This window comes from Cynocephalus volans, chromosome 2 (genome assembly GCF_027409185.1).
Source record: "Cynocephalus volans isolate mCynVol1 chromosome 2, mCynVol1.pri, whole genome shotgun sequence".
Lineage (NCBI taxonomy): Eukaryota > Metazoa > Chordata > Mammalia > Dermoptera > Cynocephalidae > Cynocephalus > Cynocephalus volans.
Window position 1 is genome coordinate 209,088,421 of NC_084461.1, and position 62,752 is coordinate 209,151,172.

The following is a 62,752-nucleotide window of genomic DNA, read 5'->3' on the forward strand; positions in this document are numbered from 1 at the left end:
GGTGGGGCACAGGGCCAGGCCACATGCAGGATCAGGGAAGGACACGCCCACCCCATGGATGAGATGAAAGGAAGGCCATGAAAGTGAGTTCTGGGCAAAAAGCACGGGAGCATTAAGTGAGGCAGACACAGGCCCTTTGCAGTGACCAAGGCCACAGGTCACAGTCACGTCCACACACATGAAGCAGCCTAAAGGGCAGCAATGCAATAGAAACTTGGAGTTAGCATCCAGTACAGGCCGTGTACCCAAGCTGATGGGGCATCTTCTCCTAATGCTGGTTATCGACTGAGACGGAGCTGAACCCTAAAAGTGGGGATGGAGCCTGTGGACAGATCCCAGAGAAGCTGGGCCCTCAAACCCCCACGTAGCACATCGTTACCGGGAGAGATCCCGTGGCTGCCCAAGGAGGTCAACTTCCTTGACCAGCATCACCCGAGAGATGCTGGCTTGGGTCCCCCCCCCATGCTTCTGGTCTTGGAACTAGGCCCAAGTCCCAGCAGGCCCTGGTAGAATAGTGACCCATGAAGAGCGCTACACTCCAGCAGAGTGGCACAGCATTTCCAGTTTGTGTAGACAGAGATCTGGAAAACGTGTGGGAGCGGCCCTGAAGGATGTGAGATCCAGGTGGAAGGAGTATGAAACGGATCAGGCCAGTCTATGGAAACAGGGCCCCTGAGCAGCCCGAGGGGAAAGATGGCCTCTGGCATTCGGGCTGGTGGGTGAGTGGATAAAAAATGGACCAGAAGGTGGCTGCGCTGAGTGAGGGATGATGCCCGACCCACCTTGGGATACGGGAGCGGAAGCATACGAGGGCTCGGGGGATTGGAACGAGCAAGGGGTGTGTCATGGGAGACCGGCTCACCCTCTGCGGGAGGGTCCAGGGAAGCAACTCTCACTGCACAGTGAGGAATAAAGTTGGGGGGGGGGGGGGCGCAGCGTCCTTGACAAGCTCTGTGATTGCCCTTCTCTGTAGGTCAGAAATTACAGTGGGGACTGCTGCCACCAAACTGGGAAGTCCCTGGCCCCGTGCCCAAGGTCAGGGCCCTCCAAGCTCAGGCACTGGCCTGGCCCCACTGGGTCCATTGCTCAAGGGTGGCTGCCAGTTGTCCAGAACCTTTGGGGGGACCATGTGGATTCTCCTCGAGTGTCCTGTAGCTGGCCACCAGGATGCTGGGGGACACATAGGGAGAGATTTTCACATCACTAAAATGTCAAGGAGAAGGAGTGACCTTAGTTTAGGCTGCAGGGACCTTGTCAGATGCCAAGGGAGCCGCCGAAGGAGGCACGTTCTGAGTGCTCATCACAGGCTGTCACAGGTGTAAGATTCTGATGTCCCCCCGACAGTGGCGGGCACACACAGCCTGCACCTGGCCCTTGAGGGTCCAGAGATGACTGAGTTTGTGCAGGTTGGTTCAAGATGTCAAACTGCAGCACGGCCACGGCTCCCCGAGGAGGTGGCACACCTGGGGCTACGGCCGCAGCTGCCACCAGGACTGAGCACCAGGCCTTAGACACAGCTTCAGTCGCCTTGCTTGGAAGACAGGTCATTTCATCTCTGCCTGGGATGCCCATTAGCTAATGCAGCCATGGACAGTAGGTACATGGTTGCAGGGTGGTTATTTTGGAAGGTGACTCTGCTTGTCCTGCCCATGCTGGGGTCTTGCATGTGTCACATACCTCCATGACCTCCAGCAAAGCTTCTGTAGCCGTTTCCGGGATGTCCAGGCAGAGTGGACTGTCCTGGTGACTGGACCAGAAAGCAATGGCAGTGTGGGCCTAGCCTTGCTGATGCCCAAGAGCAAAGAATCCCCATCGAAGCAAAGCTGTGAACACACATGGGGGAAGAGTGGCCCTGAGGGAGGGGCACGCTTCACCAATCACCCTGAACACCCTCTGCAGCCTGGCCTGAGCCTCTTCTATAGCAGCATGTCTGCCCCGCCTCAGCTCCATCCCCAGGTGTCTGGGTGCTGGCCCTGCAGCCCTGAGAGCCTCTGGAATCGGGCCAGGACCCGTGTTTCTGCCAAGGGTGGGAGGCCTCTGTCCCTCATTTATGCCCGTCATCATCGGCCTCATTGCTGTATTTATAAAGCTGGGTTAGAGCTGACAGCTGTGAGGCAGGCGCTCCAGACAAGCACAGGATGCTGCGAGCTAGCGGCAAGTTTGCTGAATGCAGAATGCACTGTGCCAGAGGTCCGAGGGGAGCTGTGGCTTGCTGGCTGCCAGCGTCTTACCTAGAGATGATAAAGGGGTATTGTTGGCAGGGACACATCCCTGGCCCTGGCTTTTTAAGGTGAAGACACAGCAAGGCAGGTCATAGGCAGCTGCCCAGGAGCCCAGGTCTGAGCTGCCCCCCAGGGCCATATGGTATTGAGCTCATGTCACTGAGTACCGGAGCGGAGTCAGGTGGGGACAGCCTCATGAGCCCTGTGCCTGACATGGCCCTTGCTCCCCAGTGCATGGCAGGGCCATGTGCCCAGGTCTGGGTGGGTACGGCAGACTGGGTCCCACAGATCCCCAGCTCCCGAAGGATTGCAGGCGCCATGCGGAAAGCTGATGGCCCAGCCCCTTTCTTCTCTCAGCCGAGCCCTGGACAATGTGGAACCAACTTTACCAGAGCACTGGGGTCCCAGCCAGCCCTCTAGGTCTCCTAACCCCCTCCCCAGCAGACATGGCAGGGCCATGTGGCTGTGCACAGGCTGGCCTTTGCATCAGTGGTCCCTGGGGAATTGCAGATTGCTATGGATTTGACCAGTCTTGAGCCCCCCACAACATAAGAGACAAGGTCCCCAGCTTCAGTCACCGGCTTGCAGAAGAACCTCAGGTTTCCAAAGCCTCTGATTCATCCTGGTCACATTCCTGGAGCTGAGTCCTTCTTCAAACTCCTGACCTGGCCAGGGGGAGGCCACCAGGTCTGGGTCTGCCATAGCATCCAGTGTGCACCTGTGAGGACTAGGTGTGCCTCATAGAAGGCCATCTGGCAGCACTGTGGGGCCCCTCCTGCTGGAAAGGTGCTGGCCAGCGTCCCTGGCTTGTTCCAGGGTGGGCAACACAGGAAGAGCAGGTTACAGTCCCTGTGGCCTCACCTGCAGGGCCACGGGTTTCTCTGCTCAGGAAGAGCCTTGGCTGATCCAAGCTGCCCTTCACAGAAGGTGGTGTGCCGCTCCAGGGTCAGCAGTGCTCTCCAGTCCCCTTGATGCTAACTTAGGACCCTTCCTGGGGGCAGCTTCTCTTTGCAAGAGTGCTCATGGCTGCTTTGTTCATAACAGCGGACAACGAGAATCAACCCCCGTGCCTATCGACAGATGCTGGCAAAGCACACAATGACGTGTCCATACCGGGGAGCTCTGCCCACGATGAGGAGAGACCAGGACACACGAGTGGGCCCAGGCTGACCTGAGGGCCACAGGAGCGGTTCTGCCAAGGCCCTCACAGGCCAGGAAGCACAGCCCTGGGTCTCCCTCTGCGGGGGTGGGGTATCTGCCCAGGAGCGGCCTTGCAGAAGTCTGAGCATCCCTGTGTAGCTGGGACAAGGATGATGGGAGTCCCCCCATGTCTGTTTTGAGAGCCCCCAGCTAAACTGGGCTTCCAGTGCCAGAGCGGCTGCCACCTGCCCTAACGGGAAGCGAAGCAGAGCTGGAAATGGATGAGGTATCACGGCTACTTCTTTTACCTGGTGGACGGCCTAATATGTAGTTGTCTGACCTGTGACGAGGGCAGCTCTGTCACAGGGGAAACCTGTCTATACTGGCAGATGCCCTGTGGCTCTTGTCTGACCCGGCCTAGTTTATACCTGCCTGACCATGGCTCTGGCACTGGGAGCCCCACTGTGTTCTCCCCGGGTCCTAAGCCCCTGGTTCGTTAGACAGATGCGCGAATTGAATCCACCACCTCCACAGGAAACAAGTTGAAGATTCTCACTTCCATGTCCTGGGCATGGAATCAGGAGGGCAGTCTCCGTCCCCAGGTCACGTGAGGCAGGACCAGGAGTCAGGCAGAGAGAGCACGTGGCAGCCAGCAGGGTGTGTGAGGGAAGAGGGTGGGGGTTGCTTTAAGTTCACAGGCAAAGGCCTGAGCGGTCCGTTTGAAGGAAGCCTCGGGAAAGCGGGGAGCCCAGTCCGCTAGGTGGGCGGGAGAGACGCCCCTAAGTTCTCGTCTCTGGCCACGGCTTGGGTGTTTGGGTGTGACTATCTCCTCCTAATGCCCGCGCGGCAGCCCTGTTGTGTCATCCCGTTACAACCCCTCGGCAGGGCTTCTCCAGTTCCCATTTTACCACGATGCAAACAGCCTGCTTTTCCTTAGAGGTGTTTCCACACGCCCTTGTCAGTCAGTAGAACTTTCCTTGGAAGTCCGGTTGCTGGCAGTGAGCCTCCATCTGTCACGCAGACGAGGGCTGGAGAGCAGGGCTCGGACAGGCCATGGCCTTCCCCTTCCCCTGGCCATACCTGGAGGCTGGCAGCCAGCACACATCTGCCAACAGGTGTATCTGAGCGTCCCTCATGGGACCTTCTGCTCACTGAGAGCCGCATGTCGCTGCACGTGTGGTGCTCTGGGCAAGATCCTCCCAGACCCATCAGCTCCTCTGCACACTCCGCCATGTCAGCAGCGATATTCAGGTGACTTTGCAAATTCAGCCACATGATTTTCTTCCCGGTTCCAAAATGCCTCTTCTGGCGACTGAAACTAACTGAGAAACTTACTCAGCACTTGAACTTAAGTGCTTCTTTCCAGAGTCATTTTAATAGTGCACCATCCACAGTGGCTAACCCATGCCATGGACATCGATGTCATATTCTGGGAAAATAGCCACTTCCTGTAAGCTGAGGAATGCCACCAGAGCTGGCCATGGAGGTGCTGGGCCAGGAGGAAGTGCTGCCCAGGTTCAGCGTGTACCCTCCTGGGGACTGCGGCTCCCGGCAGCGTGTTGGGCTCCAGCATCGCTCCTCACGTGCCACTGCGCCCCCAGCAAGACGTTTTCCAGTGTGTCCCCCCCATCAACTGAGAGACGCAGATGTTGTTCAAAGCCTCTCCAAGTATTCTTCCATAAATTCTTTCAGAAAGTGCTGAGGCTGCTCGCAACCAAAGAAAACTTGTGTTTGGAAAGAGTGCTGGACATTTCTTGTGTTTGTTGCCAACTCTGGAAGGTGTTTTCTGCCATCTGTCCTTGTTGGAAGAGTTTCTGTGGGTCAGTAGTTCAAGCACAATGTGGCCGGGCCTCTGCTGGGTCCTTACAAGGCCACAGCCAGGGTGACAGTGGGGCTGGATCCTCTTCTCTTAGAATATAGGCCCTGTGGCTGTAGGACTGAGCCCTCTGCCCTGGCCATTGGTATTCTCTGCATAGCAGTATCCCTTCACAGCTGTCAGGGGTGGCCTTGGGGTGTCCTGTGCAGTGACTTTCATAGCCCAGGGTGGGATTCGGATGTCGCTGCAGAGCCCATGTGCTCTACCAGGGAAGTTGAGCATCCCCAGCCGCCACCTCTGGTGCAGGGTGAGGGGCACCTCTAGTCACTGGGGTTGGCCAGAGCCGCAGTGGGTCCCACCTCCACAGAAGGCAGGCAGCTCTGTGCAGGGATACAGAGGCCCAGACATCCCAGTATCTCCACTGGTAAGAATCTGTCTTCAGAGAACCTGCTGCCAGTGCCATGGGTCTCCCACCTTGACAGTGAGTGTCACCATGTGTTGACCCTCATCTAGCCCCATGGCCACCCTACGAAGTGGATCCAACCCCTCGGACAGCGGCCCTGCCAAGTGCCTTTTCCTTGGCTCCCTGAGTGTTGCCGAAGGGATGACAGACCAAGATGACAGATCTGGGAACAGGCAAACCAGCCTCCGTGTCTGGCAGCCTCGGACCCTGAGAGGTCAGTCAATGCCATGGGATTGTCCGAGGAAGGACTCTTGCGGTGCAGTGCTGTGCCAGGGACCTGCCCTGCTGCTCAGGGTTGGCCCTGTGTTGACGTGCGGTGCGTGTCTTCAACTCCTCAGGAGTGATGTGTAGTCAGGTGTTTCCCACCTGTGTCTCTGCCAAGAAGCTGTAGAACACCCTCTGCACAAAAGGTCTGTTTGCACAAAGGAAAAACATCCCTTCAGGGGGTTCTTTGGAAACTCTTGATACTCAACTAGCTATAACTTCATGCGAAATCCTAGTGTGGAAGACCACAAGCTGGCACCGACAAACAGTAACACTGAGCTGCTGCCACCTGTCCTGGGCACAGGCAAGCCGCCCCACCGGCCCCACCGGCCCCACGTCTCCTTCAGGTCTCAGCCTTCACGCAGGGTTTTCCAGCGTCTCCTTCCCAGGAGGAGTTTCTGCATCTGCTCGGGACTGCAGGGACTCGAGGGCAGCTCGGCAGCTCTCCTCTCACTTTGTCAGCTTCCCTGGGGTGGTGCACCATGGCACAGCCCCCACTCAGCAGCCTTTTTGGGAGGCCCATCAGGAGCAGGCAGAAGGACGCACCTGGGGAGGGACAGATGGGGAGGGCGAGGCAGCGGCCACTGAGCAGGCAGGCGGCGTGCCCAGCCGAGGCTCATGGCTCTGCAGGAGACATTCCAAAGCCCTGCTCGGGGAATCCACGTAGGAAACAAAGCATCAAGCGGGGGAGAAAACCACAGACCACGAGGAAGCAGGACATGGCCATGGGGTGCGCTAAACCAGAGCAATTAGTGATGGGTGCTCACAGCCTTCAGATGGAGAGCTTCACCACCCTTCTCTGCCAGGAGGGCCTGGGAGTACTCCTGCCCCATGCCACCTCCCGCATGCACACCCACAGTCCTGATTTGGGCTCCAAAACCCATAGAATGTGGGATATTAAGAAATGGAGTCATTTGGTTTTATCGTGTTGCAGTTATCTGTTGCTGCATTAATAAACCACCCAAAACTTAGCAGCATGACACAGCTGTTTTGTGCACATGGAGACTGTGGGTTGAGAATCTGGGAAGGGCTCAGCCGGGTGATTTGTCTCTGCTCCACATGGTGGCAGTGGGGGCTGGAGAATCTGCTTCCACCACAGCCACATGGTACCCTGGTGGGGGCCAGCAGCGGGCTGGGCACCATGGGGACTGCCAACTTGAGTGCCTTCGAGTGGCCTCTCAGTGTGGTGGTCTCAGGGAGTTCAGACTTCTCAGCTGGGGGCTCCAAGAGCAAGTCCAGCTAGCCAGGCAGGAGCCCAGAACCTTCTGTGACCAGCCTTAGAGTCCAGGGGAGGGCACACAGACCCACCTGTTAGTGGAGGAAGGTCCAAGTGTTTGTAGCCTTTACACAACAAGGTTCATCCTTGTTTCTCTTTGTGTAGCAAGTAAGAGTGAGCACAGACAACTGAGACCCCAGAAACGGGGGGGGGGGAGGAGCTAGAATCTGTGCAAATCAGTCTCAAGCACCATCGACTGGTGAGAGAGTCCAGCTGCACGCATGCTCCGGGCTCACACAGCCATGCACACCCAGGCCACAGTCACCGTGTCCCTCACTCAGCCCTGCTGGGTGTGATAGAATGCTAATGAGGAAGGTTAGTCATCCTAACAACAGGGCAATATCTTCAAGTAAAAGGACAATGGGATGGGGACCTACCATCCACAGGACACCCAAAGAATCCCTCATCTCAGGAAGAGACATTGAAGTGTCAAACTGAAAATAAATATAGGAGACAGTCTATACTTAAGAGTTCCTCAACATAAGTAGAAGTTCTGCTATGAAAAGAGACTCAAGCATCAAAAAGAATAAAACATGAGTACTTAGGAATTAACTTAGCCAAGGAGGTGAAAGACTTGTATGCTGAAAACTACAAACCATTGCTAAAAGAAGTTAAAGAAGAGAAATAAATGGAAACACATTCCATGTTCATGGGCAGGAAGACTTAATATTGTTAAGATGTCCAAAGCAATCTGCAGGTTCAATGCAATTCCTAACAAAAATCCCAATGATGTTTTTTGCAGGAATAGAAAATCCCCTCTTGAAATTCATGTGGAGTCTCAAGGAACCCAGTATGGCCAAAACAATCTTGAAAAAGAACAGAGTTGGAGGACTCACCCTTCCTGAATTCAAAACTTACTACAAAGCTGTAGTAATCAAAACAGTGTGGTACTGATATAAAGTGAGACATAAAGACCAATGGAATAGAATAGAGAGCCGGGAAATAAATCCCCACATATATGGTCAAATGGATTTTTGATTAGGGTGTCAAGACCATTCAGTGGGGAAAGTATAGTCTTTTTAACCAATGGTGCCAGAAAAACTGGATATCCACATGCAGAAAAATGAAGCTAGACCCTTACCTAACACCATGTATTGGTCTGTTTTTTGTTGCTTATAACAAAATACTTGGAACTGGGTGACTTATAAAGAAAAATGAAATTTATTGCTTACAGTTTCTTAGGCTGGGAAGTCCAAAGTCCATCTGGTGGTGGCGACAGTGACCTAGAAGTCTCCATTGCAAGATGGTGGAAGCAGAGAGAGCAGAGAGAGCAAGAGAGACTCTCCTCTTCTTTTAAAGCCCTCAGGACCACACCCCTGACCACCATTTTTAATCCATTCACTACTGCATGGCCCTACAATCCAATCACCTCTTCAAGGCTCACATTTCAATTACCATAATAGGATTTCCCACCCTCTTAACAGTCACAGTGAGGGCTAAGTTCCTAATACATAAAACATGGGGAATACAATTCAAACTTCAATGAGTTTGGGGGGGACAATTCAATCCACTACACACCATATACAAAATTTAACTCAAAATGGATAAAAGACCTCAACGTAAAGCCTAAAACTATAAAACTCTTAGAAGAAAACAAAGGGTGAAATCCTCATGACATCGGATTAGGCAATGATTTCTTGGATGTGACACCAATGTTACAGGCAACAGAAGAAAAAATAGACAAACTGGGCTTCATGAAAATTAAAAAATTGTGTGCCTCAAAAGACACTATCAACAGAATAAAAAGGCAACCAACAGAGTGGGAGAAAATATTTGCAAAGCATATATCTGATAAGGGATTAATATCCAGAATATATAGAGAGAACTCCTACAATTCAACAACAACAAAACCTGATTCAAAAGTGGACAAAGGACTTGAATAGACATGTGTCCAAAGAGGATATATGAACAGCTAATAAGCACAACATCACGAGTCAGTAGGGAAACGCAACTCAAAACTACAAGATACCACCTCACACCATTGGGACAGCTGCCGTCACAGAAACAGAAAACAGTCTAAGTGTTACGAGGATGTGGAGAAATGGAACATTGTGCACCGTTGCTAGGACTGTAGACTGGTGCAGCCACTGTATGCAGGTTCCTCAAAAAAAAAAAAAAAAACTAAGAGTAGAATTAGCATATGGTCCAGCAATCCCACTTCTGAGTATATGCCCCAAAGGATTGAGAGCAGGGTCTCCCACAGATATTTGCACCCCCATGTTCACAGCAGCACTATTCACAATAGCCCAAGAGCCACAAAACCCCAGTGTCCATCGACAGATGAATGGATGAACAAAATATGGGGTGTACATATGATGGAATATTATTCAGCCTTAAAAAGGAAGGAAGTCCTGGCACGTGCCCCAATGTGGTTGAACCTAGATGACACTATGTTCAGTGAAATAAGCCATTCAGAAAAAGACAAATACCATCTGATTCCACGTATATGAGGTACTTAGAGTAGTCAGGATCAGAGAGAGAGAAGGTAGAGTGGTGGTTGCCGGGCACTGGGGGGAGCGGCGCTGGGGCGTCAGTGTTTAGTGGGGAGAGTGTCAGTTTTACAAGATGAGAAGAGTCCTGCAGATGGACGACGGTGACGCTTGCGCAACATTTATGAATGTATTTAATTCCACTTAAAAATGGTTAAGATGAACAGACATATGAAAAAATGCTCAACATCACTCAGCATCCGGGAAATGCAAATCAAAACCACACTGAGATACCATCTCACCCCAGTTAGGATGGCTAAAACCGAAAAGACTCTGAACGATAAATGCTGGCGAGGTTGCAGAGAAAAAGGAACTCTCATCCATTGTTGGTGGGACTGCAAAATGGTGCAGCCTCTATGGAAAATGGTATGGAGGTTCCTCAAACAATTGCAGATAGATCTACCATACGACCCAGCTATCCCACTGTTGGGAATATACCCAGAGGAATGGAAATCATCAAGTCGAAGGTATACCTGTTCCCCAATGTTCATCACAGCACTCTTTACAATAGCCAAGAGTTGGAACCAGCCCAAATGTCCATCATCAGATGAGTGGATACGGAAAATGTGGTATATCTACACAATGGAATACTACTCAGCTATAAAAACGAATGAAATACTGCCATTTGCAACAACATGGATGGACCTTGAGAGAATTATATTAAGTGAAACAAGTCAGGCACAGAAAGAGAAATACCACATGTTCTCACTTATTGGTGGGAGCTAAAAATAAATAAATAAATTCACACACACACACACACACACACACACACACAAAAAAAAAACCGGGGGGTGGGGGGAGAAGATATAACAACCACAATTACTTGAAGTTTATATGACAAGCAAACAGAAAGGACATTGTTGTGGGGGAGGGAGAAGGGAGGGAGGTTTTGGTGAGGGGCCACAATAATCAACCACATTGTATATCGACAAAATAAAAAAAAAATGGTTAAGATGGTAAATTTTATATTATGTGTATTTATTTTACCACAATAAAAAACAATTGGAAAAAGAAGAGCCCGAGGCTGGGGCGGGGCAGCCTCACTGAGTGCCAGCCCAGGTCCCTCCGCAGGGCGCTGCTGTGAGATCTGGTCTAACCCAGGGGAGGGGACACACCTGAGAAGGGGTAAGAACAAATGAGAGAGAACTTAAAACATAGTTTAGTGCTTTTAGAACCAGTTTTAGTGAATCATTTTCGTACCGTGTGTGTCTTTCAAGATGTTTAAGACATTTTTAGGTCTGATATGTTAAGCTTGTAGTTTCTGTTAAATATTTACAAGTGTCTTTCATGAGTTTGTAATCAATGTTTAAATGTCAGAGAATATTTACTCTTATATCCATAAATTTTGATTTATCAACCAAGTTAAAGTGTGACTACATAGAGAATTGTTTATTACACAACGTTCTCAATTCATCTTGAGAATTTATTGAAAGATAAATTTAGTTCTGGAAATTTCAAACATAAATCCAAGTGGAGGGAACACATGACAGCCCCGCGTACCCGGCGCCTGGCAGTCACCCCGTGTTCCTCTCGGCCACTCAGGCCCCGGGGCACCGAAGGATCAGCACGTGGCGAGGCCAGAGGCAGCCCAGATTCACAGGCCACCTTCGTCCCTCAGAAGTTCCACTTTCTGTGACGTGTGTCTGGACGTCTCTGATCTTTCGCTTTCTCGTCCTGAACATGGGGTGACCACTCCATCCAACGACAGCGGACAGAAGTGCTTTGTGAGACGCACCTCTCTTTTCTCGTAGGCAAGACGAGACACTAGACAAATGCCAAGTGCCTGGAGCACCGGGCAGGGCACGGAGGACTGGATGTCCCCGAGGGAAGCACTGCCCGCAGGGCACACGCCTTTCCTGTCAGTAACTGAGGACCCAAAGGAGAGGAGTCACGTCGGGGAACTAGATGTCCCCTGACTACTTTAGAAATAAGGAGCAGGACCTGCTGTTTCACTAGTTAACAGGAACGAATCCTGAAGCTCTGCCCAGCGCGCTGCGAGGCTCCGTGGAAGGGGCCAGAGGGCAGAACGGAGACGAGAAGGAAAGGGACGGACGCCCCAGAATGGGGCCAAACAGAAGAAACGCCGAGAAAAGGGCCCGGCAAGTCGTTCTTCATGTACAACAGCAGAACTTAACGTGCAATAAAATGCACCCTCTGTGAGTTTTGACAAGTTTTTGACAAGAGCTCCGTTCCCAGGACGACGCTCTCGCCCCTTCCCCACCTGCCCTGGCACGGGCTGGTCTGCGCTCCCTCGCTGTGCTCTGCCTGTTCCCACACGGCGGGTAAACAGAGTCACGGGGTCTGGCGCCTCCCACGCCCGCTGTCTTTCGCTCAGCAAGATGCGTTCGGGACTCAGCCGGGTCGCCTGTGCCAGTGGTTCGCTCCTTTTCATGGCGGAGTCACTTTCCTTGCTTGCGTGTTTATCCACTCACTGCCCAGGCACGTGTGCTCTGTGTCCTGGCTTTGGCGGTGGCAGCTGCCAAGGACATTGGTGCTTCTTTTCAGGAGACGTGCTCCCTGGGAGCCCTGCCCCACCAACCTGACCATGTGCACGTCTGCATTTCAGGGCAGGTGGCTGCCTGAGGAACAGCGTCTCTCCCAGAGTGACCCTCAGGTGAGGGAGACCCAATTCGTGCGTGAGTCAGACAGGCTGGGCCCTGGGGTGGCCCGAGGTCCCTTGCACCCACTTTGTGATCTTGCCTCTGCAGAGCCCCTCGGTCCCTCCACCCCACGGAGGCCTGGCCATCCGGTAGGTGTCACCTATTCCTCCCGGCAGGAGTGTGAGCTCCCGTAGAGCAGAAACCATGTCTCTTTCACTGATCCGATGGATCCTGTGTGGCAGTCACTCTCTAACGTGAAATGCTCTGAAGGTCTCACTCCACGCCCCCCCCCCCCCCAGGGCTCTGCCTCCCCCAAGTGAGGGCAGCGGGACCCTCCCAGAGCAAGTGGCCCATCACCCTCCTCCTGAAGAGTCAGGTCCCTAACTAAAGCTACAGAGCACCACATGGGGAGAGGGGGACGGAGAGACCATCCCTGAGAGGCAGGTGCATGGGCAGGCCGGGAGGGGCAAGGAGGAGGAAGCCCAGGAGCTGGGGCGAACACAGGCCCCAGCTCTGCCTTTCACTGGGGAAGCCACAGGCGCTTTCCAGGAGGTTTGAGGGGTGCCAACAAGCCGTGGTTGGTGAAAACTCACTCCCGTCCACACCTGCCTGGTGTGCACCTTTTGCTCAGGAGCCGGGACGACTTGCTCCGGGCCTGGTTATTGGGGGGAGAGCCTGTCTCTAGGGGATGGCTCCCGTGGCTTCTGATCCCCACTCCCAAGGCTGTCACCAGCCTTCCTAAGCTGAGCCTGTCCACACCCCTCGAGGCCATCCCACTGCAGCCAGCCTCTCTTGGGTGGCAAGTCCACTGCTCCAGGACAGGTTGCCTCACCTACAAGTCTGGGTCCACCTGGGCAGGGGGAGGCCTGTGGCAGAAGGAGGACCAGCAAAGCAGCTCCCACCAGGAGGTGCGCCTAGTCGCTCATTTGGTGCCTCCCAGCTCCATGCCACATGGGACTTGGGGGCTCCCCGGACTTTGGAGCTGTGATGGTAGCTGGTCCAGGCCTTGTGCAGCCACCTGGTGGCTCCTCCACTGCAGCCTTGTGACATCTGGGCCCGGATGGTTCCGTGTTGAAGGGCTGTCCTGTGCATTGTAGGGCATTGAGCAGCATCTCTGGCCTCTACCCACCAGATGCCCCCACCCAGAGTATGACCAAAGGTCTCCAGCATTGCCAAATGCCCCGGGGGACAACATCACCCCTGTTAAAAACCACTGATTGAGAAACAGGTAAGGAATCGGTCAGTCCAAGATGAACAGAAATGGCTTTTGCAAACTGTGGATAATACAGGTTTTTTAAAATAGTTAAATATACATTTAAAAATGGCCATTTTAACCATTTCCCCCCCAAAAAACTAGGACTTCAGACATTTTAGCCATCTGTAAGTGTGCAGTTGTGCCATTAAATACATCCACACTGTTGTGCAGCCGTCACCACCACCCATCTCTGGAATCTGTCCTCTTGCAAAACCCAAACTCAGTACCCATTAAATGCTAACTTCACCCTGGCCCCTGGCGCCCACCATTCTACTTTCTGTCTATGAATTTGATGGCTCTAGGACCTCAAGAGTGGAATCATACAGTATTTGTCCTTTTGTGACTGGCTTATTTCATGCAGCATACTGTCCTCAAGGTTCATTCATGTTGTAGCATACATCAGAACTTCCTTCCTTTTTAAGGCTGAATAATATTCCATTGTATGTGTAGACCACGTTTTGGTCATTCATTCACCTGGACACCCGGGTTGCTTCCACCTCTCGGCTATTGTGAACGATGCTGCTATGAACATGGTGGCAGATGCCTGCCTGAGTCTCTGCTTTCCAAGCTTTGGGGTACACACCCAGAAGTGGGATCACCAGATCATATGGTAATTCTGTTTAAATTTTCTTTCTTTTTATGTGTATATATATATATATTTTTTCTTTTTGTCGATATACAATGTGGTTGATTATTGTGGCCCATTACCGAAACCCCCCTCCCTCCTCCCTCTCCCCTCTCCCACCCAACAATGTCCTTTCTGTTTGCTTGTCGTATCAACTTCAAGGAATTGTAGTTGTTGTGTCTTCTCCCCCACCCCCCCGGTTTCTGTGTGTGTGTGTGTGTGTGTGAATTTATTTATTTTTAGCTCCCACCAATAAGTGAGAACATGTGGTATTTCTCTTTCTGTGCCTGACTTCTTTCACTTAATATAATTCTCTCAAGGTCCATCCATGTTGTTGCAAATGGCAGTATTTCATTCGTTTTTATAGCTGAGTAGTATTCCATTGTGTAGATGTACCACATTTTCCGTATCCACTCATCCGATGATGGACATTTGGGCTGGTTCCAACTCTTGGCTATTGTAAAGAGTGCTGTGATGAACATTGGGGAACAGGTATACCTTCGACTTGATGATTTCCATTCCTCTGGGTATATTCCCAGCAGTGGGATAGCTGGGTCATATGGTAGATCTATGTGCAATTGTTTGAGGAACCTCCATACCATTTTCCATAGAGGCTGCACCATTTTGAAGTCCCACCAACAATGTATGGGAGTTCCTTTTTCTCCTCAACCTCGCCAGCATTTATCGTTCAGAGTCTTTTGGATTTTAGCCATCCTAACTGGGGTGAGATGGTATCTCAGTGTGGTTTTAATTTGCATTTCCCGGATGCTGAGTGATGTTGAGCAGTTTTTCATATGTCTGTTGGACATTTGGATATCTTCCTTAGAGAAATGCCTGCTTAGCTCTTTTGCTCATTTTTTAATTGGGTTGCTTGTTTTTTTCTTGTAAAGTTGTTTGAGTTCCTTGTATATTCTGGATATTAATCCTTTGTCAGATGTATATTTTGCAAATATTTTCTCCCACACTGTTGGTTGTCTTTTAACTCTGTTAATTGTTTCTTTTGCTGTGCAGAAGCTTTTTAGTTTGATATAATCCCATTTGTTTATTTTTCCTTTGGTTGCCTGTGCTTTTGGGGTTGTATTCATGAAGTGTGTGTCCATTCCTATTTCCTGAGGTGTCTCTCCTATGTTTTCTTTAAGAAGTTTTAATGTTTCAGGGTATATATTTAATTCTTTAATCCATTTTCAGTTGACTTTAGTGTATGGTGAAAGGTATGGGTCTAGTTTCATTCTCCTGCATATTGATATCCGGTTCTCCCAGCACCATTTGCTAGAGAGGCAGTCTCTTCCCCAGTGTATAGGCTTGGTGCCTTTGTCAAAGATCAGATGGCTATAGGTGTGTGGGTTGATTTCTGGATTCTCTATTCTATTCCATTGATCAGTGTGTCTGTTTTTATGCCAGTACCATACTGTTTTTGGTTATTATAGCTTTGTAGTATAGTTTAAAGTCAGGTAGTGTTATGCCTCCAGCTTTATTTTTTTTGCTCAGCATTGCTTTGGCTGTGCGTGGTCTTTTGTTATTCCATATAAATGTCTGGATAGTTCTTTCCATTTCTGAGATAAATGTCATTGGAATTTTGATGGGGATTGCATTGACTTTGTATATCCCTTTGGGTAGTATGGACATTTTCACAATGTTGATTCTTCCAATCCAAGAGCATGGGATATCTTTCCATCTTCTTGTATCCTCTCTAATTTCTCTCAGCAGTGGTTTGCAGTTCTCATATAGAGATTTTTCACATACTTGGTTAACTCTATTCCTAAGTATTTTATTTTTTTGGTGGCTATTGTAAATGGGCAGGCTTTCTTGATTTCTCTTTCTGCATGTTCACTATTGGAGAATAGAAATGCTACTGATTTCTGTGCATTGATTTTGTATCCTGCCACTGTGCTGTAATCATTTATCAACTCCAAGAGTTTTTTTGTAGAGGCTTTAGGCTGTTCGATATATAGGATCATGTCATCTGCAAACAGGGACAGTTTGACTTCATCTTTTCCAATCTGGATGCCCTTTAATTCCTTCTCTTCTCTGATTGCTCTGGCTAGTACTTCCAACACTATGTTGAATAGGAGTGGTGAGAGTGGGCATCCTTGTCTAGTTCCTGTTCTTAAAGGAAAAGCTTTCAGCTTTTCCCCATTCGGGACGATATTGGCCATGGGTTTATCATATATGGCTTTAATTATGTTGAGATACTTTCCATCTATACCTAAGTTATAGAGGGTCTTTGTCATGAATGAGTGTTGAATTTTATCAAATGCTTTTTCAGCATCTATACAGATGATCATATGGTCCTTGTGTTTGATTTTATTAATATTGTGTATCACATTTATTGATTTGCATATGTTGAACCAACCTTGCATCCCTGGGATGAATCCCACTTGATCGTGGTGAATAATTTTATGTATGTGTTGCTGTATTCTGTTTGCTAGTATTTTAGTGAGGATTTTTGCATCTATATTCATCAAGGGTATCGGCCTGTAGTTTTCTTTTTTGGTTATATCTTTACCTGGTTTTGGTATCAGGATGATGTTTGCTTCATAGAATGAGTTTGGGAGATTTGCGTCTGTTTCAATCTTTTGGAATAGTTTGTAAAGAATCGGTGTCACTTCCTCTTTGAATGTTTGGTAAAATTCTGCTGTGAATCCATCTGGTCCTGGGCTTTTCTTTGTTGGGAGCCTTCTGATAACAGCTTCAATCTCTTTTATTGTTATTGGTCTGTTCAGATTTTCTGAATCTTCATGGCTCAGTTTTGGGAGCTTGTGTGTGTCCAGAAATTTATCCATTTCCTCCAGATTTTCAAATTTGTTGGCGTATAGTTGTTTATAGTAGTCTTGAATGATTCCTTGTATTTCAGATGAATCAGTTGTAATATCACCTTTTTCATTTCTAATTTTTGTTATTTGAATCTTCTCTCTTCTGTTTTTTTGTTAGCCATGCTAATGGTTTGTCAATTTTATTTATCTTTTCAAAAAAACAACTTTTTGATTCATTGATCTTTTGTATTGTTTTTTGGGTTTCAATTTCATTAAGTTCTGCTCTGATCTTAATGATTTCTTTCTGTCTGCTAACTTTAGGTTTGTATTGTTCTTGTTTTTCTAGTTCTTTAAGGTGAAGTGTTAGGTTGTTCACTTGCCATCTTTCCATTCTTCTGAGGTGGGCATAAATTTCCCCCTTAATACTGCTTTTGCAGTATCCCACAGGTTTTGGTATGATGTATCATTATTTTCATTAGTTTCAATAAATTTTTTGATTTCCTGCTTGATTTCTTCTTGGACCCATATGTCATTAAGTAGAATGCTATTTAATTTCCATGTGTTTGTATAGTTTCCAGAATTTCGTTTGTTATTGATTTCTAGTTTTAATCCATTGTGGTCTGAGAAAATACATGGGATAATTCCAATTTTTTTGAATTTGTTGAGGCTTGATTTGTGACCTAATATGTGATCTATCCTGGAGAATGATCCATGTGCTGATGAGAAGAATGAATATTCTGAGGTTGTTGGATGGAATGTTCTATAGATATCTGCCAAGTCCAATTGGTCTAGAGTATTGTTTACATCTTGTGTTTCTCTGCTGATTCTTTGCCTAGATGATCTGTCCAATGTTGACAGTGGGGTGTTCAGGTCCCCTGCTATTATGGTATTAGTTTCTATTTCCTTCTTTAGGTCTAATAGAGTTTGTTTTATAAATCTGGCTGCTCCAACTTTGGGTGCGTAGATATTTATGATTGTTATGTGTTATTGATGGATCCGTCCTTTTATCATTACGTAGTGTTCCTCATTGTCTCTTTTTACGGTTTTTAGTTTAAAGTCTATTTTGTCAGATATAGGAATAGCTACTCCAGCTCGTTTTTCTTTTCTGTTTGCATGGTAAATCTTTTTCCATCCTTTCACTCTTAGTCTACGTGAGTTTTTATGGGTGAGGTGGGTCTCTTGAAGGCAGCATATAGTTGGGTCCTCCTTTTTAATCCAGTCAGCCAGTCTGTGTCTTTTGATTGGGGAATTGAAGCCTTTTACATTGAGTTGCTATTGAAAAGTGTTGATTTATTCCTAGCATTTTATTGATTATTTTTTGGCTGTCTTAGGTGTCTTTTGTTCCATGCTTTCTGATTTACTGTTTGTTTTCTGTGTTTCTTGGTTCCTTAGGTTGTAGATTGCCTTTTTGTTTGTTTTCTCTTCATGAATGCCATTTTTATTGTACTAGCGGGTTTAGATTTTTCTTAGGTTTTTATGGCAGTGGTAGTTATTTTTCAGGAACCAAACCTAGTACTCCCTTGAGAATTTCTGGTAAGGGTGGTCATGTGGTGGTGAACTCCGGCAGTTTTTGTTTGTCTGAGAAATATACTATTTGCCCTTCATTTCGGAAGGATGGCCTTGCAGGGTAGAGTATTCTTGGCTGACAATCTCTGTCTTTTAGTATTTTGAATATATCATCCCATTCCTTTCTGGCTTTTAGAGTTTGTGATGAAAAGTCTGATGTTAGCCTGATTGGGGCTCCCTTATTATAGGTGATTTGACACTTCTCTTTTGCAGCTTTTAAGATTCTCTCTTTGTCTTTGAGTTTTGCCAATTTGATTATAACATGTCTTGGAGAAGACTTTTTGGGTTGAATACTTTTGGAAATCGTTGAGCTTCCTGGATCTGAAGATCTGTGATTTTTCCTATACCTGTGAAGTTTTCTGCCACTATTTTGTTGAATATGTTTTCAATGCAATCTCTGTTTTCCTCCCCTTCTGGAATACCCATGACTCATATATTTGAGCGCTTAAGGTTGTCTGATATCTCTCTCAGATTTTCTTCAATGCCTTTGATTCTTTTTTCTTTTTTTTTTTTTTTTTTTGTCTGGTTGTTATTTCAAACAGCCCATCTTCAAGTTCAGAGGTTCTCTCTTCAACTTCCGCAAGCCTGCTGGTTAAACTCTCCGTTGTGTTTTTTATTTTGCTGAATAACTTCTTCAGTTTGGCAAGTTCTGCTACATTTTTTTTCAGGACATTGATTTGCTTGTACATTTCCTCTTTTAGGTCCTGTATACTTTTCCTCATTTCATCATGATGTCTAGCTGAGTTTTCTTGTATCTCATTCAGTTTCCTTAGAATTATCACTCGAAATTCCTTGTCAGTCATTTCAAGGGCTTCTTGTTCTATAGGATCTAGAGCTTGAGAGTTATTATCCTTTGGTGGTGTACTTTCTTGATTTTTTGTATTTCTGGTATCTTTTTTTTAATGTTTATTCATTGTGGCAGGGGGTTTCACAGTCCACAGGTTTGACACTATTGACTAAGATGTTGCCGTGGTCACCAATTTAGTATGGCTACCTCAGTGACTGCTCAGTTGGCCACTAGTGCCTTGTGTGTGTGGTTGCCTCGGGTCTTGGGTCTCTCCGGGGAGCCACCTCTCTGGTCAGCTTTGACTCTGCCGGGCTGCTGGATCATGGGGCGGTACCACAGGGTGTGTGGTCTCTGCTGAGCTTGCACCTCCCGTGCTGGACTTCTCCTTGTTCTGTGCGCTCTGGCCCAGGCTGCTGGGATGTGCTGAGGCACCGCAGAGCGTGTGGCCTCTGCAGAGCTTCCCCTTCCCCTGCAGGATGTCTCCCTGCTCTGTGCGCACTAGGCCGGGCTTGGGATGGAGCCGGGTGGTGGCGGTGAAGACTACCTGCTGCTGGATCATGCAGCAGTGGCCCTGCCACTGGTTGTGTGGACTCTACAGAAGTTCTAACTCCCTTGCTGGACGTCTCTCTGCTCCATACGCATTGGGCCGGGCTGCTCGATCGCGCGGCACTGGTGTGGTCCTCATAGAGTTCCCCCCTCCACTGCCGGAAGTTTCCCTTCTCCAAGCGCACTAGGCTGGGCTGCGAATGGAGCTGAGTGCCTGCGGTGAAGCCTACCTGCTGGACCACGCAGTGGCAGCCCCACAGGGTGTGTGGTTTCTGCGGAGCTTCTGCCTCCCCTGCTGGATGTCTCCCCACTCTGCGCGCACTGGGCTGGGCTTGGAATGGAGCCGGGTGCCTGCGGTGAAGCCTACCTGCTGGATCACACAGTGGCAGCCCTGCAGGGCATGTGGTCTCCGCGGAGCTTCTGCCTCCCCCGCTGGACGTCTCCCTGTACCATATGCACTTGATGTTATGTTTTTATAGTTTAAATCGGTTGATTTGTGGGAGAGAGTGACGCTAGGGACCGTCTATTCCGCCATCTTGGCCGGAAGTCCAACATATACTGAGAGCCTAGTATGTACCAGGCCCTGTGCAGGTATTTGTGTCTGATGCTGTACTGGTCATTGGAGATGTCATTCCCGGTCTTTTGGACCTGATTGACTAATGGAGCAGACAGATATTAGTTTATACATGCTTTGAAAGAAATATACAGGATACTTTGAGAGCTGGGGACCTGAGCTACACTGGAGCATCCTTGACAACTGACAGTTAAATTCCTGTTTAAATTTTCGAGGAGCCTCCACACTACTTTCCACAGTGGCTGCCCCGTCTTACATTTCCACCTGCAGTGTATGATTCCAATTTCTCCACATCCTCACCAACACTTGTTTTCTGGTTTTTTTGTTTGTTTTGTTTTGTTTTTAAAATAACCATCCTAATGGGTAAGAGGTGGTATCTCATTGTGGCTTAGTGCAGACTTTTTATTATCATAAGTCACTTTACGGGTATGCATGTGAAAGGACCTGTCTTCCAGAAACTGAAACCCTTATGAGGGATGAGACGTGTGCATGGGACATAGGTGACATCGCTGCCAGAGGGAGATCCAGCAGCTGAGGGCAGAAAGATCACCAGGTGGACTTCTTCACCAGCCCAGCAAGGAAGCCACACTGCCCCCAGGAATCCTGGCCCCCCCAAGACCACTCACTTTCTAGGTGGCAACCCCATCAGGAGCCTGGAGGCTCCAATCTGCAGCCCACCCTTTAGAGGGGCAGGACTGTGAGTGGCCTCAGGACTCGAGAGCAGGCAGCGGCAGCTTGGGGCAGCCCTGCAATGTGCTTCCTGTGCAGCTCCTCTGAAACAGGTGTCCACTGTGATCCTGGGCCCTGCCTGTAAATGGGACCTCCAAGCTGACCACTCAGAGGGAGGGAAGGCTTGACCATTAGAGCCAGGGGGGACCAGCCGGCCAAGCAGGACGGGCCACTGTGAAACACCTGCATGGATGCTGGGTCGACACTGGTTGCAGCCCTCTGTCTCACACGCAGGGCCGTTCCTTTTCAGCTCCCACCATGCTGGGTGATGGTGTCTCAGGAGGTGTGTGTTGGCACCTCCTGGCCCAGCCAGCAGCTCTGTGCGGGCAGCCTGGGTGTGTGCTCGCCCGCTCCTCTGCCTTGGCACACCCTGAGGCCCACCCTCCCACCTTGGCCTCCCTCTGGGCAGTGCCCCGGCTGCTGAGATTCTGGCCCGTGACCTGTGGCAGTCCCTGCTCCCCAAAGCTTGGCCCTTGCAGGTTGTCCCAGGAGATGGCCAAGCAGGCAGCACTTCTAGGTTGGTCAGCGGCATCTTAATGAAGCTGCTTGTTTTTCTCAGTCCCTTAACACTTTGTTATTCTTATCGGAAGGGTGATCCTTTGCATGCAAGTGGCTGCTTCTGGATTTCCCTTCAGCTCAACAGCCATACTCACCCAGCTCCAAATCTGCAGACAAACAATGACACTGGCTGGTAGGCACTCTGTGACGTCTGGGCTTTCTGTGCCCGGGGCAGCCCTCAACCTCACCTGCAGACCTGGCAGGAGCTAGCCAGGCAGGGGCAGCCCTCAGGATGCAGGAGTCCCACTGCGCTAAACCTGACAGGGAAGGGGGCCTGGCTCCCACCAGATGCCTGAGTCTACCAGGCTGTCCCTTATCACAAAGAGGGCCCAGGAGCTCCCTGAGACTCCGCCCCTGCAATGAAGGCCCCTGCTGTTCTGGGGTGGGGGTCGGGGGGACTGCCAGATGGTAAAAGGTCCAAGCTGTGGCCACGTGCAGCCAGGCAGCTTTGGGGAGCCTCCGTTGGCCCTGGCTGCCATCTCCACCTTCACTGTGTGATGACATCACAGAGAAGCTGTCTTGGGGAAGAATCTAGAATACGCATTCTGTGTTAAAGGGGGGATTCAGGAATGGGGAAAAAGTGTGGAGAGGAATTGAGGCTAGAACAGAAGAGAGGAATGAGAAGGAGATTGGGAAGATGGGGTGTGTGCAGAGGGGGGTCCTGCGAAACGACATGAGCCAGGTCCTGGAAAAGCAGGGCACTGTGGGGACTGAAGCCAGAGACCAGGGTCATCATTTACAGGAAGGTCAGGTCGAGATGCCAGCACCAAGAGCTGCCCGGGCCCCCTCAACCGTCGATGCACATGAGTTCATGTACAGCCAAGGACAGAGTCTTCCAGGTAGGCCAAGGCCCCCTTCATTAAGACGTGCCCCAACTTCAGAGGTGTTGACACGTGAAGGACCACCCCCGTGCACCTCAGATCAGTGAAGGGGGGTGATGCACCCAACGCTTCCCGTGGGGGTCTGTGCTGCGGGAGCGGAGCAGGGCCTGGGCTGGCCCCCCAAGCACAGGAAGCCGGCGGGGGCCGGGGCGCTGGAAGGGGGATTAAGTGCTCACTGATGCAATTGAAAGCTGATAGATAAAGGATGTCGACATGCCATTCCTCTTTATAATTAAGAAGATAATTTAATTACTGCTATTAAAACTTGAGCTTCTCCCCCACGTGGGCTGCTTTTAACAAAATACCTTTGGTTCTGCTGTTTCCCACACACAGACCTGGCAACGGTTAAATAGAGACACCGAGTCTCCAGAGCTTCGTCTCATGAAGCCATCTGGTTTGAAGTAGTACAACAAGCAGGAAAGGGAATTGAATCAAAGGCACGATTTGTGTTTTTTGAAATAAAGAAAATGTGTGAGGTAGCACCAGGAAAAAGGCCCCATCCTGCCCTCGCCAGGGCTGGGTGCTGCCAGGCCAGGCCGTAGGGCAGGTCACCGCCTGTGCCTTGGCTGGTCACATGGCAGGAAGCAGGGGTGGCTGAAGGGGGTTGGCGGGGGGCGGGGGCAGGATGGGGCAGATGAGCCGATGTGCCCAGATGGGACCCCATAAAAGCACCCAGCCTCATTGGAACCCACGGAGAGGAGGAGATAAAAGGCAAAAACTGAATACCCCAGTGCCACCGGCCACATGAGCCTCCACTGTTCACAGAGAGCTTCTCTGCACAGGGCAGGGGTCAGCACCACAGCATGAAGAGGAAACTGAGGCACAGAGCCTCCGGAACACCAGCCACCTGCTCTCCTTTGCACCCGGCTCCAGGTTGCACTGCGCTGCCACCGCTGGGATCATCTCTGTCATCCTAGGAAAAGTTCCTCAGCCACCACCCCTGTCCACCAGCACGAGGCTCTGCTCACTCTGTCCTCAGCAGCTGTGGCCACGTGGGATCCTCTGGTGCGCGGGGCACTTTGATCTGCACACACCTGGAGTTCTGTGCCTCAGCCTCACACAGCTGTCATCACACGATCCCACACACTCCCTGGACTTCCCCAGCTGCAGGAGGCTCCCCAGGGCTGGGGGCTGGAGCCCCACGACAGCCAGGGTCTCCTCTCCCTCCACAACTTGAGGCATCTCTGAAGAGACTCCCCTTGTCCCATAGCCGAATCCCTGCATGCTCCCACACCGCAAATGCTTGGGGACAGGCGTTTAACCAGTTCCTCCAGACAGTGCAGAGTTCCCAGGCCTCCCTCAGACAAAGGCATAGAGCTGAGGAGGGCAGGCTGTGTATGGCTCTGGGCCTGGTCCCATCCTCTGAAAACAGGGAGCTGGGCAACCATAGGGTTGCCCACAGCACCCCAGGATCCTGGGGTTCCTGAGGCCCATTACGTGGGATCCAAAGGGGTGAAGGGGCATAGAGAGGTTCCCCACCCCCACTTAGTCAAGAGCTCATCTGTTTCCCGTGTTAGATGTCTACTGTTTTCTGAAGGGTTTTGAGGACAAGTGAAGAAGAGCCTGAGGTCCCAGGACTAGGAGATCTCTGAGGAACCTCTAGACCGAGCTCTTGTCCTCCATGTCCTGGCAGCTGGACATCTGGAGACAAGCTAGGGGTAGGGGAATGGGGCCTCTGAACCAACTGGGGGACCCAGAAAAAGATGCTCGGGGAGAAGTCCAACAGCTGGAGGCCAGCCCATGAGGAGACAACAGGTGGGATGAGACCCCCACCTCCAAAGCACAAAGCACAGCAATTCACAGAAGGGCAGGGCAGGCGTATTCGCAGAGGAACCAAAAGCGAGAGGAGGTGGCGAAAGGAGGACGGTCACTCTCTTAGTCTGTTCGGGCAACTATCACAAGAAGCCATAAATCGGGTGGCTAATAAACAATGGAAATTTATTTCTCACAGTCTGGAGGGGCTGAAGTCAGAGATGAGGGTGGCAGCATGGTCGCGTTCTGCTGAGGGTGCTTCGGGGTTGTAGGTGGCCACCTTCCCACTGTGTCCTCACAGGGCAGAAGGGGCGAGGGGTCTCTCTTGGCACTAATCCCACTCATGAGGTCTCCACCCTCATGACCTAGTCACCTCCTAAAGGCACCATCTCCTAACACCATCACCTTGGGGGTGAGGATTTCAACAAGTGAATTTGCGGGTGGCCCATTCAGACCACAGCAGTCACAGAAAGGAAGCTGCTGGAAAGCCACATCACAGGGGAGTCCAGGACCATCCAGAGGCAGCTGCCCAGGGGAATGAAAGCGCCTGCAGTTGGTGGGAGCTCACCAAACCCTCATTTAACGAATGAATGAAGGCGAGAGGGTGAGCGGCAGCGCCGCCGAGCCTCACAAGCACACCACGGAGGAGCTGCTGGCCGCCCCCCGCGTGCTCCTATTTACAAGAAATTCTCAGATGGACAAACTCATCTATGGGGATAAAGGGGAGAACAACTGTGCCCTTGGGGACATTACCCAGTGCCATCATCTGCAGCAGCCAGCGTGGTGACATTCAGCACACGAGCCATTGAGCACTTGGAATAGGGCCAGTAAGGACCTGAACTTGAATTTTTATCCTAATTTGTTAACATTTAAACGGCCACGTATGGCTAGTGGTGACTGTGTTTGACAGCAAAGTGCTTGTTCATCTTGACTGGCCATCATGAGGGGAGGGGGGACACCTGTACGAGGCCAGCGAGCTACACACCCAGGGTCCCTGCACATTGCTGGGTGTTCCACCCCTACTTGCAAACACTAGGTACCGTTATTTGTTCAGAGGAGAGCTTCTCCTCGCTTTAGTTTTGAACAAAACCAAAGCAGAGGTCTTTCCAATGGAAATGCCTCTCCAGGACACCCTGGCTGATGAAGGAGTGCAAGTGGCTGTCACCCAGTGGGGAGACAGGGTGGCCTGAGACGTGCCCAGCGCCCTCTGCATGGCAAACTCCTGCCTGCCACTCCCACTCCCGCAGACACGTGTGGGTGCAGATGGGTAAAGGCTGCCCCAAGTGGGGAGCCCCTTGTTAAGTTTGGCTGACCCAAAGGGAGATTTGCAGTTGGGAGCGGGGTGGGGAGCAGGACTCAAGAATGGGCAGCTCACAGCTGTCCCTAGGAAAGTGTCTTTGAAGCCATGTATATGGAGCCTGCTGACCAATTGGGCAGACGCTGCCAAAGTCTTCACATACTTGTACTAGATGCCCTTTGAGGCTTGGGGTGGGCCCTGGCCACTCCCTCCCCTCTTCAACCAGCCTCATGGGAATGGGTTCCTGCAGTCCAATTACTGAGCCCCCAGTCACTTCACACCAGCAGGACAATCATGTCCAGGAAGAACAGGTCCAGTCTAGGGCCAGCACCTGGAAATGCATGGGCGTGACCTCGGAGAGGTGGCACCCAGGCTGCCACTGCCACATAGGATTGATGAGCCAGGCAGCATAGAAGGCAGTGATTGCCACAAACACACTGGGACAGGCACAGAAGGTGGGTGGGGGATAGAACCCAGGCTACGCGCATTTCCCGTTCGTCTTGTGTCCAAGTTAGCAGCCTTGACGCTGACCGGCTGTCAGCTTTTCCTGCTGAACTCAGGAAGGGAGGGATCAAAGGGTTCCTCTGGCCCCATCCCTGGTGCTGAGTTAATGGGGAGAGGTCCCTCAACCACCTGGCCTGGGAAAAGTGCTTCACAGACAGGTTTCAAGATGACTCATGACCACTGTCATTGTGCTCCCTGTCCAGGTCACTCCATAGGGACCCTTACAGGGAATAAAGTCAATAAACAGGGGAAAATGCAGGCCTGGGCTAGGGCCAGGCCAGGGGAAATGCTAGAAGCCCCGAGCTGCCTGTTTTTGTCTTTCCATGATCCCATCCAGGTCAAGGACTTCTACCCCTCCCAGCCCCCAACAGACGGTCCTGTCTTTACCATTATTTCCGGTTACCATAGAAATGGACACCGGACAAGCATCGGTCCTGGAAACAGGTCAGGGCGTGGGCCCGAGTTGTAGAATAGGGACAACTGCGGACATGAGGAATTGAAATAAAAGACAGGACGCACACCTGGGGCTGGTGCCGCCAGCGCTGGGGAGGCTGGATGAAGCGGGGCGGGGCTAGAGTGGGGGGACGTGCGCAGGCCGGGGAGCCGGGAGCGGGCGCGGGCGGGAGAGGGGGCTGGGAGAAGCGCTGGAGGGGGCCGGGGAAAGGCACGCGGAGGGGGAGGGGCAGGTACAGCAGGGACCAGATCTGCAGCCGGCGGGGCCTGGGTCTGGGGAAACTCTGAAGTTCCCGAGTCGTCCCCGAGTGGCACTCCCCGAGATCCCCCGCGCGATCTCACTGGGCACAAAAAAAAGGACAACGCGAGCAGCTTCCAAAAGACGCAAAACCGTTTATCAAGTCAGCGCCGGCGCGGTATCTACAGTATCTACACATATCTACACGTATATACGTATCTACACAGCCTGCAGGCGGGGCTCTCCGGTAGTCTACACTGCAACTGCCGGCCTGACCGGGGGCGACGCGGTCTCGGGGAGAACAATAAATACCACTTCCTTCCGCCTCTGACCGGGCGCTTTGGCACTGGCGGGCGGGGACCCCATGGCCCTTGGGGCTGGGGGAAAACCCGCGGTGGCTCCGGGGACTGGGAGACCAGACACTGCGGCAGCCCTCGGGGCTGCAGGGTGGAGGTCCCCATGGCTTCGCGGCTGGGGAAGGGGAGGCCCGCGATGGCCCCCGGGGCTGGGGAAAGTGTTCTTTGATGGCCCTTGGGGCTGGGTGGCCTGGGCCCCGCCGGTCCTCGGGCTGTGCGGGGCTCCTGCGGGGGCCGGGGCGGAGCGCGCCGGCGGACGCCCGTATTATCTGGGGCAGTAGTCGTAGGAACCGGGCGGCGCGGCCCCGGCCGATGAGTACATGTTGGCGGCTGCGGCGGCGGCGGCGGCGGCGGCAGCGGCGGCGGCGGCGGCGGCCGGGCTCACGGCGGGGTGGTGGTGGTGCGGGTGCGCGTGCGGATGCGGGTGGTAGCCGTGGCCGCGCAAGCCGGGCAGCGGGTAGGGCGCAGGCCGGCTCTTGGCCCCGAGGTAGTGGTCGTAGGCGGCGGCCGGGTACTTGTAGGGGTGGTGGTGCAGCGGCTCCGACGCGCCGGGCGTCTCCAGGCGCAGCTCCGGGTGCGGGGGGCTGGGCCGGCCTCCAGGCGCGCCGGGCAGCGGGACGAGGCCGCCGGCGCCGCCGGCCCCGGGCAGCGCGGGGCTCAGCACCCGCGCCAGCAGCTGCGGCGGATGCGCCGGGTCCCCGAGCACGGCCGGCACGCCCGCGTCGCGCTCGAATTCTCGCCGGGCCTCCGCCGCGTCTGCGAGGAGGGCCGAGGGATGAGTGCGGCCGGCCGGGCCCGCCGAGGAGACCCGCAGAGAGCGACGCGGGCCTACGCGAGGAGCAGGCACGATGCCGCGCTCAGGCACCCCCCGCCCCTTCTCTGCTAACCTGCCCGAGCCCCTGCACCGCCGGCGCCCCGTGCCCTCCCCAGGGGTCCGCGCCCCTCCGCGGGCGGCAGCAGCGGGCGGGACGCGCGGGCGGGGCGCAGCCGTCGGGCCGGGCGGGCGAGTGCGCGCTTGCCCGCCGCCACGGCCGTTGTGCAACCAGCGCGAAGGCCGCGAGCAACCCAGGGGCGCAGGCGAGGCCGGGCGCGGCCGCTGCCCCGGGGCGGAGAGCGCGCGGGGCCGCTGCCCGGATCCCACGACCCCGGCCCTACCTTTCTCCGCGCCGTTGGGCTGCGTGGGGGAGGCCACGGGGTTCCGCGAGCGCGCGAAGGCGCTCATGAGCGGCAGCGCGCCGGGCCGGTGGTTCCGGGGCCTGCGGGAGGGAGGTGGGTCAGGGCGGCGCCCCAGCCAGGCGCCCGCGCGCTCACTCTCTTCGGAGGACACTCACCAGTCCTCAGGATCGCAATCCCGGAAGCCTTTGGCGAACGGGTTGCTGGCAATCTTGAGCTGCGTGATCTGCAGGGAAGGGGGCGTGAGCAAGCGGCTCAAGCCCCACAGCCCGGGGCTACCCGACCTCGGCAGAGGATAGGAGGGAGTTAGGAGGGGCTCGCCCAGGAAGGGCGTCTGCACCGTGGACAAGAACCAGCCCACAATCTGCCCCCTCCCCAAAGGAGGTTGTGCCTCCTTCCTGTAGCTGGGGGTCTGGGGACCCCCCTCTCACTAGGTCCTCCTCTTTGCCACCCCAAGTGAAAAGGTATGGACACCCTGAGTCCCTGGCTGGAATGGGAATATGTTCACCTCCACCCCCCACTGCAGTGGTGGGAGCAGAGCGGGCGCCCTAGGAATCTGGGTAAACCTCGGATCAGGCCCCTGATGGGGAGTTTCCGGAATGGTTTGGAAAACAAACTTTAAGGCCGCAGTGACAGTTGCTGCTAGAGAGGTCAAGCTGATAGGAGGCTAGGCCAGCCTGCCACAGGAGGAAGGGGGCAACTTGAGGCCTTTGGGGGTGGGGCTCCAATTGGGTCCTGCTCCACTGGGACCCACAGCCAGCAGATCCAAGCTGTCTGTTCCCCAGGCAGCGACTAAAAATTGCACCCCCACTCCCAGAAGTGTGAATCTGCTCATCCCCAGGGCCTGAACACAGGCCCCCTCACCCGGTGGTTCTGGTAAGCAGTGACCGCGGTGAAACGTGTCTCCTCAAACACAAAGGTTTTGAAGTTCTCCTCAGCGTATTTCTCGCTATCTTTGCGAGGGTCTACATAAACGACGTGGAAGCGGGGCTGGTATCTGTGCATGGAGTTGAGAATAATCTGGAAGACAAGGCTCAGATAAGCTGGGGATCAGCTCCAGCGGTGGGGTTGAGCTGAGTTGAGGATCCCGGGTTGGAGCCAGGAAACGGGCTGAGGTCTGAGTAGGCAATCAAGTTCCTAGATAACTTGGGCAAAACCCTTAATTCCCGAGATGAGGCTGGGCCTTGGGGCCTGAGTAGAGGCTGCAACATTGAGGGCCGCTGGAAAAGACATTACAAGTGACAAAAGACTGATTGAGGTTTACATTCTCATTTTTTAGATCCCCAACAATTGCTTCAGGGCCTGCAGGGGGTGGTCGCTTCAGAGAGGAGCTCAGCCTGGCAGAAAAGCAGCCTCACTGGCCTGGATTCCACAAAACCTGCCACCTCCATCCCTCTTGCACAGCCCCATCCTTGCCAGTTAAAAAGCCTCTCGAATAAGATCAGGAGTGGGGTAAGGGAAGGAGACTTACCCCCTCTCCCAGGCCCAAGGCCCACTAGGCCATGTGAGACCCTGACTGGAAGCCCTCTGTGCTTGGCCCGTCCCTCATCTGCACTCTGGTGCTGCCCGAGTTCTGTCTCTGCTTGGCAGGGACACTCCAGAGGGCCTGCAATGGGGATAGCCCGGGAGCCTGGGGACAGGGGTCGCTCACGTGGCCGTTGTCATCTAGCAGGTTGTTGGTCAGCTTGAGCTTGTCGAACGACACGATTTGTTTCATCCACTGTGCACCCTTGGCAGGCGAGTCAGGGTGGTAGTGCACACGGCCCGGCGTGGCAGGGTCTGCCTTCCCGGCCACCAGCCAGGAGGAGCTGTGGAAGGCGTACCTGGAGCAGCATTGGGTTGGAGGGTCACGATGGGTTGGGGTGAACGAGAGGGCCTTGCCCCATGTGCCGGGTGAACCCCAAAAGTGCCTTGAGGAGTCTCCCTACTCGTGAAATTGAGCCCTCTGATATCACACAGGCTGGGAGTTTTTCTGAGGGAATTGTGGTTAAAACAGGAAATTCCCACCTGCCCCTGATACACAAAGCAAGCAGGAACCGGGCACCCCACGGGACGCCAAGGGAAAAGGCCAGGCTCTTCTCATTTCGCTGCACCCGGGTCCACCCTATGCGGACGCAGAGGGAGCCGATGTAGATTTGGCTTTGCCAGTGGCCTCAGGCGCAGGGCAGTCCACGTTTGCTTTATTAATTGCTGTTAATTGTCCGGGTGACTGAGGCGCGCCCTACATAATCTGTGCCGGCCACCCCACCTTTCCGGCCCAGCTCTGGGACCCAGTGTTCCCTGGGGATGGGGGAAGGGGACAAGGTGCTTATGCTTGCCTCCTGGGAGAGACCCAAAAAAAATAAGCTGGGGGCTGTGTGCTTGGCCCACCCGCTGCCTCAGGCCAAGCCGGCCCAGGGGCATCAGAGCTGTCTCCGATCTGCAGCTCCCAACCTCCTCAGGCCGTTCAGAGAGTGAGAGAGCGTGGGGTGGGGTGTGTGGGTCTGGGGTACAATGGGGACAGGGGAGGGAGCAGGGCAGATGGCGCAGGTGCCTGGGATGACCCAGTCACTAAAGAGTTTCATGGGTGGGTGGCCCTTGGAGTTGGTCACCAGGCAGGGACCAGCCACTTCCCTAGGCACCCTCCCAGGTCCTGCGCACACATGGCCCCAGTGGCCCTACAGACTCACTCACCGGTAGCGCTTGTCATCCACCGGCACGAAGTCCATGAGCAGCATGTAGTCGGCCATAGGGTCCATGCCGAAGAGTTTCACTTGGAACGTGGGGAACATTCGCCTGGGGGTAGTGAGGCCTTGTGTCACCTCAGATGGGGAGGGCAGGGCCGCTCCATCTTGACCCATTGGGGACTGGGGGTCCCTCCACTCGGCCCTTTCCTCTGGTGCATTACTGTATTCAACCCAGACTTGCAGTCCCATCTCCCCTTGCTCAGCTGCCCTAACTCCGGTAGTTCCCTACTCAACCACAGGCAAGTGAAGCGGCCGGGCAGCACCCTGGGCCCTTTTCTGAAACACAGAATGGCTAAACCAGAGCTAGAACCAAGCCTCGGAGCCCCAACCTTCTTCCACCACCTCTGGCTGCAGAGACCCAGCCTTGCCCTTGCTGATTCCTCAGCCTCTCGGACCTAGCCTCGGCCAGCAGCAGGGCGCCTAAGATCCGGTCCCGGAGCTTCTCTGCCCTTGCCTGAGCCTCCCTAGCTCGATCTAAGCCGCTCCCGGCTCCAACAAAGTGAAACCGGGTAGTCTGTGTAATTCCGAGGAGTCCCCGTTGCCCCTTCTGCTCGGTCTGCGACTGTTCTCCAATCCCCCCAGCGAGGCCAAGGCTTCGGAGCCCATAATCACCAACTCTCAAGCCCTGGGCCCCATGCTGGAGTCTCCCCACCTTCTTCGGGGACATAGGCAAGTTCCCGCTCCCTGCGAGACACATAACCCCGAGATGCAGCTGCCCAAGGTGGACTTGGATTACGTCTTCACGGTTCCCCAAATCTCCCCTCCTCTGGACCCTGACTCGGTGACGGATCAGGGCCCATCCATCTCCTGGATGGGCCCTTGGCCAGCCCTCGCCTAACGGCACAGCAGTTCAGGTCCCTGGGCTCTGGAGGACAGCGTGCAGCTTGTCCCCCTCTTGCCCTTCCCACCGTCTCGCCTCCCAGGCAATGCCCGGCAGGCGGTGGGCAGAAAACAGACGCCAGGAGCCAGTCCTCTGATCCAGGCCTCCTGCCACTGTCACCCAAAGCCACTGCAGGCTGGAGGGTGCTGCAGAATGTCGGCTCCTGAGGGGAAGCCCGGCTGCCGCCAAGGCCCTTGCTGGGCTGGCCTGGGCAGGAGGTCGGGCCGCTGTCCTCAGGAGGGCCCATGTGCCTGGGAACAGCAAGGAGAGTTCAGAGAAAACTCACAGAGCTGGGGCCGAGCTCAGGCCCCAGGCTCCCTGGGGAGGACGGCCTCAGCAAGGAAACAGAAACCGCAAGAAGATTTTGCAAACAGGCCCTGGGCTCCCCTTGGCTGTGTGGACACGGAGCTGGTGTGTACATTAGACACAGCCCAGCACCCGCCTTTGTCTGCTGGTCAAATCGGATGCATCTGCAAAACTTGTTCCCCTTCTCTCTGGGCCCTTAAAACAAATACAGGCCAATTGGAAGGTGGCAGGCGCGTTTGCGGCAGAGCCAGGCCCCCCCAACCACACGAAATTTAGGCCGAGCAAAACTGGGTAGCAACTCCACTGAACAGAGCACACTGTTTTTAAGGGTCTTAATTCTCTCCTCAAATTTTCCAGGCAATTGCTCGACTGCTGCTCTTTCGGAAACCCAAACCAGAGTTTCTTTTGAAGTGGGATCCACCGGGAGCCGGCTGGGCAGCGAGGCCTCTCAGACTGGGTTCGCTCCGAGTCGGCTCCTGCTTCCCAGCCACTCAGCGTCCTGGGGCTGCGGGCTGGCGGGCTGGTCCCGCGGGGCTTCTCTCCGCCCGCCTTCTCCAGTCGCCTTGCCGCCCGTGCTGTTCCCTCCCAGCCCGGCGCGCCGGGCGGCTGTCGCCGGAGCCGGGACCGCGGAGAACCAAGGAGGCGGCAGGGCCGAGAAGGGTCTGCAGGTGGCCGGGCCGCGCCCCCCACCCGGCTTCTCGGCCCCACTCGCGCGGATCCGACCAAGGCGCGCGGCGCGAGAGCGGCAGCACGTGGGGAGGGTCGCGGCGCGGGGAGGGGCGCCCTGACCTGCCGGCCTTGGTGACGATCATCTCGGTGCCCAGCTGATTGAACTCGTCCCACAGCGCCTTCATCTCCAGCTGCACGCTCACGCTGGCCACCTTTGCGTTCTTCTTCACCGGCGCCTTGGCGGAGGCCGCGCAGCTTGCCCCGGGACCCTCGGGCTCGGCGGCGGCGCTGGTGGCGGCCCCGGCGGCCGGCGCGAACGGGTAGGCGTGCGGCGGCGGTGGCGGGCCCGGGGCGCCGGGGGCGGCGGCGGCGGCGGCGGCGGCGGCGCACGGTTCGTAGCGCGGCGGCGGCGGCTCGCGCGGGCCGTACGGGTCGGCGCCCGGCGACGCGGCGCCCGGGAAGCCCCCCGCGGCCCCCAGGCTGCTCAGACTGCTGGCCGTGAAGGCTGCAACGTCGCAGAAGTGCGAGAGCTGCGTGAGCCACGGGCTGGACACGGCGGAGATCATGACCCGCGGGCCGCCGCCGCCGCCCCCGCCGCCGAGGTGAGCGCTGCCCCGCGCCGCGGGCCGAGTGGCGGGCGCTGCGCTGCGTGCGCCCCGGGCCGCGCCGCCCCACACCGCGGGCCGGCCCCGAGGAGGCGCCCCGCCCCGCCCCGCCCCGCGCCCCCCCCCCGCGCCGAGACAATGGCCTCGCTCCCCTCCCCCCGCCCCTCCCCCGCTCCTTCCCCCCTCCCCGGCCCCCGGCCCGCCCGCCGCGGCTCGCTCGGGCCCGGGCCCCCCGACCGCCCGGACCGGCTCCCCGGAGCTCCGGGCGCGTCCGCGGCCCCTCGCTCTGCCGTCCCTCCCGCGTTACGTTTCTCCTTTCTCTCTCTCGAGCCTTCTACTTCCAATTTGTTTCTTTACCTTTGTCTTCCTCATTTAAATCCCCCGCCCCGTCATCTCTCCTGTCCCAGTATCTCTTTAGTTTCTCTTTATTTCTGTTTCACCTCCGCCTCTACTTCTTCCCCCCGTGCTCTTTCCACTCAGTTTCATCACTCCTCGTTTTTCTTTTAGTCTGTCCTCTTTCTTTTATTTCTGTATGTCTTTCTGTTATTCATGATTTTCGATTTTTAAAAAAATAAAAACTGAAGTTTTTTTCTTTTTCTTTTTCTTTTTTGACTTGACTTTTTGTCTTAAAACTTTCCTTCATTTTCTCACTTCTCTTTCGTTCTTGCTCTCTATTTCTTTTTCGTCTTTCTTTTCTCTTTCCCTCCTTCTTTTCAGATTTTCTGTGTTTTCCCTCCTTTTCTAAATTTTTCTCCTGGCTGCCCTCACCGCTTTCTTTTTCTCCTTTCCCCGTGTTCCCTGATTCTCTTGCATTCTGTTCTCTTACCAACTTTCCTCCCACCTCTCCAAGCTCATGGCCACCTCTGCTCTCCTTCCCGGCCTCCACTCGCCCTCTTCTGGGACTGTCTAGCTGTGTGCCCATCTCCAAAGCTGGGCCCCCAGGCTGGTGGGTGGATATGCTTTGGGCAGGATACCCGCCCTTCCTCTCTGCCCGAGTGGCAGGCAGCAGCCTGGAACCCACCACACCGGGAACTCCCTGTACCTACTCTGCACCCAGGGCACTATAGCAGCCGAAGCAGGGGTTGGCAGGCAGGCCGGTGTAGACGCGACGAGGAGGCTCACCTTCCATGTCCCTGGTGACGGTGCTGAAGTGCATCCCGGCCGGGGATCCTGGCAGCCAGTGAAGCTTTACCCGGTGATCGGAGGACCAGGGGCCCCCGTGGGCGGTACCCTTCGCAGCCTCGGCTGCAACCAGAGAGGCAATGCTGAACGCACTGGCCCGGGGAGATAGTGGGCTCCGCGCGTCCATAGGCGCCCGGCGGCCTGGCCGGCGCCGCCTCTGACTGCGTGCGCCCAGCAGCCGCACTGCGCCCAGCCCAGCCCAGCCCACGGGGCCGGGGGCGGGGGCCTGTGGTGCCACTCACAGCCGCCAGCCCCAGGCCCAAGGGATTATGGCGTCACAGACCCCCCACTTGAGGCCAGTAGCTGCGAGGGGCCCAGACGGGTGGAGCACCCTGGAAGTGCGGGACCCCCCTGCTTTTCAAGTTCCCTGACCCTCGCCTTGCTCCCAGGGACCTCTGTGACCAATGCCCCTTGAACATCCCGCTGCTCCTGCTGAGACCGGCCTCCCTCTGCACAGTGAAGCCACCTTCAGCTTCTACAGCCCCAGAGGAGAGGTGACTATGCTGGGAACACCCAGCCCCAGCCCGAAGTGGCAGGGCACCAATGCAGCACGGAGGGGCTGCCTGGGCCCAGCCCTGCCCCTGTCCTTGGCCCCTCCTGCCTCCACCTCCTCCCCAGCTGCCCCTGCACCTGGATGAGGAGAGGGAAGCTTGGGCTCCCACGCTGGCCCCAGGCAGATAGCCCCAGGGCTGCGGTGTCCTCCGTTCCTCGATGCAGTAGGACAGGACCCAGACCAGCAAATGTTCCACAGCCCCCTTAGGTTGGCTCGCTGTCGTGGCAGGAGACCTGAGTCGAAGGACACCGCCCAGGCCGCGCAGCCCGGGAGCCCGAGCGTCACGCGCACCCGCGCGCACCGCCCGCCTCTGGCCAGGACGCTTATACATCCGGAGGGTGGGCAGTGCCCGCTCCTCCGACCTCCCCGCGCACCGGCCGGGTGCAGGGAGGGCCAGGGGCGGGGCCTGGCCGGCCAAGGGAGCTGAGGACACGTCGGAGAAGTTCAGGCGGCCAGGCGGGTGCTGCCCACTCGCCACCCTGCAGCCAGCCTGCCTGCTGGGGAAGGCCCACTGCTGAGGTGCCCGACCAGGCCCGGCAGAGCGAGGTGAGGTTGGCCCCTCAGTCTCAGGGGCACTAGGCCCAGATATCCCCAACCCTAAGGCCTGAGTTGGCCTGTGCATTCCTCCCACCTACTGTCTCTGGGCAGCCTCTAACCAGTTCAGCACATCCATTGCCTTCCTGTCCCGGGTCTCTCCAGCTGGGTGTCAAGCCTGGAGCCTTCCTGCATCCCAGAACTTCCCCTGGTCCTGCAATGAGGTGCTGGTGGTTAGGGCCTTGGTTTCCAAGGCCTATCTGCATACAACGTTGTTGTAGGCCTTTTCCTGCACTGCTTGGGATGGGAGTGGGAGGCAGCCAGCCTCTCCCAGGGTGTTTACAATCTCAGGGCCTCAGAACCTGGGCTGGAGAGGGTGCTGGCAGAGAGCCGGGAAGGCCCTGGAAGTGGGGATGCGAGAGTGGGCTTTATCGGGAAGGGACTGGGTCTAGGCCTGAGGTCCAGGAAGGAGCCTGAGGCCAGGAGTGCGGTGAGTGAGCATGCAAGTAGTGCTGTGTGTAGGGCGAGCCCCTGGCCTGCAGCTGGAGCCTTGTGGGCCATGTTGGAAGCGGGAAGCTGTTGCCAGGACACTCCCAAAGCCCTGAGTGGCCATTCGAGGCTGTGATGGTGACAGTGACCTGTGTCACTCAGTGACTGTGTCACTGAGGAGGCCCAGGGGCAGGTCCCGGGGGGAGTGCAGTTCATCAACAGGCTGGGCTCCAGGCCCCTTTTCCTCTTCCCTGGGCAGGGCCAGCCCATTGCCCCCAGGACCCCAAGAGGAGCTGCTCCTGCTGGAGGAGAGGGCCGGGCTGGGGACAGGTGGGAGAGGCGTTGGTTGGCATAGGTCACGGTAGTGTTGCAGGGGATGTGAGCAGTGCTGGTGGAATGCACCTAGGGAGGTGTTCAGGGCAGTGTCACCAGGTTCCCAGGACTCTGGGTCCTGCAGGCTGCACTTGGATCCCTGTGTGTGTGTGGGCGGAGGGGGGGGGGTGAGGGGATTCCTGCATGTGATTTTGCATTATCCAGGGTGCCTACTGCCCCAACATGTTGGGGTGCCCGATGTTGTGTCCTGTGCACCTGAGGGAGCCTTCCCCATGTGCACACACCTGAGATCAGCGGCCAGATGTTGAGCCTGTGGCTGAGGCCAGCATTGAGAAGAGAGAAGTGAAAGTGAAAAACCCTGGGGCTTCCTGGAGACTCCTGGTCAGCCCCCTGGGGCACCGTCCTGAGACCTCTGCACCCAAGGTGGTGGGGGCAGCAGAGTTCTCCCAGGACCCCATTAACCCCTTCGTGCTCCAGCCGGGACCTGCGGGACTGGGCTGGGTCGGTAAACACGTCAGAACAGAGAGGACGTGGTCAGGGTGGAGGAAACCCTGGTCGACCAGAGGGGCGCTGGGAGGAGGTGAGGGGGCCCACCCAGCCCGCTCCATCGGACGGCTGACCCGTCCCACCCGCTGCCGATACTCACCCCGCTGCTTAACGCCGGGTCCCTCCGGATCCCTTGGTGAAAGGGACCCGAAGCCCTCGAAGCGCCAGGTCTACTGAGCCACCACCTCCACCGCCCACCGGGGCAGGGTTCCTCAGACCTTCCCGCCCTCCTTGGGCGCCGCACCGCCCTCTAGTTCGGAGCTTCGCCGCGCCCCGCAACCCGCCCGCGTTCCTCGCCGCCCGCCGCCGCCCCATTCCTGGCGCCCGCCCGCATCCCGGAGAGAGCGCGCCCGCCGGGCGGCCCTACGCCCCGCGCCCGCCGGTTCCGCACGCGCCCGCAGCGCCCCGGTGCGACCCCGCTGCCCCGCGCCGCGCCCGCGGGAAGTGTTCCTCCTTCACCTGGACCGGCCGCGGCTCCCTTCCGCCTCGCTCCCCCTGCCGGCCGCGCCGTCCTTACCGTGAGGCAGGAGGCCTGGCTGGGAGCCGGCCTTGGTGGACCCGGAGGGTTAGGCGCGGCCGCGGGTCGGGCGCTGCCCAGGTCTGACTCCGCGCGGTGCACGGCTGGGGTCTGGACTGGGCGGCCTGATCCTTCGCGTGCGACGCAAAGTGAGGACAAGACCCGCATTTCTCCACGTCGGGGGCTGCCACATGGGGTCTATGATGAGACCATTTTACAGACTCTTAAAGCCGAGGCTCAGCTTTGACTAGCAACCGGTAGGTAAGGGGTAGGGGCCAGAAGCTGGGCTGAGTGCGGGAGCCTGGAGGGGCGGGATGGGGCCGAGGACATGGCCGCAGCCTTTGTCTTGCCCTCTGACACCTGAGCAGTGTCCCGCGTGGGTGCTCAGCTGCACCCCAGGACTGCCCCGGGAGCCATTCTCCGCCCCAACGTCTTGGGAGTTGCGTCTGAAGCAAGTCCTAATTTAGGAAGTTTTCTCCCCAGCGCCAGGGGCAGCCCCTGAAGAATCTTGGCTGCCCCCACTGTCTGCCCTGGGCACACGTGGCTCCCCCAGGAGAGCTGACAGACAGGCGTCCTCACCCCCGCCCCCACCTTTGGGACCCCACTCCTCACTTCTCGTCCCTCCTAGCGCCGTACCCAGCCCTCGGAGTTCACTCAGCACCGGCTCTGTTCGCAGCCCGGGAGGGACCCGTGCATCCTCGTGCGTCTCTGGCGGGTCCACAGCCCACCGCTTCGAGTTCGTGTGCTCCCCGGGCAAAGTGCGTCGGCCTGCGCCCCCGGCGCTGGTCCCAGGCCTGACACGCACATAGATGGGCCCGTGCCCGCGCGGCTGGCCCATAGGATGCCACCACCGGGAGTGGCACCCGGGGGTGTACCCTGCACTGGGGACCCCAACCTCTAGGAATCAGAGCGTGGAGGAGGCAGAACCGGTCTGCATCCCCCAGGGCGCTGAAGGAAGCAGAGAGAGGGGCCGAGCTTTACTTGACTCCGCTAATTCGTTTCAGGATTGAGAGCCGGCAATTGCCTCCAGCGCCCGCCTGGACGCGGCCTCGGGGTCTGGGAGGAAGGCCGGCTGCCGCGGAGGAACAGCTTGCACTCGGCTTCCCTCTGCCGCCCTCAGCTGTTCCGTCCCTGGTCCCCCCCGCCCCGGAGGCTAGGCGCCTGAGGGCCAAGTCTCTTGACGGGGCGGGTGGCCCGGGGGACCTGACTTTCGCTGGAGACGGGAGAGGCGGGCGCGCCAGGAGACTCTGTCCTCTCTTCCCGACTCCGTCCCCGGCGCTTGGCTCCCCGGCCGTGGCGGGCTCGTGCGTAACGACCTGAGCCCCTCAGGCGTGCCCCATCGTCCTTCCATCTCATCGCTTGGCCCGCGATGCTGATGATCGCGACATTCCGGGTGGTCCTCATGGGCGTGCACCGGCCAAGATCCCGAGCCTTGGAGGCGGGCGGGTGGGGTCCGCGCGCCCGCGCCGTTCATGGAGCCGCTTGGCTGTGGCCTCTCTTCCTTCTCCGGTCTCCAGCTGCTGAGCTGGGAGAAGAACCGCAGGCGCTGCGTGGCAGGGGAGGAGCGGGCGCGGGCGGCACGGGGTCTGCGTCAAAGCCGGGGTCGCACGTTCCGCTCGCGCCTGCACGCAGCGCCGCTGGCGGGAGCATCGTCTGCGCATATCGTTGGGTTTGCAGACCTTCGGGCGGTTGCTGGGCCAGAACTGAAGGACTGCGGGGGTTCACGGTGTGGCCCAGAGCTGGGGCTGGGTGCAGGAGCGGTTCCCTTGGCCCGCTCCTGCATCAGCAGCCATGATCTCCTGAGCTGCACAACACACTGCCTGATGGGATGGAGAAATGAAGAGTCCTCCTCCCCAGCCTGGATCTCCATGGGACTCCTCCCCAACCTGTTACTCAGGTGGCCTTTACTGCTCCTTGACCCTTCCCTCCCTTGGCTCCTCTCTGGGCAAGCTGGCACCCCTCTACTGAAGAGGACATCCCTGCAAAGCCCATCCCCAAGGCGTCTGCCTTGGTGTTAGGCAACTACCTAAACTGCTGGGGAGTGGATACTCTGTGTCTGACCCTGAGCTATGTGGGGTGTGACAGAATGCAGGCAGGAGCCCTGCCTGGGAGCCCCAGGCCCACAGTGGGGTTCACAAGGAGGACTGAGAATGCCGAGGAGGTGTCCAGGTGAGCTGGCCAGCTAACCTGACCAAATTCTTGGTAAAGGCCCAGGAGTTAGAAGCAGCCTGGTGTGCACAATCTTGCAGCTTGGAGAGGACAGTGGTCAGGGTGAGGTGAGGTGTGGCCAAGGAGGGGGCTGGCCCCTCACACCACCCCACCCAAGGCATCATCTGGGAGTCTTCCTGAGCCCCAGTGCCACCTGCCTTCTGGTCCCTGGGCAGGGCCTGACCCATCTCACAGTCCTAGTGCCTGGATCCTGGGGCCCAGTGACTACGGGATGAACAAGGAGGGAAACTGAGACATTGAGAGAGGTGGACATGGGAGAGGGTGACGGGTGGGGAGAAAAAAAGACAGGCCAGCATCCTCAGGGCTGGGAGAGGATAGATCAGGCCGGATGGGTGATAGCACCCCTGCCCCCAACCCTGTTGGGCACCACGGCCCCCTGCAGACTGGAAGTTCCCACATTCCAGAACAAACAAACAAACAGACAGACTGATGGACAGCCAGGCCCTGGACCCCTCTCTGATTTCTGAGCCTGTTGACTTAGCTGCCCACTTGGCGGGAGGACACAGCCCCATGGGGAGCCAGCTGTCCATTTGTCTGTCCATCTACTGGTCACACTCACCCCTCCACCCCAGGTGCTATCAGGCAGAGGTGAGGCTCAGAGATCCGGATGACCTATATTCAGGCTGGTGAGGTGACTGGATCTCTGCATGTTGGGAGGAGGTGGCTGAGGAAACCAGCACCCCATTGGCCTCCTCCCTTCTCCTCTGTGGCCACAGCAGGGGAGCCATACTTTCCAGGAGAAGGAACATGCCCCAAAAGACCCTGGAGGTGTGTTGGCTGAGGATGAGTGGCTAGAAAATGGACATTTTCAGATAGTTCCATCAGTTCCCTCTGTCCAACAGGGGATCCCAAGTAGATAACAGCCCCCACCTGTCCATGCTTGGGCATCCACACCAAACACACATGCTTGTGAGCATGGGCCTGAGTGTTCGTGCATGCACACACCATATGCACACGTGAGCACATGCACATATGAGTGTAGGCACTCATGGGCATGTCTGCACACATGCACACACTGGACACAGACTTGGTGAGTGTGGGCATGTGCACACGCACACTGTACACAGGTAGACATACATGTGAGCACGGATGTACACGCACACTGTACACATGTGAGCATGGGCATACACTCTGGACACAGACACAGATACCAACATGGGAGAGTGTGCACACACCAGCACATGCAGCACATATATGCAGATGTGCACGTGTGCACATGTATCATTCATACTGGCCACTGTAGCACATCTTCAATGGTGATGACACTCATTTCAGTAACTCAACTAGACCTTGCATTGACTTGACTTGGATGAAGCCCACGTGGAACCTTGGTGCTGCGTGATGAAGGAAGAATAAAATGTTTCAGTCTACTCATGTGGGGTCATTCCTTGAAGGTGATGCACTCAGGAGGAGGACTGATTGGCTGGGCTGATGCCCTGGACACTGGTACAGGAAGAGTCTCTCGTAATGGGATTAGTCAACAGAGAGCCTTGTGGGTGGAACCACGTGGGAGGCCACTTTTCATGCTCAGACCCCCAACCCCAAATCCAGCTTGGTGGTAAAACCAAGCCAGATTCTGGGAAGCTCTGAGAAGTAAGGAACTAGGGACACGGCCAGAGGTGATGAAATGACAGCTGAGCCAGTGACATCAGCACCTTTGTTAATTGATCCTAATGTGCTTCCTATAGTCATTGGAAATGTTGTTTCTTTCCTTAAAGATGCTTAAAACATTTAAAATAAACATATCAAATTTGGAATTTTCATTAAATGTTCAATCAATTCAAGCGGTCCACATATTCACTGTGACAGACAAGTTAGACTATTTGGAGAAACTCTGGGTGGAAATCTGGTTCAAGTGCAAGGAAGGATTGGCCCCACGCCACGCCTCGTGCCCCTCTTCGTCCACTGTGCTCCCTGGAAGAGCCCCTGGGGCTGCTGGATTGTCCCGTTAGCCCAAGCCTGTGCCCGGGTGCCTGGTCTGGCAGACGCCAACACAGAGACCAGACTCACGCTGAGTGTCTAAAGCGGTCTCTGCCCCCGGGAAGCAAAGTCAGAAACCCTGGTGCGGCAGGTTTGCTGTGGCTGGGGTTTGCCAGCTCTGCCTGGTCTCCTGCATTTTTGTGGGGAGGAGCTGGGGGAAGGCTGACCAGAAGAAGGCCTGGAATAACATTTCAAAGGAGAACAGGACTCCTTCAGGCAGGGCCCCTGCGCCCGCAGTCATTCAGAGCAGGGAGGAACCAGGGCTGGTGGTGTGGCCCGGTTATCATGACCTGGGGCCAGGAATGAGCCTCATCCTGAAGGGCTGTGTCCGGGGCCACACTTTGGCCTCTCCAAGCCTCAGTGTTTTCATCTGAGAAATAGGGAGAATGCCTGAGGCTCCACAGGGTGGATCGAGTGAACTCATGTTGCCTCTCAATCGTGGGGCCTCAGCTGATGTCACCATTGTTGCTGCCTCCTTGGGCCTTCCCCCAATCCCAGCTGGTCCCCCCAGCACTGTGTGTAGTGTGACCTTTGCCTCCACTGCTCCTGTGGAGCCTCCAGGCCTGGTCTGGGGTTTGGGGAGGAGGTGTCTGGCTGTGCCCCTAGGAAGCCCAGTTAGGCACCTTCTGCCTAGCTTCCCCACCTAGCCTATGTGCCTGGACTCAGCCTTGGTTTCCCCATGTCCACATGGCATGCCCCAGCCCCACCCCAGCCTTGACAAATCTCTTTCCTCCTCCAAAGCTCTGCTGAATCAGGTTGGAATTTCTCAAAAGCAAACAAACAGGCAAGCTCAGAGTTGCGGTTTTCAGAGCTCAGATTCCTCCCGGGTCTGTCTGAGCCAGCATCAGTCCCGGCCAGCTGCCCCGCGACAGACTGGGCAGGCTCTCTGCTGGCCCCCTGACCCACTGGATGCTGGACCTGAGCAGGGGTTCAGTTCAGAGCCTGCCACCGCAGACAGTGCTGGGCTGGCCCAGCTACCCCTGAGACCCAGCAAGGACCAGGAGGCTGCAGCCCGCAGAGTCTGGGCCTGGATCGACAGGGTGGGAGGTGAATGGGACCCACTGCGGGGACAGTGGCTGGTGATGGTGCCAGTGCTGAAGCACAGCAGGCAGAACTGGGGGGCGTGGAGGGTGAGGATTGGAGGGGCTGGGGTGTGCGCTGCAGGAGAAGGTGGCCCAAGGCGGCCGTCATGGCGGGTGGAGGTGTTCCAGAGGCCCGTGCGGGGCAGGACGTGGAGGCTGCGTGGGAACGTGGCGGGGAGAGGCGGGCCAGGATGGGAGGCCATCTCGAGGGGCCATGGGGGCTAAGAGGGAGGGCTGGGATGAGGGGAGGGGCGGGAAGGGGCTCTCGCCAGGTGGTCTTAATCTCCTTAGTGAAATAGGAGTCCTGGGGGTGGGCGGGCAGGGGAGGTGGGAGCTTGAGACAGCTGCGGGGAGCGGGATGGGCCTGACAGCCAGAGGCCCCGGCCGGGAGCCCCGGCCTGCCGGTCCCACTCCCTGAGTCAGTCCTCAGGGTCTCTGAGCTGAGACTCGGGAGCTGGTTCCTCCACCCACCCCGCCTCCCTTGGCCTCTTCTGCTTTCGCTGAGATGATTTCAGTGGCCGAGAGAGTCTGGCATGCATCTGTGTGTGAAGGGAGGTCACCTGGGCCCTTCCTGCTCTCTTAGCAGCCATCGGTGACTGGGCAGGACAGAGGTCAATTTTGCTTCTACTGAAGCCCCCCCCCCTGGGTCCCCACTAAGCTGTTGATGGCTCTGATGTAATGACAGTGGGGTGGTGAGGTGTGGTGCAGGGAAGAGGCAGGAGGGGCCTCTGGCCAGGCCTGGACTCCTCAGCTTCCTCCAGCCAGCCCAGCACTGGAACCAGAGGACAGAGAAGAGGGCCTGCCCCTCTCAGGACTTGGTCTGTCTTCTACACACCGAAGGGCCTCCCAGAGATGGGGAAACTGATGCTGAGAGGGGGTGGGTGGAGCTGGCCCCAGCCACCAGGCAGCAGGGACAGGAGGAAGCATGGGCAACGCAGAGGTGCCGGCTGCCCCATCCTGCTAAGTGGGTGCTTGGCACCAGCTGTGCTGGGTGGACAGACAGACGGATGTGAGTTTTCACTGGTTCCCCAAAGCAAATCCAGCCCCTCCCTCCAGGGCATTTTCCAGGACCAAATGACTGGCAGCTGCCCCATAATGGGCAGGGGTGTGAGTGGACGCCGGGCTGTCTCAGTGTTTGCTGGGAACAGCCAGTTCTTGGGGCTAATGTGTGTGTCCAAGGTACCCAGCGCAGCTGGAGAAACAGAGGCAGTGCCCCCCAGAACAGGTGGGGCGGGAGCATGTGAGGCTTCCCAAGGTCAGCTGGGCCTGCAGGGCTCTCCTTAGGACTCTGAGGCCAGGGCCCCTTCCTGCATTGCCTGACTGTCTCCCATGTGGTTCCCATGTGAATGAAGGCTCTGGCCACGTGTCCCCTCCTTCTCAGCTTGGTGCCCTACCCCCACTACCAGTAAACCAGGCTGCACCCCCCTACACCTGCTGGGCCCTGTGCCCTGCTGGTGCTGCTGCCTGTTCCTCAGGGCTGTCAGGGCACGCTTGCCCCAGAGCATTTGCAGTATGTCACTTCCAGGCCAGGCTTGGGGTCAGCAGGGCTTGGGGGGCCAGGGAAGGTAACTCCGAAGGAGATCAGCCTGGCCCATGTATGTGGTGCAGTAGTGAACAGCAAGGCAAGACCAAGATGTCTTGGTGAGTGGCCTTGAATGTCCTCAAGGGGGTGGCACATGAGACAGGCTAAGCCAGCCCTCATGAGCCAGAGACTGGGCCCAAGGACACGGGCTGGGCTGGGGTCTCTGGGCCCCAGGGAGCCAGCCTGCACTGGGGGGTGAAGGCAGGACTGGCTCAGGAGCCGAATCTCTCCAGACTCCTTCAACTTAGCTCCGAAGAGAGTTCTCTCATGCGGCCACAAATGTCACTACTCTGCCAAGCTCCTCCCCCATCTCTGTACATTCAAGACAAGATGACTATTAGTCACTCCCACCTTAGAGTGAATTTTTGCAATCAGATTCTTTCCTAACATCTGCTACGACCAGCCAGAGTCTTAATTCAGGGCAGAGTACCTTTCAGTCTGGGAAGATAAAATAGGGCAATACCCTAAAAACATCTGCAGGGCTGTCCGGGAGCAAAGGAAGCGGCCCAGGTCTAAGGGAAGAATAGTTCTGGAAGGAGGTATTTGCTCCCAAATGAAGAAGAGCTATGCAATCATCAGAGATGCCTGGGAGGTAAGCAAATGGGGTTCCCAAAGGGGGAGGAAGGAGACCTGTCTCCCCTGAGGGTAGCAGGACACTGAACTGTGGGGACTGAATCTTAAGGGTGTTTTCTTGACTCCAGCACTGGGCTTTTGGCTTTGCTTCCCGGGGACAGAGTCCTCTTTGGACACTTGGTGCGAGTCTGGTCTCTGCACTGGAGTTTGCTCTGGGAGCAGGGCCCAACGGCCCCTGGCCTAGACGCTGTGGAGTTTGGAGCTCTCTCTCCTTGTCCACAGGCCCTCCTTGGTAGCCCAGGACTGAGAGGAATGAAGAGTGACCATATTATGGATCAGGGGCTAAGGGCAGAGGTCTGAGGCTGCAGCGGTAAAAGACATATCCCAATTCAACCCAGCGGTGCCTTAGGGGAGTTGCAAGGAGAAGGGATAAAATGATTGGTGGGTGCCTAGCATGTTGTCAGCAAATTATGCCTGTTATGTATACCTTGTATGCACATTTATGTATGTATAGTTATAGCTTTATATAATGCAAATTATACTTTTATCTTCATGAAGCAGCAAGTATCATTGTGTAGGTGTCAAGGACACTGCCCTGGGGTCTAGACACCAGCCTTTTGGTACAGGATGTCACCTCCTCCATTCTACATGTGCTGCCTCTCATAATATGGCCCTGGCTCTGATCTTGAGGCTGGACATCTCCAAATCAGTGCCCAGGCCCTTGCAAACCTCCTGGCAGTCCGTCCTCCATCTAACAGTTGGTCTTCTATGGCCTGGACCTAGCCCCAGAGCCAACCCCCGTGGCCAATGTGGAGAGCCAGGATCAAGCATCTTGGATTTCAGATGGGGGACCCCCCACCTGGTGACAACTGACACCTGAGCCCACACTACCCAGTGGCAAGGGGCAGGGGTGAGTGACCTGGCTGGAGACAGCCGCCCTGGGAACAGTCAGAAAATTCCAATGTCAGTACCCTGGTGCCAGAGGGGAGACTGAGGCACAGAATAGAGCAAGGCTATGGGCATCTACACAGAGCCTTTATGAGCCAGGGTTCCAGTCACATCCCAGCCTGGCTCTGCCCCTGGTGCCCTGCCCATCCCTGCCATCCACCGCCCGCCCAGGCAGAAAATGACCATTTCCTCCAGCCTCTGCCCCAGGGAGTGACACAGAGCTGGCAAAACAAACACGCTGTTCCTCCTGTGGCCGCCGACTGGTGATGGATGGCCAGAGGGGCTGGCTGTGCTGATGGACGACCGCCCATCATGTGTGGGCCGGGGGTGGGGCCAATCCAGGCCTCGGGCACAGACATGGACACATGCTCATGAGTCGAGGGGCTGGTCTAGCCACCCTGAGACTCTTCTGGGCCAGAGACCCAGAGGGACTGAGACCTAGGCACATTGGTGTGGTGAGGATCGTAGTCCAGGCCTCCACTGTGGGCAGGGGACAAGCCAACATATGTGAGGGTGGGGTCCTCCATGGCCCCTCCTCAGCTCCCACCAGTTGCCCAAGGGCAAGTGTCCCCCCCCCACCCCTTTGCACTCTGGGCCTGCTGGGCAGGGGTCCTCTGAAGCCTTTAACAGCACCTGCATGTGAATGCATGGGCCTGGCACCTGGTAGGGGAGTATAGGCCCTGGAGGGGCTGGGTCCCCAAGCTCAGGGCGGAGTTGGGTGGGCATACCAGGAGGGCGGTAGCCTGAACCAAAGCGAGGCAGTAGGGTCCAGGTTCTTGGGAATCTGACAGGGCCCAGCCCACACTACACTGCCCCAGAAGGCTCTAGTAGTCCTTGGCCCATCAGCCCAGTTCCAGTTCACTGTCAGCCCCTCTGTCTGTCTGGTGGGGCCAGGGATTGTCACCTCATTGTACAGATGAGCAAACCAGCCTGAGGGGAGGTCTAGCTGGAGAGAACACAGGCCCAGGCTGAGGCGGGCCTGTTGTGTGTTCCTGAGCCCTGCCACACCCACCTGGTGGCCCCCATGACCCCCAAGTGCCACGCCTCCAGACTGGGCCAGGCTCAGAGCCTTCCAGTCCTGACTGCTGGCCACCTGCAGTGGCCCGAGGGATACCCAGCTACCCAGCCTGAGGCCTGCTGCAGCACAGACCACCCAGCTGGTGACTAGCTGGAGAGGAAGGGGCAGCTGTGGCCAGGCCTCTGACCCTCCGGCTGCCCAGCCCCACCGAGAGCACGTCTGGCTGAGAGGAAGCTTCCAAGACCCCCATTTCCTGAACCTCAGAGTGGTCTGGGGCCGCCACTTCCGTCCAGAGCCCCCAGCCCTGTATTCGCTCCTCCAACCCCAGTCCCACAGCCCCACAATCCCCCACTATGTGTTTCCTGCTGCAGAGGTTAGGGAGGGGAGTCGGAAGAGTGACTGGAGACCTACCCAGATCTGGGGTGGGCAGGGGCAGGAAGCCCCATTGAATAGAGTGTAGAAGACATGGTGGGTGAGGGCTGAGCAGAGGAGTAACCTCACCTGGAGACGGGGCTGCCCATGGAGCAGGGTTGTGACCTCTGCCAGCAGGACATCGGATCCAGGCTAGCCCACCAGTTCAAGGCCAGCCCCTGGGGTTGTGGCCAGGATGAAAGCCCAATGCAGCCATCAGCTTCCAGAGCTGGACAGGGATGGCTGAGGCCCATGGTCCCCCACTGAGATGGGCTGTGGGAGCAGCAGGGAATGCAGGGATGTCTGAAGGAGGGGTCTGTGGTGCCAGGGGAGGCTGGTGCCTTTCTGGCTACTGGGTGAGGTGGTAGGGTCCTAGGTGGAGGCTCTCAGACCCTGGAGTCTGGTGAGTTCTGACTGCCTGCCAGTGGGGTGAGGCCACAACACCTTGCCCTCCATGCTGTGGGGGGCAGGAAGTCTGGGGTCTGGCCAGGCTGGCAGAATAGGGGGCAGAAACAAGGCCCACACAGGGCAGGAAGTGGCTCTGGACTCCAGTGGGGGTGGGGCAGCCTCTGAGGGGCCATTTCCTCCCTGGGAACATCCTGCCCAGGCAGCAGGAGGGAAGAGAGTTCCAGCCAGGCTGGGCAGGAAGGGCCTGGGGCTCAGTGTCCCTTGGGCAGGGCCTTGGGAGCTCCCAAGAGGGGGTGACCTCATGGCATGTCTGATCCTCCTCCACGCCACACCCTGATGGAGCTCCTGGGCCTCCACCTTCAGGCTGGGCTCCCTGGAGTTTCTGGTGCCATCAACCTTATTCCTTCACAGCCAGGAGCTCAGACCCTGGTCTAGCCTCAGTTTCCCGTATGATCCATGGCCAGAGCCTATGCCTCCCAGCCTGCATGTGGCTGACAGAAGGAGGGAACTGAGGCAGAGGACTTACAGACAGCAACCTGGGCCTCAGAGCTCAGCCGGAGCCATCAGGCTGGGCCTGGGCAGACTGCCTACCCCCAGCTGCCCCCACTCCAGGCCCCAGGAGGGGGTCAGCAGCCCAGCGCCCCCCTCCAATGGCCTAAATATAACCTGAGCAGACGCCTGGACGGGAATAGAGACCTCTGTCAATCCCCAGCAGGTGCTAGTGGGAAGAAGGTCATTGTGATTGGTGGGGTTGCCGGCAGGCGGGCAGCCAGACGTGGGTCATGTGAGTGTCCGGTGGTACGGCCCAAGGGTGGGGCAGTGTGTCCTCGCAGGACAGCTGGGTGCCCCTCCCGCCCTGCTTGGTGCAGCCTTGGCCCCTGCCCTCACCCACACCCCACATCTGAGGCTGCTGCCAGGCCCCCAGGAAGGGAGGGCTGCACTGGCAGTGTGGCCAAGCCCTCATGCACCAATCCTGCCCTGCCACTCTGGCTGGGTACCTTCTGGCTTCTACAGCCTTGGCTGCAGGCCTGTAGCCCCACATGGTGATGGACCCATCCATCTGGCCATGTGGGGTCACTGAGCAGATGCAAGGATGATCTCCAGCCCTGTTGAAGTCCCTGTGGCCCCCACCCCAGCAGGGTTCTTCTGTCTTGCCCACCCTTGGGCCCAATCCTCCCCTGTGTGCTTGTCCTTGGCCCCCCTCTCCAAAACCCCACAAAACCCTCCTGTGGCCCCTCTGAGCTAACAAATAGCCCAGCTGATGGAAGCTTGATCCAGTATCTTCTGGAGTCCCCTCTGGACCTCACCTATTATCCCACCCTCCAGCTCTTGACCTGTCTGTCAGGTGAGGTCCCCTTGAGCCCCATATCACTGGGGTCAGGGCTCTAAGGGTGGCAGGTAGAGCTGCCCCTCCTACTCTCGGCTGTCCCCCCACCCTCTTCAGGCAGCATCCTGGGACCCAGGTCCTGCCCTGGCCTGTCTCTTAATCCCGCTGCTGCATGTCCCCTGCTGACCCCACCCCTGCACACAACTCTCACCAGCTGGCCTGCCCCACAGTTCCCCTAAAACACAAGCCTTCTCTCCCACTCCTTTCTGTAAAGAGGAAACTGTCAAGCCAAGAATCTGCATATATACCGAAAAACACCAAGAAGACCTGGAAGAGATGGATCCTTTCTATGCTCCAGCTGTGGTCAAGTGCAAGGGCCCTGGGGCAGGAATGGCAGATGCTGTGGAGGGCAGCCTGTATAAGGCCTCCAGTGGTCTGGCCTGAGCCTTAGAGAAGGATAGGGAAAGGCAGGGGCAGATTGACGGGAAGGTGAAGGCTGATGAGTCTGAGACACCCAGCTGCCCCTGGACTCCACTGAGGTGTTTGTTGACTGAATAAGTGAGTATTTGTCCAGCATCTATGATATGCCCAGCAGTGTGTTCACTGAATGACACATCACCATCTCTGAGGACAGACTCCTAGGACCTGGGGCTCTAGGAGGGAGTTTTAGGTCTGAGGACTCTGGAAAGAACCTTGGGGAATCAATCCTACCAGGCCAGTCTGCTGTGGCTTTCTGGTCCTACTCACATGCCCCTAGTGGCAAGAGAGATGCTCACTCCCCAGAGGCAGTCACCGCATCTGGGACAGCTGGCTCAGCAGGGCTTGCTTTGCAGGCTGGCAGGTGGAAAGCCCATTCCATTGAGGGGACAAGTAGGGCGAACACAGGGGGAGGTGCCTGGTGTGGCAGGACATGGGCCGAGAGGCAGGAGAGGGCACACCGCAGAAGGCTGAGTGCTTTCTGCAGCCCTCCTGCCATGGCCCTTAGGACCCCAGGAGCAGCAGAATCCCAACTCCCGGCCCTGGCTGTGCTGGCCCTGGTGGAGGCTGCAGCATGGGCTTGTTTGCTCTTTGTCTAATGTTTCTGGTTTGTAGCTTGGATGCCTAAGCACGGTAGGAGCCTAGGGGAGAAGGGGGCCCCAGAAGGTGTGTGGCTGAAGGAAGGGATGGGGCCTGGGTGCGAGGTCACCCCTGGGCCTGGCCTCACAGCCACTGTCCTGTTCATGCCTGCCCTTGCCTATGCACAGGTAGGTGAGCTCCACTCACCCGGAGCCACCAGGGGATGCCCACACGGGCTTCAAGGAGAAGGTCTGGCTCTGAGCCCGTTAGTCTCCACCCTCTGGCCAGGTCACAGGCCTGGTAGGCAATAAAGGGTGCAGCCCCAACAGGGATTCTGTGGCCAAAGGGTCCAAGGCAAAGGGTAGGAGCAGGTTCCCAGTCACCCCTAGCCTTGGTTCTCGGGCCCCACGGCCTTCATCAGAGAGGCCTGGGAAGTCGGCTCTGTGTGTAGGGACAGCGGGGACAGTGGGTGGTGGCCAGTGCCTCAAGCCCCAGTCCTGTGGAGCCTCTCACCCCATATAGCATCATTCTGCTCTCGGTTTAAGCCCAGGCTCCTCTGTTTGCTACTTGCGGGGCCCTGACCTCTCTGTGCCTCTGCAAGGGACTGTGGGGTTTTGCTGCTTCCTCCCCGCACCTGGCCACTACCCGCCTCTTCTCCCCCGTGACCTCAGTGGCCTTAAGTGCCTGGGATACTCTCTCCTCTCTTCCAACCAAATTCTGCTCCTCTGCCCTTTTCCAAGACATATGCAGAGAAACTGAGACCCAAAGAATGGAAGGAGATGCTGGAATGAAGCAGTGTGGGGTGGTTGTGGTCAGGACTCTAATGGGGGCCACGCTGGCAGTGGTGGGCCTGTGCTGGCCGTCACCATGAGGGGAGTACTGGCCTCTGGGCAGCCTGGCCTGGGGAGGGGCTGCCCTATAGGCTTCAGCCCCCTGTGGGCACAGTTCCCCAGGCCCCCAGCCTGGCAGGGGTCTGCCCACAACAGGGCCCTGGTGAGAGGGTGAGGCCCTGAGCACCTGGCTGGACCAGGGGTCTGTGGTTGGCACCTGGGCCCCTAAAGTGGAGAGTGGGATGCAGAGGCCCAGTGTGGGTGCCACTCCCAGCTCTCCTGCCAGCTGCTCTACCTCTGGGCAACTCAGGGCACCCAGGGCTCAACACTTAAGAACTCCATGTCAGAGTTGGGGAAACTGAGGTGCAGTGACATGGCATGTCTGTCCTCACAGCATGCATCCAGGACTGGCCATGAGGGTGTGGGGCAGGGCCAGGCCTGGTATTGCTAAAGGTGGGGGCTTCTAGGGGACAGTGAGGCAGGGAATTTCCCCCATCAGAGGAGGGCCTATTAGCAGCTCAGCGGGAGCAAGGCAGTGTGCAGCATTCCGGGGCTCACAATTCAGGCCCCAGTGGATTTTGAAGGTGCATAGGAGTTCACCAGGGCAGTAGGACTAGCGAGGAGCAGACCAAGGTTAGGTGAGGACACTCACTAAGGCCCCATGGGGAAGCCGAGGCTCAGGGCAAGCAGGCAGCACCCGGATGCAGGACATGGCTGAGCTGGGATTCACAGTAAAGTCTGTCCTAACCCAAATGCAGCTGTCCAGTGCTCTGATCCTCCCACATGTCAAGGTGGGATGGGCTCAGGGGCAGGGGCAGTATTAAGGGTGAGGGCGGGGAGAGGAGTCCAGGCAGCAGGGCTGTCCATAGACTCTTTGTGTGACCATGGAAGGGCTGTCCTTTCTGTGGGCCTCAGTTTCTCCACCTGCAAAGGGGTGGGGATGGCCCATGAGGAGGCTCTTGGCTCTGACAGGCTCGCTGGCTTGAGGGTGGGAATGTGGCCCAGCCTCGCCAACAAAGACCCAACCAGGGACTCAATGCTGGGTGCTTTGAGGGCGGGGCCTGCGTGTCTAAGGTCCTTAGGATGGCCTGCCCTGGAAGAATCCCCAGAACATTCCCCCTCCCCCCACATTCCCAGCTGGGCCTGAGCTGGCCCAGCCTCCGAAACATTTTTTAGAGATTAGGCCCTAATCCCTCACTGCCTCAGCACAGCCCCAGCCTCCCCGCACTGTCCACCCACCCAGCTGGCCCCTTTGCCTATGGTGCTCCAGCCCTCAAGGGCCCCCAGGAGGCTTCCAGAAGGAAGATGGCACCACTGAGTCCCAGGGCATGGCCTGGAGCCTGGACCTCAGCCCAGCTGAGCCCATGCCAGCTTCGCTCGACCTGAGCTGAGCTTCAGTCCCCTCTGTCGTCCAGGTGATGGGGAGTCCTTTTTGACTCCCAGGTAAAGAAACTATGTCACATTGCTTTTCTGCTTGCATGGAGCTGGTTCTAGCACACATCTCCACTCTTGAGCTGGTTCTAGCACACATATCTACTCTCGTTCCTGCACCTGAGGCAGACATCACCAGTAGATCCCAGATCTCCTGCCCTATCACATGCCAGTTTCTCAGCCTGAAGCTCCAGGTGGCTACTGCGCCTTAATGTGCCCACCCCGATGGTGGTGGAAAGGGCAGTCGGTAACGTCCCTGAGCTCTGGCTCAGTCAGGGCCAGCCCTGGAGGGGCTCAGGGTTCCCAATGGGTCTCACCCGGTGGGGAGCCGACACCAGGCCTGCCACCCTCAGTGCTCTAGGGTTCCAGCCTCACTGTCCTTCCTATCATCAGAAACTGCGACCCAGAGAAGGGCAGGGTTGGCTTGTGGGAGGGGGCGGGGGGGTCCTCTCTTCTGCACTGGCCCTGCCCCCATGAGGCCTGGGCGGGCGCCTCGGCGCAGCTCGGGCTCCAGAAACATTTGCTTTAAGTCTTAAAATATCAGGTTCCTGCATCACGGGGCTTCCCTGGGGGCTGCTGGGCAGGCGGGAGGGATTTTAGGAGTAAGAAGATTCCCCCACAGACCCCCACCCCACCAGCCGCTCTGCCTGCCCCTCGGCCTCAGCTGAGGCCAGCTAAGGGTTTGTGTGGTGACCAGCTGGGACCCTGCTCTCCTGCTCTGGGGGAGCCCCCAGTTCAACCACATCGCTCCAGCCTCTTCAGAGTCTCTCCACCCCCCTCAACACTGTTGACAGGCCCCAGCAGCCTCAGTTTACCCCCAAAGCTCACACTTGCTCCCATAGGACCTGTGGATTCTTTCAGCCAAGGACGGTTCAGATGGAGAAACTGAGGTATGGGGAAAGGAGGCCTCCTTCAGGAGTAGCCTTTGGCTCGTGGCAGTGGCCTGGGGTCCAGCCTTGTGCCAGATGAGGGGCCCTAGGAAGGAGTCTTGAAAAGATGATGACCCCAGGTTGGTGCGGGGCAGCTTCCTAAGGACAGGGACACTTGCACCAGGTCTCAAAGGGTGACCAGGAGTTTGGGGATGATCCTGGTGGAAAGGACTCCTGGACGGAAGGTCCAGCCCCAGCAAAGGCCTGGAGGGTACAGGTGAGTGCCAGGCTCAAGGGGTAGGAAAGCAGCTATGACCCCTCCTCAAACACAGGCCCAGGTAGAAAGCTGGCCTGTGTGCCAGACGAGGGTGAGCAGGGGGCTCGGGGTTATTTGGATGCTCAGAGCAGGCTTTGGGACCTGCTGTTCTTGGAACTTGGGGGGACAGGAGAGCCCTCCCTGATGGCTGCTTTTGCCACTCAGCATGAAGGTGGCTCTCTCCTACCTCTGCTGCCCCAGGGACCACCGCCCGGAGGAAGACACAGCCCACACTCCCTCCCCTGCAGACCACCGGCCTCGGCCCTGGGGACCAGCCTCAGTGCAGAGCGGGAATTGGAGCCAGGCAGCAACAGCTGGCCCCACTTGAGCATCCCCCAGGGCCACCGCCTCGGTTCCCAGGCCCCCATCCCAGCCCGTTCCCAGGCTGCACCCCACCCCCCAAAACACACTGCCTGAATGTGGTTAGATGAGTCTGCAAGGGGACCACTGGCTGGGAGCCTCGCCTGCCCCCTGGCTATCAGGACACAGGACTGGTTGCCCACTGGCCAGCAGGAGGCCCCTGCCCCGGCTGGCCCTGCCTGCCCCGCCTGGCCCTGCCTGCCCCCAACAGTCCCTGCCTCTGTTCCTTGTGCTGTATTCCTGGGCACAGTCTCCCTGCAGGGATACACATGCTCCAGATGAGTGGAAGACCCTGGGGGGACCCTGCCAGCCCTGGTGCCCACTGGTCAGAGGGCACCATGTGGGGGGTGGGCAAGACCCCCAGTAGTTGTTGGAGAGTTGCACACAGATCTGCATATGTGTGGAGATGTACGGTTTTGGTGGCTGCTGTCCTTTCTGGTAGTACCTATTAAATCGATCCCTCTGCTTGCTTCACTGAGAGCTGGTCTAGAGAGCTACGGGCTGTGCCCCCAGCTGATGTGTTCCTGCCCTTGCCCCACTGGTAGACATTCAGGGGCGCCAATTTCTGTCTGTGGCCAGTGAGGCTATGCTGAGCAGTGAGTGTCTGTATGTCCCCATGATGCTCACCTAAGAGACCCAGGGGGGCCCCAGCCCGTCTGACCATCTGACCACCCAGTCTGTGCTCAGGGCCTCCCACACCCTGGGCTGGGGCCAGTCTCCCAAATTACAGGTAGGAAAGCTGAGGCCCAGAGAGATTGTGAGGCCAAGGCCATGGCAGAGCCCTGAGCAGTAGAAGGGGGTGTCCTGTGGCTCATCAGCTGTGGCTCCCCAGTGACATAGAGATATTGGGGGGGCCTCCTGAGGTCCACATTGTCCATGCTGTCCCCTTCATGGCTGAAGCCAGAGAAGGCAGGGACTGAAACGGCTCCCTTGACCTGAGGGCCCAGGCACCATGTCCCCCAGGGGTGAAAGTTACAGCCAGAAGGAGGATTAGGAGGTCGTTGGTGCCCCTGAAACCTGAGCCAGCGGCCAGCTCTGGGAATGGGCATCTGACCCCTCTGCAGCCTCTGGGATCCTGGAGAAAATCCTCGAGGCCGAGTTAATACCAAGACCAATTTTTATTTCAACAAAGTTAATTCTCAACAATGTGATACTGAGGGAGAGGGATTTTCCTGCTTTGGGAGGAGGGAGGTGGGGGTCCTGACACGGGGGCCCGTCCCCTCCCCCTACAGCTGTCCCCATCTCTGGGGCAGGAACAGTTGAAGCTGCTCCTTGAGGAGTGACTGCCCCACCCCCCATGGAGCTCTGCTCCCTCAGGCCTCCAGGTCCTAACCAAATGCCCTCCCACCCTTGCCCTGTCCTCCCGCACCAGGCCCCTCCCAGACCCTGAGAAGGGCCGGGGACCTCCAAGCACCCCCACCTCCCCTTATCTCCTGCAGAGGGCTGGGTCTGACTCCTGTCTGTGACCCGGGTGGGCGGGGCTGGGGAAGGTTTGCTGAGGAATGCATGAGCCCATGTCCCTGGCGGACCCCTGACCATGTCCAGCGAGGCCAGCCACACATCCTTCCACTTTTCTGTGTGTGGTGGCTGGCCGAGGCGCTTGCTGCAGCAATGTGGGCAGGAGCAGGGGACGGTGGCACAGGGCCACTCCATGTCTAGAGGTGGCCTCCCAGGCACTTCTGCCCACCTTGGGAATCCCCAAGGGGAGAGGAAGGGAGGAGCAGGAGGAGGTGGGAGCACTTGGGCTCGACCCCACTGACCCCCCAGCTGAGCCTGGGGCTGGACCCGGAAGCCACCCCTTCTGCTGGATAATCAATGATCTGGAGGCTGCAGAGACTACGGAGGGTCTGGAGCCCTGTCAGAAATTCCTGCTGACGATGACCACATGGGCTGCCATACAGGGATGGGCCTCGGCCTGGTCCTGCCCCAGCGGCCCCACCTTCCCACCATGCCAGGCTACTCCATCACCGTCACCGAGGCTCTTAAGTCCTGCAGTGGGCACACACTACTTCTCATTGGACAGAGGGAAGCGTGGGGCCCAGTCAGGGCGTGACCCTCTCCCCTGCTTGGCCTGTGCCCTCCTGCCACCCTGCAAACCCCAGCTAGTGCCCAGTGCCTGCAGGCCCACATGCTGTAGGGTGGCCTGGATGGGCACAGCCAAGGGAGGCCCATGATAAGGGAGAGACGGACTGGATGGAGGTGGGGTGTTTCCAGCAGAGGGACTAGAGCGTGCAAAGGTATGACGGGGCTGCCTGGGGCCGCCCAGACTGGCCACTGGCCTCACTTGGAAGGTAATGCCCGAGGGCAGGGGTGGGGGCCCAAGGGCACCCGCCGACAGGCCAAAGTCAAACCAGATGGGCTGGGGGCCCCATGGGACAGGCGGGCCATTCGTCACCGTTATCTGCCCCGCCGCCGAAATCACAAACACATTTTTAAGTGAAGGACTGGCTGCCACCGGCCTGCGGGCCCTGATGCCGCCCAGCTGTGGCCACACTGGGGGGCGGCGCCTGAGAGCAGAGTGCCTGCTGCCCCGGGACCTGCACCCCCGGGCTGTACACTGGGGCTGCCTGCGGGAACAGAGGGGCTCCAGGTGGGGGATGTGTCTTCTGCATGGGCTGGTGGCCCAGTGGTCACTCCATGGGATGGGGCTGAGGGCAGAGACCCAGAGAGACAAAGACAGAAATAGGGGCAGTGATAATGAGGGACCGAGATGGGAGCAGTAAGCCTGGTGCCTGTCACCAGAGACCCTCCCACTCTGGCACCCCTGGGATGCCCACGTGTGCACCACCAAGCCAGCCAGCTGCGGCGGCACAGCCCAGTCTCACTTTGGCTGCAGCCTGGCTGTGCGACATGGCAGAGCCATGTGAGGCAGAGGGCTGCCCACAGACTGTCCTCTCAGGGCACACAGGTGAGGATAGGGCCTGCGCCCCATCTGGCCATTGCTCTGGGAGTCAAAGGCAGGTCCTTCCCGTTGCCCAGCATCCCCCACGGCCCAGCACCCTGGACCCCTGGGCAGGCCCTCGGGGGTGGGGGGCGCCAGGAGAAATGGCCTGTGACGGGGGTGGGCGTCCCAGGCGGGAAAGCAAACAGCGTCAGCGGCTAATGAGCGGGAACCGGGCCCAGGGCCGAGGGCCTGGGGAGGGGCATGGCCATCGCTCATCCTGACAGCAGGCGGTGGGGGGGCCGGGACCAGAGATGGGGGGAGCATGAGAGCTGACAGAGGGTCCCCTGGAGACCCGACCCCGCACACAGACAGACAGAGGGGAGGTAGCCAGCCCCCGCCCCCAGCTGTGGCCCCAACGGGACCCCACTTGCTCCATCATCTCCCTGTCGAACCCTCGGCCAGCTGCCCCACCCCCAGACTTTGCAGGACAAAGGAGACTGTCCAGGAAGGGGGACCCAGGACTGGGATTTCTACACTGCATGCTGGGGAGCAGAAATTTGGGGTCTTGAGGTCCTTCAGCCCTGGCCCATGTGGCCTCAAGCCTCTGCCCCTCCCTGGGCCTCAGTTTCCCCATCTTTATGAGGCAGAGGAGGGCAGGCATGCTCTGAGGGGCCCTCCCTGCCCTGACCACACCACTGCCACTCCTCCTCTCTGTGCACAGCCCCAGTGGCCCTCAAGACTGCCACCCTTCCTGACAGTCCTCCCCCAAACCTTGATGCTCCCAGCAGGCTTCGTGTCAGTGGGTGGGCTGACTCCGTGCCTGAGGGGAGAGACGCTCTACTCCTGCTATTCCTAGCACATTGAAGCTGCTCCCCCATTTCATAGGTGGGAAGACTGAGGAGTGGAGTGGGGAGGGCAATGGATGGTCCGACATCAGGCCAGGCTCTGGGCCTCCGCACCTCCACAGGTGGGCAGCCCCCAGACTTCACCCAGGCAGAGTCTTCCCTGCCTCTTGGCCTCCCACCTGCCCTGAGCGCCTTGAAATTGCAGGGGTCCTGAGCAGCGCTCCTGAGCCTCTCCTGGTCCAGCCCAGTGAAGTGGCTCAGAGGTGCCTGCCTGAGAGGTGTCACAGCCACTGACCAGCCTCAGCCAGGAGGGAGGTGCAGCCATAAATTCACACCGCCAGCCGCCTGCGGGATAAATGTGTCATCGACTGCACGATTTACGAGCACACCCCTGGCCTGCAAGGCAGAGAAAACAAGCCTCTGTGTACACATGGCGCAGCAGGCAGGGACGAGCTGCTGCCGGAGGGGCACCCGGGGTGCAGGCGGGGCCGCCGGACACACGCACACAAGAGGTGTGAGGACATGCTCACGGGGGACGCAGGGACATGGACCCAGTGGTGTGATTACACACATGCTCACACACTCAGAAGGTGGCCCAGCATGCTTGGGGACACTCAACAGGTTTGTCACCCAAAGCATGTGTGGGTAGCCTTGTGGACGAGCCACCCTGGAAGCGCAATCTCTCCCAGGGAAGGGAAGACAGGGAAGAAAGACTGTGTGGATGCGTATGGGTGCGTGTGTGAGCATGTGTGCAGGGCCTTCACCTACCCCAGACAACCCATGAGGAAGGCAGTGGGCAGGGGGCCTGGGGCCACTGCATGGGGAACCAAAGGCAGAGCTGGAGACCAGCACAGGGACACAGGGGAGGACACAGGAAAGCACGTCAGGAGACACAGTCTTGCTGGGCCTCCGCCCTGCGTGGGGTCCCACCTGCTTCAAATCTTGACCAGCACCGTCTCAGAGGCCCGGGGGAGCCAGACAGGCACAGCCCCCAGCCAGCCACGGCCCCCCAGCCAGCCACAGCACACACCCAGACACCAGTGCTGAGAGAGTGACGCCATAACTTAGCCTCGTCCCTTCACAGGTCTGCTGCCACGCCTGCCAACTGCCACGCTCACTGCCCACCTTGCCCACCACCTGCTGGCGCCAACAGAACTGCAACCCCAGTTACCTGCCAGGACCAATCCAGGTGCAGCAGCCCAAGCCTGAGAACATGGGGAGGACGCTGGGAGGATTCCAGGAGGCCTCAGGGAGGACTTCAGCAGGACTCGGGGAGGACCCAGCAAGGACTGGGAGGACTCCGAGAGAGAACCCAGGAAGGATTCAGGGAAGACTCAGGTGGACTCACAACAGCAGCACTGAAGTCTGGCCAGGATTCGGAAGGCCTGTGAAGTGGAGGCTGCGGGTCCTCTGGTTGGCCTTATCAGTAAACGCCCTCCTATGGGTGATCTGGGGATGCTCCCTGTGCTCCAGCTGCACCTCCTGCTGGCCTTGTCCCAGGGGACTCAGGAGTGTGGCCCTCTGCACTATTTTGGTAGTGGTGGATCCCCAGCCCACAGAGAAGGGGCTGACTCAAATCACTGGAACCATGGCATCCCAAGTAAGAGAAGACTGGGATCACTGACGCCCAGACTGGGGCCACAGAGCAGGCACCTGTAAAGGAGACACCTAGTGAGCAGGGATCCGAGACTAGAGACCCCACACCAGGGACCTACAGAGCAGGGACCTCAGACCACGACTCTCCAGACCCGGAACCCCAGGCCAGGGATCCCAGACCAGAAATCTCTGTGGAGGAGAGACCCCAAAATATGAACCACCACCAGACTCCAGAGCAGGGACCCCCAGAACAGGGGGGTGAGGCATTTAGTGCCAGGAGAAGCCCTGGGCTCCTGCAAACAGATCTGCTCCATTTTTTCCATAAAGTCAATGGTTTCTGGCCCCTGCCCTTGGCTGGGAAGCTGCCTGGTCTCAGAGGGCTATGTCCAGGGCTCCCGCCCGCTCTGGCCTGCATGGCTGGTACTTTCTGGGACGACCCTCCAGGCTATGCTCCCGCAGGAAGGCGGCACAGCCTGCATGCAAGCACTTTCAGTGGGCAACAGGGCACGAGCAGGCATGCTGGGACAGGCATCCGTCAGGGGCTCCCGCCCTCCCCAACCCTGCTCAGACAGAAGCCCCTTCCTTGGCATCTGCAAAGACTGGCTGGAATTCTTCAAGAGCATCTTTAAATAAACAAAGCATAGAGAAAAGCTAACCCTCCAATACAAATCACATCAAAATAGATTTTGATGTAGACGTCAGGCAGAGCCCACAGGCACCTCCTGAAGCCTCTCCCCAGCCTGGGAGTCCTCCAGAGGCCCAGGGGCACAGTTGCCACAGCATGGCCCAGGGCAGGCCTTGGTCTGCACAGCAGCCCAGTGCTGCCTTGGGACCCTCACCCCCAGCTCACTGGATGCCCCCAACGCCGGGCTGTAGTCTTCCTCCCAGGGGTGGGCACTCTAGGCCTGTTCATGACCGGGGCAAGAGACGCAGCTGCTCTGGGGACCCTCTGCTTCTCCCAGGGCCTCTGCCTGCACATCCCAGGGGTCCATGACGCAGTGACCTCATGGGGCTGCCCCCAGGGTCCTATGGGACCAAGACAGAGACAGAGGAGAGAGCTGCACCAGGACGAGCTGGGTACGGTGGAGCAGGCTGGCCCTGTTGTTGAAGGTGTCCTCCCCTCCCCCTTGCCACAAGTGGACCAGTTAGGCTGGAGACCCTCAACTTGTCTGACATGCTTAACACAGGTAGGTGAGCCCCCCAGGGACATCACAGTAGGGACGAGCCCAGTGTGAGGAGGAGGGACCTGTCCTGTTCCCTCAGGCTGGCCGCATCAGGAGGGGTGGAGGGAGGGGCGGGGGGCCTCGGTGGGGGTCTAGGACCAAGGAACCTGCACCCCTCAGCCCTCCACCCATGCAGCCAGCGGGCTCCAGACAGGGCTGTCCACTGGAGTGAGCAACAAGACTGAGAATGAATGAATGACTGGATGATGGCTCCCCCTGTGCTCTTGGGCGCACTTACTCCCCTCTCTCTCCTTTCCCCAGAGCATCCTAGAAAAGCCAGATCTTCCTACAGGCTGAACCAGACATACCTCCAGCCCCTGCAGTCACTGTACAACCCTGAGATGTCTCTAGTGCCCAACTAGAGGATTTGTTCTGAGGGTCAAGGGGACTGGTCAGCCTCTCTCAGGCACAGAATTCCAAGGGCTCTGAAGTTCCTTCTGGATAAGGAAGCCCCCTTATCCCCAACCACACTGCTCTTTGAGACAAGCCATGGGTGATTTTGTGGTGGACATTTGTATTTCCTTGGGTACCAGTGGCCTTACCTCCACCATGTGAGCCCCAAGAGGACTGTCTGCAGGATTGCCGAGGCTGGCCTGGCTGGGATCGGGGATCCAGGCAGTGGGGTGCAGTGCACACCCTGCAGCTCCTGACCGCACTCCCCTGGCTCTCCCAGTCCTCTCCCGCTGCGTAGTGGCTTCACACCTGCCCAGTCGGGGAGGTGTGCTCACACCTGGGGGGCCCACCTGGCTGTCTCTCAGCACCCTTTGTCCAGCTGGCCCTCAGCACCCTGGGGGGAGGGTGGTGACAGGAAAGGCAGGACGGAAGGAGGATGAATGGCATTTCCCCTGGGGCAGAGCAGACCCCCAGGAGGGCTTCACTGATGAGGACCTGCTGACCCCCAGTTCCTGTGGGGCCAGTGACCGGCTAGTCCCCAGGGGGTCTCCTGATGAGGACACGATGACGTCACTCCCTGCAGACGTTTCCTGTCTGCAGAGAGAGATGAGGGCGGTGAGAGTGTGCATCCAGTGTAGACAGTACTGGGTGTAGACAGCTCTGGGCCAGTTCCACTGTGCTGGTGAAAAAGAGAGGTGGAGGCTGGGGAGTTCCCTAAGGACTGTTTAAAGAGGGAGGGACACAGCCAACACCAGGCCCAGTCACCAGGCCCAGTGACCCAGAAGACCCTCCCTCAGCCTGGGGGGGTGTGCTTCCAGAAAGCCCCCTGCTGATTTATGGTCCTCCCAGGGGGATGGAGTTATGGCTGCAAAGGCCTCCCTCCCTCCCTCCTCCACCTCCCTGTTGGGGGTCAGCCGGGGTGGGGGGTGGGGTGGATCTCAGCTGGTTTCCAGATGGGCTTTGTAGAGGGGACGCCTGGGTGGGAGGAAGCCAGACACCCCAAGAGCAAGGGACCTGGCCATATCAGCTGGCCAACCACAGCACCTCTGTCTCTCCGTGTCCTTGTTTCTCCCTCTCTAGGCCTGTCTCCCATTTCTGTTGTCTCAGGCCCTGTCCCTGTCACACGCAGCCCCCCTTCCCAACCCGTTCATTTGGGTGGGTGGGGGTGGGAGCTGGTGATTTATCACTGGCTGCCTGTCTTCCATCGGAAACGCCGGGGGTGGGCGCAGACGGTGTGGTGAGCTATGGGCCCCCAGGGCCCTGCCACCCACCCCAATGTTGTTGCTCCGTCTGGGCGGCGGGTGCCATCCCCCCCACGTGGCCAGGGCTTTGGCCCCCAGACCTTCCCAGGGCCTCAGTCAGGTCTCTGCCCTGTAGAGGTCAGCCCTACAGCTGGAGGGGGCCCACGGAGGACCCTCATGCAACCCTTCCCCCCAGACTGGTTGGAGGTGGCAGAAACTCTCCCTGAATCCTTGCCAGAGGGGGGCCCCAGACTCAGCATCCCTGACAGAAGCGGCTGAGCCCAGGCCCTCACTGTCACCCACCCCGCCCCCGCCATGGTGCACACAGCAGGGGCTCAATAAGTGTTTGCGGAGCAAACATCAGCAGGAGGGGGGAGGGCGCACCTGGGCTGATCCCCCCACCCTCCACCAAGCGGGCGGAAGAGGTCCCTTATCTTCCCGGTTGACGGGCTGTCAGTGCGCCGGGGGCGGGGGGGGGGAAGGGCGGGGAGGG

At 57.2% G+C, this 62,752-nt stretch overlaps 1 protein-coding gene across 2 annotated transcripts; it reads right to left on the reverse strand.

Annotated features, from left to right (window-relative positions):
* Window positions 1-26,923: 26,923 nt before the first annotated feature.
* TBX1 (T-box transcription factor 1) lies at window positions 26,924-35,445 on the reverse strand. Of its 2 annotated transcripts, XM_063086679.1 has the most exons (9): window positions 35,316-35,445; window positions 34,626-34,748; window positions 33,019-33,403; window positions 30,991-31,092; window positions 29,969-30,140; window positions 29,182-29,337; window positions 28,476-28,543; window positions 28,300-28,400; window positions 26,924-27,900 (listed from the first exon to the last, which is right to left on the reverse strand). In XM_063086679.1, the coding sequence occupies exons 2-9, from the start codon at window positions 34,657-34,659 to the stop codon at window positions 27,410-27,412; spliced, it is 1,509 nt and encodes a 502-aa protein (XP_062942749.1). In that variant the 5' UTR covers window positions 34,660-34,748; window positions 35,316-35,445; the 3' UTR covers window positions 26,924-27,409. The 2 variants fall into 2 exon arrangements, with proteins under 2 accessions (XP_062942749.1, XP_062942748.1); XM_063086678.1 differs by lacking the exons at window positions 34,626-34,748; window positions 35,316-35,445 and having other exon boundaries at window positions 33,019-33,507.
* Window positions 35,446-62,752: the final 27,307 nt, after the last annotated feature.

Bases quoted from the DNA above. Each gene is read 5' to 3' on its own strand.
- TBX1 (XM_063086678.1), bottom strand. From the start codon at position 33,464: ATGATCTCCGCCGTGTCCAGCCCGTGGCTCACGCAGCTCTCGCACTTC. The intron at 30,141-30,990 runs GTGAGTGAGTCT...ATGCTGCTCCAG, and splicing joins GTGGATGACAAGCGCTACCG to GTACGCCTTCCACAGCTCCT. The intron at 28,401-28,475 runs GTGAGTGTCCTC...TCCCTCCCGCAG, and splicing joins GATTGCGATCCTGAGGACTG to GCCCCGGAACCACCGGCCCG.